Below are 52,203 nucleotides of genomic sequence, written 5' to 3'. Positions count from 1 at the left end.
AAAAAAATTGATTTGAAGGTTAACATCAATGTTGTTGGGTTCTTCTGTTAAGCATTACCTAATAATATTGGGTTATTTTGCCAAGATCTAAATTTATTAGATTTGGTTCAACAGGCAGACCGAAGTTTATTAGGTTTGGCTTTGCCCCTAGACCTAGTAATAATAGATTCGACTGCCTAAAAACGGATATTGCTGATAGGAGGACCCAATAATAATAAGCAAAAGCTACGAGCATGACTCATTAAGGTTGGGTCTTGCTAACACCAGGACCCAGCAGTGATGAGCCCTGGTGACGCTGCTACTGGGTATTATTGAAGCAGGATCCAATAGTGATGGGTCCAAAGTTGCGAGCAAGACCTATTAAAATTAGGGGCCTGCTGCAACCAAAACTCGACATCGACGGACCCTACTATAGCCAGAATAAGCAGGGTTGGTCGGGACTGTTTTATTTGAAATCCGGGACTACAATTGGGTTGGAGAAATCTAGTTGACCAACTAGGTTTACTCGAAACTTGAGCTCCTCGATAAAAACCTGGTAGAGTCCCATTTTTAATTTTTTTTCTCTATCTAGAGACTCCTTTATATATATATTTCAATTGATTATTTACTTATTTCAAAATTCATTATATAAATATGGGAAGAATATTTTATTTTTTTAATGTGAGATTTAAATATTGAAAAAATGTTTTACTTTTTTAATATGAGATTTGAAACTCTGTAATATATGTGCTCTATATTCACAAAAAAAATTATATTTTTTAATATGGAATAAATTTTTTTTAATTTAAATACTTTCACTTAAAAAAATAAGATAATATTTCTTAAACGTAGAATAAATAACTCTCTGAAGTAATCTTTGAAGCTTAACTGTTGGCAACACATACAGGCTATATTTACATGAATTATTTTTTATTTTTTTTTTATATAAAATATTGAAATCTTATTTTTTAAAATTTTTTTAGTTTGATCCGAGTCAACTTATATAACTTAGGATCCGATCTCTTGACCGGGTCAATCTCAAAGTCGGGTTTGATAAATATATCTATTATGAAAATATAATTTTTAACTTGTTATATTTTTTAAACTATCAAAGTGCTTTTATTAATCATAAATACTGTTTTATAAAAATAAAAATTTCTAACCTTGCCGCGGGTCAAATAGCCAATAAAAACTAAATAATGTTTAATTGCAGGCTAAATTAAAAGGTTGAGGACGTGAGGGAGTCATTTTCCATTCGAAATCGAGCGCGAGAGGCTCGCCCCAGGGAGATAATAGTCTCTTACTTTACGACCCTACGTGTGTCTAGATATTTGATCTTGAAAAACGTCAAAAGCAGAAGATCTAATTCGTGATTTCTCAAGATTTTATTTAGGAGGGATGTCGAAAGATGGCAACATGATGTCGTCACCAACTTTTCTAGAGCCCATTTTGACTCACAAGCTTCTCGTTGCCCATCAGTCCATGATGATTATTTGTTTTTTTAGTTGAAACTTTATTTTAATGTGTTTTCCAAGTTATTTTTTATAAGTGTTTTAAATGATTTGAACGTGTTTATATAAAATAAAATAAAAAAATGACGCATTTCATTACCAAACACGCACATAAAATCCTTCATCTTTATCCTCTACTATTTATGCATTTCATGTTCCTCGACAATGCTTTATGGGCATGGCTCTATCACTTCTTGTCCTTGTACTCGTCTTCCTCAAGGATTGCCTCCTCCTCCCTTTTCTTGCCTCATGCTCATGGCAACGCCCGCGTTGATTTATCTTCTCCTGTCTTTGACAAGCTAAGCGTCGCCACCTCGTACGGCCAGTTCTGGATCTTCATTTCTTGGTTAGAACACAGTTTCAACATGGGAAAGTATGGTCGGTGATCAGGAAAGTATGTTTTCATCTTGGTATACAATGTTCGAATTCTAGAGTCATCACTAAGTAATCCTTCCAAACATGTTTGTTTTTATTTTCAAAAGGTATTTTTAAAATATTTTTTATGTTAAAAATAAATTTTAAAGATTAAAAAACCATTTTTTGAGAATAAATTTTAAAGATTAAAAAACCATTTTTTAAGAAATTTTAAAATAAAAAATACTTTAAGAAAACAATATGATTATAATTTTGAACACTGCTTAAATATACTATATTCTAAAAAACAAATTTTTAAAATAAAAAATACTTAAAAAAACAATTATGATTATAATTTTAAATACTGCTTAAATATACTATATTCTAAAAAAAAAATGACCACGAGGTCGTTAACTAAATTATCTCTCTTGATATATTGAAAAATAAAATAAAATAAAAATAGAACATTAATATATCATGTAAACGATGAGTTGATGAAAATGAAATGAAAGTGATTTGCTAAAGTAGGTATGAATTTTTTTTTTCTTGCTTGAAATTATTTTTTAATGTTTTTTAATTATTTTAATATGAAAAAATTATATTTTAAAAATAAAAATATTTTAATATATTTAAAACAATTATTTTTAAAAAATCATTGCTGCACTACGAAATGTCATTTTGAAACACAGTACAATTGACTTTTTCTCAATAGTCTCTAAATCTTTTTTAATAGCGAGCACACCAAACAGGCTCTAAGGCTTTTTGAGCCCAAGTCACTTCCCTTGCACTCACCCGGCTCTCAAATCTGTCACCAAAGCCCACCAAAGCCCACTGTTGCAGGCTTGTTTCAAAAGCCCGAAATCAATACGAGAGACTCACATCTCCGAAACCCAACTAATTTAGAGCAGGCCCACCAGGAACCCAAGTCACTATGGCGAAGAAAGTTCTAAGTATAGGCATAGTCGTGGCCCAGGCTCTGAAGTCTGAACTAGTTTAGGCCTGCATACATCCGAGTGAATTATTATTATTTTTAATAGTATTATTTTTTACAAAATTCAATACTCTTAAGTATCAATTCATTAGGTCGTCAGTATATATATATATAAACAGTTCAAAATAAAATTTAATTTAAAAAAATTCTTAAATTATATATCATAAAATACAATCCACAACCAAACTAGATTTTAAACATATTTGTTTTTATATTTAAAAAATATTTTTTAAAAAAATTGAATTATTTTACCATAGATTAAATTTTTTAAGTTTTACTTTTTTAATATTTTAATATTAAAAATAAAAAATATTTTAATATATATTATTTAAAAATATTCTAAAAAAAAAGTACTTCCATATTATTTATATTTCTATTGATTATTTGGCTTAGAATAAACTTAAAAAATTCCAGGTAGGCTTGGCAGTTAAAATAATTGTATTTATCATTAAATAAATGATTAATCCATTGCATTTAGAATTTCTCTTGCAGAACGTGGAACATGCCTATTGGCTACCACAGAGTTGTCAAAGCATTGACCTCGTACGAAAAGATTTTGTTTCTTCTTGGTCATAAATTATAAATCTGGCCTATGCCATCACTAATAATTAGTAAAATCCTTTTTTATATTTAATATCAAACAATACATTTTTTATTGGGTTTATGATTTTTTTTTTCTGTTCGATAACAAAATACTTAAATTTTTTAATCTTTTAAATTCATATATTAAAATTAATATTTACATTTAGATTATATATTTTTATTTTTTAATAAAATATTTAGATTATGTTTATAATGAAATTAGGCTGGGAGAGATTATATATAAAAAATATAAGAATTTAAATATTGAATATTTGGTCATAAGAATTTTAGAATTGTAATACTATGAAAAATAATTCTAAACCATGATTGAATTATATGAATGACTGTTAATTAAAGTATGATTAAATAATATAAAATAAATGATAATATCAATTATTGAATTGTTATTATTAACATTATCATTTATTTTTTGTGTTGATAATAATAAAATATTATTCAATCATTTAAACAATCTTTTATCAATATAATATATTCATAAATTATTTTAATAAATTATTTTTATTAAAAAAACCAAATAACTAGTTTTTTTTTTAAAATATAATGGCCTCTTATTAAAAAAAGAAATGAAAAAGAAATGGGGAACTCCCTACCCTCCTACTTATCTATAAAAAACATCCACACCTTCTTCCACAGCCACTCTCTTAGCTCCATAATTGACTACCACTGCATCCATCCATCCATGACTACTGAGGGAAAGGTCATCACTTGCCGAGGTACTTTCTCTCTCTCTCTCTCTCTCACACACACACCGACGTAATGTATCTGTGTGTGCGTGCGTGTTTATTAGCAAAGCCGAATCTATGATTTTGGATTTGGAAATGAAAATGTGAAGCTGCGGTTGCTTGGGAGGCGAACAAGCCGCTGGTGATAGAGGAAGTGCAGGTGGCTCCACCACAGGCCGGTGAGGTTCGAGTCAAGATTCTCTTCTCTGCTCTTTGCCACACTGATGCTTACACCTGGAGTGGCAAGGTATCGTCTTTTCTTTTAAAAATTTCATTTCTTTTTCCGGGAATTTTCCTGATCTCAAGAGTTTCGTACTGTTATTATTGTTTGCTTTGTGATAATGCCCACATATATTTTTCTTTAATTTTTTTATTTGTAGGAAATGTTGGCAATTATTATAGAAAAAAGGGGGGAAAAGAAAGAAAGAAAAAGCTGTTCTTGAAATTTTTAGGTTTTCATTGGTCAAAAAGGGTTGATCTTTGTTGCCATTTATATTTCTGATAAGCTCTGTTAACTAAACTGGTTAGTGTGTGTGGCGGAGGCAGTAAAAGAAGAGATGATATTGATTTAGGGTATTTGTCTTGAATTTCTACTTTTCCATCGGTCAAAAAGGGTTGATCTTTGCTTCCATCCATGGGTGTGAGAAGTTCAAATGTTAGAAAAACTGGATATTGTGTGGCAAAGGGAAGTAAAAGAAAAGATGCACTTGATTTAGGGTATTTTTTCTTTTAATTTATAGCTTTTCACCGGTCAAAAAGGGTTCATCTTTGCTTTCATCTATGGGTGTGATGAGCTTGAATTTTAGCTAAACTGGATAGTGTGTTGCATAGGCAGGAAAAGAAAAGATGTACTTGATTTTGGGTGTTTTGTGTTGAATTTTTAGGTTTTATAGGTCAAAAAGGGTTGAGCTTTGCTGCCATCTATGGGTGTGATAAGCTCGAATGTTGGCTAAACTGTATAGTGCGTGGCATAGGGCAGTAAAAGAAAAAATGCACTTGATTTTAGGAATTTCCAGGTCTTCATTGGTCAAAAAGGGTTGATCTTTGCTGCCATCTGTCAGTGCGATAAGCTTGAATGTTATCTAAAGTAGAAAGTGCAAGGCTTAGGGCAGTAAAAGAACAGATGCCCTTGATTTGGTGTATTTTGAGTAGCCTGAAAAGGAACAGTTATTACAAATATATTAGTTTTATTTTGTGTTTTTATGAAGAACTAAACATAATGCCTTGTTGCTTAATCTAATAAACATTCAAGATTTTTTCCATTTTTTTCTTTTCTTTTTGGACTTTATATCCTTGCTGTGATTATTGTTTTTATTTATTTGTTTGATATTGATGTTATTTAATTTTTGCCTTGCAGGATCCGGAAGGGCTCTTCCCTTGTATTCTTGGTCATGAGGCTGCTGGGTATGCATATCATAGACATTATCCAATGTATTCAACTGCTTGTGTTGTCTTTTATTGGAACAGGAGATGTGGTTGGTTTTCTTGACACAGGATTGTAGAAAGTGTTGGCGAAGGTGTGACTGAGGTTCAACCGGGTGATCATGTTATCCCTTGCTACCAGGCAGAATGCAGAGAGTGCAAGTTTTGCAAATCAGGGAAGACGAACCTTTGTGGCAAAGTTCGCGCAGCAACTGGTGTTGGAGTCATGATGAATGATCGTAAAACCCGATTCTCAATTAAAGGAAAACCCATCTACCATTTCATGGGAACCTCAACATTCAGCCAGTACACAGTTGTACATGATGTTAGTGTTGCCAAGATTGACCCAAAAGCTCCTTTGGATAAGGTTTGCCTCCTTGGCTGTGGTGTTCCTACCGGTAAGTGTATCTTAGTTTTTCAATACTTTAAATTACGACACTTGTTCTGTTGATATACTGCATTTCTATTGTTAATCTTTGGCATACTTTTGTGGAGTGCCAGTTCCTAAAGCATTGTTTTCCTTGGATATTGTTGTTCATATTCAACAATTCCCCGGCACATTTTCCTAATTGCTTGTTCTTTTTGCTACATTGTGGTTACTATTGATTTGCTTTAGGAACTTTTAAATCTATCCCTTTAAAATAAAATTCTTCTCTAGGAAGATTCTTTTGTTGCACTTGAAGTTTCTGTTTGAATCACTAGCTGAACTGCTGGTTTGCTAAAAATTAAGCTTAGCTGCAACATTAATTCTTATTTATGCGATTACTCTTCCGATTGAAGCCTACTCGTGTATTTCAATGTCTATTTAGATTTTTTAGATGATGTAATGCATTCATCTTCATGTATGCAAGTATAACACACTTGTTATGTTTAGGCCTTGGAGCAGTTTGGAACACTGCAAAAGTTGAAGCAGGGTCCATTGTTGCTATTTTTGGACTTGGGACAGTTGGCCTTGCAGTAAGTTGTGAAAAATGCCTATCTAGCTTGATCTCCCTCACCCTTGGAAAAATAGAACCATTTTCCGGTGTCCACTTAAAATTAACTTTATTTTATGGACAGGTTGCAGAGGGTGCAAAAGCAGCCGGTGCTTCACGGATTATAGGTATAGATATTGACAGCAAAAAGTTTGATAGAGGTACCTCTTTGTTCTCCATTCCATTTAGCATGCTTGAGTGTTTAAGAATAAATTTACATAATTTGTCTGTTTGACAATCATTGTTCTGTCCTCAAACCAAGGGATATTGTGTCTTTAATTGACTGACCTTGTCTGGAAGAACTTTTTAATGGGAGGCAAAGGGAATTTTTTAACCCTCCATTCCTCTCCTTTTTTGTGAAAAGTACCCTTCCAAGTTGGTGGGTAATAAAGGAGAAGGGGGTAACTTTATAATAAACTCTACCTCATAACCTCAAGGATATATAATCATCACCTTCCCCACCCTTGCTGTAACCCAAAAAATATTTCTGAACTCCCATTTTTCCTTCCTTTTTCTTCCCCTCAACTCCCTTCATATACTTCCACTTCCTTTCCTCCCTCTCCCTTCCTGAATCCCCACACACATGGTTGTAGTTCGTTGTCTGCTGGTCCATTCAATTGGCAACTAGTAGGAAAATAAAATGTCTTATACCGGATGACATGGATATGCTTAAAATTGCTATGCTGATGGGGTGGTGTATTATAACTAAATTAGCACACCTCCATGCCTAATGCACTGCATTTCAACTGTGGCTCAAATAAACGCCTCCAAAACCTATTACTTGAAAGGAAACATATCTACATATCAGAACTGCCTTTTAATGTGGAATATGGGAGTGTCGATTTTCCAGCGTCATCTTCCTTGCTTTATCTAGCCTAAGAGATTATCTGTTTCCAAGCTGTGGAGGAAAGATGCTTATATCAATAGACATCATTATTAGACGACTGTCTTAATTAATATTTGTAAATTTCTATGCAACAGCAAAGGATTTTGGAGTTACTGAATTTGTGAATCCAAAGGACCATGATAAACCAATTCAGCAGGTGCTCACTGATCTCACTGATGGTGGTGTTGACTATAGTTTTGAGTGCATCGGAAATGTTTCTGTAATGAGGGCTGCTTTGGAGTGCTGTCATAAGGCAAGTATGCATGAATTAGTGGTAATAGTCATGTATTTATCTAGAGATCACTTGTGACTTGCCTGGAAATTTTTAGGGCTGGGGAACCTCGGTTATTGTGGGGGTTGCAGCATCAGGCCAGGAAATAAGCACCCGTCCTTTCCAGTTAGTGACTGGCCGTGTTTGGAAAGGAACAGCTTTTGGTGGTTTCAAGAGCCGTTCACAGGTGCCTTTGCTCGTAGACAAGTACATGAAAAAGGTTCGAGCATATCATGTAACTATATATTTCCTTGTGCATTCAATACTTGAACTAAACAGGATGCTGAGTTATCCTATCCACTCTTATCACAGGAAATTAAGGTTGATGAGTACATCACCCATAATCTGACTCTTCCAGAGATGAACAAGGCATTTGATCTGCTGCATGAAGGTAGCTGCCTCCGGTGCGTGCTTGATATGCAAGTCTAAGGTTAAGTCCCATGGCATTTCATGGCCTGCCTGCCTTATTTTATAGGGAATGCGATGTGCTGTGCTGTTGCCTTCTTTTCTTTTTGGTTGAATGGAAAAGAAAAAAACCTGTTCAGCGCAAGGATTTTATGCATCAAATAAGAATCGTGTGCACAATGTACTTATAAGCTCTTGTATGAAAGGTGGTGCTGTAACTTATTGAAATGTTGATAGAATCTTGAGGTTTTTTATGGATGAGGATGGTATGTTTGCTGTGTTTGTGTTAAATGAATATCTGTGTTACTTATTGCAATGTCACAGTATGATGATAACTGAAGCATCTGTGTGTTGATCCGACCTTTTGAATTGTCTGATGGAAGGACTGATTTTTTGCCGGAAATAATTATGGCTCCTGGATAATGGTATGTTGTGCATATGTATATTTACTTTAGTTAATGGTTAACATCCTTCGGCATCTAGCACCAACCTAGTCGACAGAGGCCTGGTGCTAATGGAACTACTTGCAGTTTCACTTCCTGCCATCCCATAGCGCATAAAAATCCTTTCAGCAGGCATGCTGGTGAAGACATGAGCAACCAGAACCTGTTCCAATTGAGGCAACGGCAGGAGAGATTGTCGTGCAGATTTTGAAGTGAATGGATACTCATTTGCAGCTCAAGATTTATGAACAACACGAGGAGAAGATGAAAATTGTGAAACTAACCTCCGAAAGTGATAGATGAATCCTCCACTAAACCTATTAATTGATCCAGTTTTCAAGACTTGGAAATCTGACCTTGTGAACCAGATTGTTTTTGGGATAACTTGTGTTCTTTAAAAATATATGTGACTTTGAAAATATATTAAATTAATAATTTTTACTGGGATAACTTGTGTTCTTTAAAAATATATTTGACTTTGAAAAAATATTAAATTAATAATTTTTACGTATTTATGTTAAAAATAAAAAAAATTATTTTCATATATTTTTAGAAACGATAAACTATATGATAAAGAACACTTTTAAACCTTCATTCCAAACACACAAAAGTTCCAGTGAGCATTCGGGATTGCCATACAGTGCACTCCATCAGTTAGCAGTGTATCCTATCTCAAGAATCAGGCGTTAATGGAATCTTCTTTAAAGAGTAATCTTGGTATTTAGTTAGTGTTCAGAAATAACATAATAATTAGGACAATGAGAATATGTCTTTTATTTATTTATTTTTGTTTTGAAATGATAAAAAATCATTTTAAAATTGTTTCAAAAATTTCTTTATTTCATGTATTCATCTCTATTACTCCGACTACGTAAGTTTATTTATATCCTAAATTTACTTGGTCCGTCCAAATATCTCCAAAAGTTTGGCATTTAATTTGGAGATATATCCCAGCAACTAGATATAAGTGTTTGAAAATGTGGTAATTTTTGTTTTTTAATATTTTTTTAAAATATTTTTTATTTTAAAAATATCAAATTGTTGTTTTTTAAAATGTTTTTTTGGATGATTTTGATATATTAATATTAAAAATTAAAAAAATATAAAATATTATTTTAAAATATTTTCAAGTGAAAAACATTTGTATATAAAACCTTAAATTCAATTGGGTATCCATTGAATTTAGGCCAAGTAGTCAGTATAAATTTAGGGTGGCAATGAACTGTAAGTAGTAAATTTATGGCTAATTGTGCAACCAAAATGCTAATTACAGGGTGGCAATGGACTGTAATTGCTGCTAGGAAGTCAATTAATGACTAATTCTGAAACCGAAAACACAGATTAAATAATTAATTTACCTTCTCTGTCAAGAACCAAGATGCATGGAATCCCATCTGCGCACAGACTCTTGCCCCTTTAAAATAAATTAGGGTCCCTTTTCCCAAGATGTATTTGTGGAATCAATGGCCGTCCCCCCCAACAAGTGAATCCTGCAATTATTGAAAGCCAGATGAGAAATCGAAAATGGTGCAGCGATTCAATTTCTCGATTTTTTTAAATGGAAATAATAAATATAATTATGGTATAATAATTATGCATTTCCTTGATTACATATAAAAAAAAATCAACACAAACTAAATGATTAATGGTAAACATATAATAATAATAATAATAAATTCAAGAATACGCATAAATCGTTAGATTATTATGATTTTGAAATAAAATTCTCTGTAGATTCTATTAATTCTCCAAGATTTTTTATTGTTTATATGAATGTGGACCTTCAACCTTTTTTTATTTTCATTTTTTAGATTTTTATTAGTTTATGGTCTAATTATTTGAGATTAAACTCCAAATTAAAACATGAAAAAAAATGCATAACTCACCTCAAATTTAAAAGTCAGCCATTGTTCATATGAACACTAAACCTTCTGCATTTTTTTCCCCTTTCAATTGCATTATTTTAGGGTCGAATTATATGACGTTCAACCCAAATAAAAACATGAAGAGAATATATGATTCATCCTAACTTCATGAAAATTTTATTTTATTTATTTTTCATTTTTTAAATTAAAAAGAAGAGAGATAATGTTATCGCGAAATAATGAATAGTAAGAAAATAATTGGTTATTGTGATACCAAAATAAAAATATTAAATTTATTGTTAACATGAAAAAAAGTTTAATGATTATAAGTTTTCTCCATAAACATGTGTAAAAGAAATCATGTTTCATTTTGATTTTTTTAGATTAAGTTAATTTTGGTTTTTTTAAGTATTTTAAAGTTATTAAATAATTTAAAAAGAATTTAATGATATTTATTGGGTGTTTTTATCTTCAATCCCTTATATAAAAATAATATTGCCTATGAGTGCAGGCTTATCTAGACCTATAAATTTTGGATTTTTTAAGGTTTTGTATCTTCAATATTGAGTTTTTTTTTATTATTTTTTTACTTTATATTTTAATATCATATTAATTTTGAATCATTTTTTATTTTTTTATCATATAATTAAAATAAAAAATATTATTAAACCATTAGAATCCACAACCAATATCACAATCAATTAAAAAAAACATTAATTTTACTTGTTTTTTGAAAAGTCAAACCGTCTTTTATGAGTTATTTAAATTGCCTAACTTAAACGCGCGTTTGGCTTGACTTTTTTTTTTTTAAGAAAAACCTTTAACATTAAGTTTTTTATGAATTTTTTATTTTTATTTTTTTTAATTTCAACCTTTAATATTAGATTGATTTTGGATTAATTTTTATTTTTATTATATAATTAAAATAAAAAAATAATATTGAACCCATTTAAATCCACAACTCAGATTATAAATTTGATAAGTTAACTTAAATTGATTAGAATTGATCTAATATATTATTATCTTAGTATTAGAAAAAAAATGTCAAATCCCTTTTAATGGTCGTCACATTGCCTTTAAACACATTTTTTTTCTTTGATTTTTATTTATTTTTAAACCCACTAAATAAACCGGATCACATTAAAATAAATTTCATATAATTTAATTGAAAATATAAACTCGATAACGATTTAAATTGAAAGTTTTAAAATTTAACTCGTTAAATTAGATTTAATAATAATATCAAATATTTCTCTTTAGCTTGAATATTCTTTTTTTGTATTTAAATATTTTTTAATTCAACCCATAACATGGAGGAAATGCAAACCAACACTAAGTATAAAAGAATATGAGAAGAAAAAAAATATAAAAATACACACTAGCCATTAAATCATAATCTTAAAAAAAGATTAACCAGTTAATATTTCACAAAAAAAAAAGATATATATATATTTAGTTATAGAAAAATATGAAATCATGTTATTCTTTTTTATTCTCCCTCTGGATCTTCGTATCTTCTATTCTACTAATTTAAAGTTCACTTATATATTTATAATTTTTTTTATTTTTTTTATTTTTTTTGAATTTTTATTAGTATATGTTGCTGTTGTTGTTGAACAGTAAAATTGGGAATTAGCAGAGGATACAGCTCATTTCTATCGTTTCTAGGAGCCAGAAATAGACCTCAGGCTTTATTTAGCCAAAGAGAATATACAGTCAACGGCCAACAAATAGCCACCCATAGTTTGCCATGAATATCCGGATACCATAAACAGCAAGTCCCCACCATCAGATTCTTTCCATGGTCCTTCCCTTCCTACTTATATTTAGTCACCAACCCCACCATGCATCATCAACATACCTTTTGGCAGAAGCACTAAGAGAACTTACATCACCTTTCAATGGCATCATCGCCTCTATCATGCTCAGCTTCTGACCTCTACCCCCTTCTGGGCGATGGTGCCAATGCCACGGCTGCTGCTGAGTTCATTTGTGGCCGTTTTGAGGCTATCTCAAACAAATTCGTTGATACAGGATACGCAGTGGATAGCACGTACCTTCTTTTTTCTGCGTACTTGGTTTTTGCAATGCAGCTTGGCTTTGCCATGCTCTGTGCTGGTTCTGTCCGAGCAAAGAACACGATGAACATCATGCTGACGAATGTTCTTGACGCTGCAGCCGGTGGTCTGTTTTACTATACTTTTGGTTTTGCTCTTGCTTTTGGCTCACCATCAAATGGATTCATTGGCCAACACTTCTTTGGCTTGAGCAAGTTCCCATCGCCATCGTTTGATTATAGTTATTTCCTGTATCAGTGGGCTTTTGCTATAGCAGTAGCAGGAATCACAAGTGGTTCTATAGCAGAAAGAACTCAGTTTGTTGCTTATTTGGTATATTCTTCTTTCTTGACTGGTTTGGTTTATCCTATCGTCTCACATTGGTTCTGGTCCGCGGATGGCTGGGCTAGCCCTGCAAGAGCAGAAAATCTCTTGTTTGGTTCTGGTGTTATTGATTTTGCTGGTTCTGGTGTGGTCCATTTGGTTGGTGCTGTTGCTGGTTTGTGGGGTGCCTTCATTGAAGGTCCCCGTATCGGCCGGTTTGATCATGCTGGTCGTGCTGTTACTCTCCGTGGACACAGTGGCACATTGGTTGTTTTAGGTACTTTCTTGTTGTGGTTTGGTTGGTATGGATTCAATCCTGGTTCTTTTATCAACATCTCGAAAAGTTATGAAAGTGGTTCTTATTATGGACAATGGAGTGCTATTGGTAGAACTGCTGCGACCACAACTCTAGCAGGCTGCACAGCTGCACTGACCACTCTATTTGGCAAGAGGTTGGTAGCTGGTCACTGGAATGTTACTGATGTTTGCAATGGCTTGCTTGGTGGGTTTGCTGCCATAACTGGTGGGTGCTCCGTTGTCGATCCATGGGCTGCAGTTCTTTGTGGTTTTGTCTCTGCTTGGGTTCTTATTGGGTGCAACAAGTTGGCTGAGAAGTTCCATTATGATGATCCCTTGGAGGCAACACAACTTCATGGAGGGTGTGGTTCTTGGGGGATTATATTTACTGCATTGTTTGCAAAGGAGGCCTATGTTAATGAGGTTTATCCAGGTCAACCAGGGAGGCCATATGGGCTGTTTATGGGAGGTGGCGCCAGGCTCTTAGCTGCACATATAGTGCAGATTTTGGTGATTGTGGCTTGGGTGAGTGTCACTATGGGGACAGTGTTTTTTGTTCTGCATAAGCTGAAGCTTTTGAGGATCTCAGCAGAAGAAGAGATGGCAGGAATGGACTTGACAAGCCATGGTGGGCTTGCTTACGTGTATACTGATCATGAAGACGAAGTAAAAAAGCAGCTAGGTGTTGTTTGAGAAAGATGAAGATTACCAGTGGGAAGTGGAAAGTCTTTGGGCATGATTGCACATTGTTTCGGTGGAGTTGATTCCAGGGCAAGTCTACTTAACATGCGTGGGTGGAGTTAGAACTTAAAAATAGCATTCCAATTGCTTTATACAATTAATATAGATTTCGAATAAAATAGGAGTATTTGAGATGTCCCTTCTCATCTGTATTTGGTTATTATCTCAGTAAATAGAATGCTTGTGTTGGTGCTTGAATGGTTTGAACAGTTGTTGCAATTAGCAGGTGCCGCCATGCCAGGCCATGCCTTGCCTTGCCTTGTTCACGAGGTTGCTATTTTATAGTTCTTGTTGTGGGAAATCTTTTCCAAAAATCCCAGGCAGCAGAAATTTTGAAGACGTTGACCAAATCTTGATGTAATCATCATGAGATCCTTCATTTGAAGTGTCAAGAGAAAGCCACACCTACATGCGACTGCTAACTTGTTGATGCCTTTTGTTGATCGAGGAAAGACACTTGATGATGTCATTATAGGGGAAGAATTTTCATAATTTAAAGCATAATCCATCTTAGAAAGAAATAATTAAACAATAAAATCCAGATTTTTAAGATTCCAATACTGATTTCTCAAAGGAATTCATCATCCATCCAAATTCCTCTTGAGTTAATTCATTGGTTCCTAGTCTTGACAGGCAGGCTAAGACAACGAAAAAGAAGACTAAAGATCAAATGCAGTTCCTGAAACTAAATCAAACAACCTAGGGATCCACCTTTGTCATCATAAATGATTTCTTCTGCATGGCATCATCATGTTCATCACAATATGCATATGCCAATCCACCATGGCTTGTCAAATCCATTCCTGCCATCTCCTCGTCCGCTGAGATCCTCAGAAGCTTGAATTCGTGCAGTATCCAGAACAATGTTCCCATTGTCACACTCACCCATCCTGTGATCACCAAAATCTGGACCATGTGTGCTGCCAAGAGCCTTCCACCACCTCCCATAAGCAGTCCATATGGCCTCCCTGGTTTCCCACTATAAATCTCGTTGACATATGTTTCCTTTGCAAACAATGCAGTGAAGATAATACCCCATGCACCACACCCTCCATGAAGTTGTGCTGCCTCCAAAGGATCATCATAATGGAATTTATCTGCCAGCTTGTTGCAGCCAATTAGGACCCAAGCTGCAACAAATCCACAAACGATCGCTGCCCATGGATCTACAACCGAGCATCCAGAGGTGATTGCTGCAAAACCACCTAGCAAACCATTGCAGACATCAGTCACATTCCAGTTTCCAGCAAGCACGCGTTTACCAAAGAGAGTGGTTAGTGCAGCAGAGCTCCCTGCAAGTGTTGTTGTCACGGCTGTTCTACCAATAGCACTCCATTGGCCATAATAAGAACCAACATCTCCATAAGTTCTTAGGATGTTGAGAAATGAACCTGGATTGAAACCATACCACCCGAACCACAATAGGAATGTGCCTAAAACAACCAATGTACCACTATGTCCACGGAGAACCATCGACTTGCCTTCATGATCGAATCTGCCCATTCGAGGGCCTTCAATGAGAGCACCCCAGAGCCCTGCAATACCTCCAACCATATGCACAACACCAGAACCAGCAAAATCTATGACCCCAGATCCAAATAAAAGATTACCATCAGCTCTACCAGCACTAGCCCAACCGTCAGCTGACCAGAACCAATGAGAGACAATAGGATAAACCAAACCAGTCAAGAATGAGGAGTATATCAAATATGAAACAAATTGTGTTCTTTCAGCAATGGATCCACTAGTGATCCCAGCAGCTGCAATGGCAAAAGCCCACTGATAAAGAAAGTAGCCATAGTCGAAAGAAGGTGATGGGAAACTTTCAAGGCCAAAGAACTGCTTGCCAATGAATCCATTGGAAGGGCTCCCAAAGGCAAAGGCAAAACCAAAAAGGTAATAAAAAAGGCCACCAGTGGCAGCATCAAGAACATTGGTTAGCATAATGTTCATGGTATTTTTGGCACGTACAGACCCAGCACACAACATGGCAAAGCCAAGTTGCATGGCAAAGACAAGGTAGGCAGAGAAAAGAAGGTAAGTGTTGTCAATAGCATAGGCTGTGTCAACAAAATGGTCTGAAACCGCAACAAAGCGAGTACAAATGTACTCAGCAGCTGCCGTGGCATTGGCAGCACCACCTAGTAAGGAGTGGAGGTCAGAGGCAGAGCAAGTTAGAGCAGCCATTGTAAATAGAAAGGGAAGAAAAATGGCTGTGTGCGTGCTTGTTCAATGGAAGATGTAGGGTTTGTTTTATAGAGGAAAGATAGAGAGATTCATGGGTTGAAGGAGATTCCAAGGAGATCCAAGGGTTGAATAGAATATCATTTTGACACAAATACTCGTAGACTCGACTTCGTAACCGATTTCCCTTTATTCCTTCTTCGACTAAGGGAGGATCTTGGCGCATGTCATTATGAAAATCAAGTATCAAAGATAATGCCTGATTTGCCACCACTAGATTCTTTTTTAAGAAAAGTTCAGAAGAATTTGGAAGGGTACAGAATGTCATAAAAAAAAGGCAAGATTTTCCATTTTTTCCCCAAGGAACTTACTTGGTTGGAGTTGCATTTAAGGGAGAGAAAAAAAACACAGAAGATTTGGGTCAATATATTGATAAATAACAATTGCAAATGGTGCAACAACAGTGGACTAGCAAAAGTTGGGCTACAGGAGCCTCATTACATATCTTTCGAGCGCTTTCAGCTCTGGCTATCCATATAAAATAAGCAGTAAGTAATCAATTTCAATGGTTCTTGATATGAGAAAATTTAAGCAGCATGATAGCCTGAACAGTTGATACATGACACCCTTGTTTTTCCAGACACGGTGTTCGGGCTGCTGACCGCAGTGATACTTTTATGGTTGGTTTGCATCTACAATCCTGAACAATGAAATTGTGGCTGGTACTAGGTGCCATCGAGGTAGTTTGCTTTGACTCATTAGTGGATGTCAACAACCTTCGAAAACCAGTGTCACTAGTCACCGTCCAGACACAACTTGCTCATGGTGGAAGAGACCACTTGCCAGCTTTGAACTCTTTATAGAAGCTCGAGCGTGTTGAAACGACATAAAAAACTGCACGTATCACAATTGAATGGAGAGAAATAAAACGAAATGGAAATAAAATGGCTGAACTTATGCACACAAAAATTGTCAAGAACATAACACAGACCTGGGATCCCAGAGATTATGAAGTCAGGTTCTTTCAAAACATCACAAAGCATTCTCTTTTCATTTACTTTTACCCATTTTGAAGATACCTTTCCTGGAAAGTTAAACAGAAGAAGTTTAGATACATTCACCTGGGTAATAAATAAAACAATCCATGTTGATGCGAAATAAATGGTCAAAAGAAACATGACTTGTACCAACACCAGTAGTTAGCTAGTTCCTCGTAGTTTTCACTCCTTGACAGTTAGTACTTCCTCTGGCAAGTATATAGAACATGTTCTTTGATTATATAGCAGAGGTTCTTTGATTTCAACCTCCTTAGTTTTGGCTACCTAACAATTGTGAATGTGGACCAAACTAATTAAATAATAACACATCAACCTATATCATCAGTCTTAGCAAGATAAGCATGTTTCAAGGTATGGAAACTTGAAATTAGAGAATGAAGCCATTGGAGAAGCAGGCGCGCCTAATAACTTATCTAGTATCACAGTATTCAACATTTCAAGGCATCATTCTTTAGTTCCTCCAATAAAACAGTTGTGGTCAACATAATCCACTTGACTAGCATGTTTCTAAAGATAACTATTCCTTAATTCTTACAATAAAATGGTTTCTGACAAATTCTGTGACAGAGTCAACATAATGCAGCTGGCTAGCATGAATTTAAAGGAAACTATTCTTATTTGGCCAACATTGATGACAGGGTGACACGTCATTCCATTCGATTTGGTTCAGTGAATACGATTATTAGGGAATCACAACCAAGAATGTTAGAAACTAAAGAACACAATCCACATGCTTAACAGAGGCCCTCCTATCCATCAAGGACAGAAGGAACAAACCGCTAAATGATAGCTGTTGGTACAAGTCAGTTGATCCCAACCCCCAACTGAAGACCTCAGTTTTGGCATACCAGAAGTTATCAGTCTACAGCATACATGGAACTGATAAGCAAGAAGCAACAGCAAACAACAAAATACAGCAGGTATAGAGTGGCTGCAATCCCCTTCTCCTTGGAAAGTGGAAACAAAATCAAGTGATCAAGCTTGCTTGAAAAGAACAGTCTTCATACGGGAATATTAGAAAACTTTATGATACCTGAACCATGACTTTCAATGGCGTCCTTCTCTTCATCAACACTCTCCACATTGGCACCCGAGGTCCCATCTAGTAGATAATGAAGAATTTTTTTCTTGGATAAAGGAACTCCAGAACCAGCCTGATGAATGAAGAGCAGTAATTAGAAATGAAGTAAAGAGTCATCACCAAAGCTACATATGGAACCCACTGCTATATAATATTGTCAGTCTGATGTATATGAACTTCCGGACAGATAATCATCTCTAAATCATTATGATCTGAACATTACTTCAAAATAATGAGTATGTAGCACTCAAAACGCCTAAGGGGTATCTCATGTTTGAAAATAATTAGCAGTTTAAAAATATATGCAGCCTTATCTCCAAATACGCACACAAAACAAACACAATATTAGCAAGCCCTAATACATAAGATTATTCTGCACACGGCACAATAGCAAGAGGATCATGATTAAATCTCTTGATAGAACACTGCAATGTCAAATAACAAGTGAGATGATTTGTGAGCATTGCTATGACTAGAAAGAGCTTACCTCATAGTATAATTCAACAGCTTCACGGGTATAATTGTTTTCTGTATCCCATGGCAATGGCGGGCAACTTTCTGAGAACATGTTTGAAAGCTAAGGATATCATATAATGCATATATATATATATATATATATATATAAGGGCAGGGAACATTAAATGCAAATTATTAGGACATATGGTAATAAAAACAAAGAATGCTAATAAAATGGATATCATGTCAAGATGGGCCGAAAACATGTCTGTTTCACAGAAGTCTTCAATGAAGTCACTGGACATAACCTCCGCATACAGAAGAAGAAGCGGCCAATGAAGCATTTTATTTTTATCAAGTACTGGTTTCCTCAATCCAACAAGTTCTCCAAACATTGCCTTCCCCACCTTCAACCCTCTATCTTCAATGGCAGAAAGTAGGTCCTGAACATTTGAAGTAGAGAAAAGATTGTTACCTATCGTTTACAGCTCATCATTCATTCTAAAAGTTCAAAAATGGAACCTTAGCCTCTGACACAGCCTTTGAAATTTCAGCCTCACGTTTATCATGTTCCATCTTCACTAAATTTATCTGCTTGGCAAGCTTTTTCAGTTCTTCGTTATCTGGGTCTTGCTCGAGTCCATTTTCACTAAAAGATTTTGCCTCCACCAACAAACTCAATGACAGAGATGCCTTGGCAGCTCGATACATTGCCTAGTAATTAAACCATATGATTCACAGTAGACCAGAACATCAAAGCAATTTCCAGAAAATAAAGCAAGCTAAGGAAGGACTTGAGATAAAAAAAAAATAATAATAATAATAACAACAACAAATATAAAACTACCTTCACGTTGGTGGGGCAAAGCTTAATAGCCTCCTGAGCATCTGTAAGAGCTCGCCGGTAATTTCCGAGCAGTAGATTCACATGGGCTCTATTGGAATAAACGATTGAGTTGTCAGAATCGCTAAGAGCTTCCTGGTTTATCGCCCTCGTGTAGCATTCGATAGCATCAGAGTAATGCTTCTTGCCCATCTTCACATATTCGTTACCTTTCTCCTTCAAAAAAAAAATCATGGGCATTCAAGAATCTGAACGGAAATAAAAATAATAGCAGTAATTCTTGAAAAAGATGAAGAAGAGATAAATTAACAAATAATTACCTTAAGTTCAAGAGCAGTAGAGTGTTTAAGAGCGGAGATGGCTAGGAGGTCAGCAATCTCGCTCTCTGTTTTGGGTTCTGACCCTGCTTCCATCCACAGCGCCATTTCCCTAATTGCTGTTTACGACACACACAGAAGGAAAGACACTCTGAGACACAGACTACTGATGAATAGAAGAGGCAGCAACCGTCGGCGTTTCTTGGAACACGAAAGGTGTTTGTGTTTTTGTCTCGTGGTTTACAGAGGTAGTCCAGTGTTATGGACTTCTCTTCTTTAGACTACCACACACGCACGCAGCCAGTACAGAGATTTTCATGAAGCTTCGGAAGCTGAGACCTACGAGGTGTTCCAGTAACTTTATTTATTATTGAATATAAATAAATAAGAAGTATATAGTGAAAATACAAAAAAAAAAAAAAGATAATAAAAAACTTCAAAATGCACATGATCTTAATTCGGAATCTATTTATAGATTTTACTAATTCATGTTATATGCGCATTATTAAAGTTTTTTTATTATTATATTCCTTAATATTTAGTATTATTCAATTGCAATAATTACTTTTTTTAATCTGCAATGGACTCACTCGAGTCAAAATATCTCTAATCAAATGTCTGTAGTAGAGTAACAGTACCTCTTTTTTTAGCGTAATTATCTGACTTGGTATGGAATCAAACCTGATTCGAGTCAGGATTAACAAATTAATTTGGATTAACAAATTAATTATATATATATATATATATATAATTGAGTTAATCAGATTGCAGATAAATCACTTAAATTTTAGTAGATGGTTGGTTTGAAAGAAATCTAAGTACAGATTTTAACACCTATGGTTTTAAGATTTTACTGCAATGAATTGTTATTTTTTTATATGAAAATTACAAATATAGTTTGTTTAAATAATTAATGTATAGAAATTAAATTAAATTTGACCCAATTATGGAAGGAAAAAGTCCTTTCTTTTCATCATTTAAACCATGGCAGCTTATGGGACACATATTTGTTTCAGTTTTTTTTTTTTTTTTATCAAAATTAGATTTTGCACATTTAGTAAATACTGATTATTATTTGGCACTAAAACTGCAGGTAAGATGTTAATAATATGTTTTTCACTTAAATTTTTTTTAATTGTACTCAAATAATTATTAAAAATATAATTTACATAAAAAAATTTCAAGACATTTCTTTTAAAAATATTTAAAATAAAAACATATTAAATTAAACTAAATCAATCATAATCTCATAAAAAAATTACAACACTCAATGCTCATTTAACTTAATATTAAAAAATATTTTTTTAAAAAAAATAATCAAATAAAAAACAAAAATACAAACAAATTAAATTAACTCAAGTTACCCTTCAAACCAAGAAAATAGTGAGGAACTCGATTAAGTCCATCATCATATCCAGAAAAACAGTCAGGACCTCGTTCAAGTCCATCCATGGTTTCAGGCAAGACGATCATAATGTTTCAGGAAATGCTGGTGAAAATTCTCAGGCCGATAAAATGGAACCAACCATAGAACATAGTGCTTCTTCATAACTAATAAGGCTACGTTCTTTTCCAGTAAAATAAAATATGCTACAGGGGATTATCACTGTCAGCGGAGTCTCACACATGACAATCATCTCGTGACGACCATTGGTGACCAACAGCAGATTATGGAAATAAAAGACCATTTCTGGCTCTCAACAGACTGATACTTGACCCAGCTGTGGCCATACACTATCACATGACCCAGCCCTGCGCATATCGGACCTTTCTTAACAGCACCTGCATCTGGATCAATGGTTACCAACAGCCGAGGATTGATAACCATTCATCACATTGCAACATCAATACTTCTAGCGTTCTGCAAATAGACTGCTGAAGAAAGATGGACGACCAGCTCTTGGACTTGCGTGAATTGCAGAAAATGGATGGATGGAAATGGAGGCCAACATAGAGGTTCCAGTGGAAAAGAGTGACAGAAAATTTGCAGAGTTGTTCATCTAACATTTGGATTCATAAATACAAGAACACATAACAGCCAGCCTCAAAAAGGCATCACTGGTTGCATAAACTTTGTACAATTTTTGTCAAGAAGGATTTTACACAATCAGCTTAAAAATAACAGCTATTATGTTTATTTAGTGAAGCATTAGCGGCAACAATCATCTATGCTTATTTTCTTAAGACAAGCAGTGGCCATGGCTAGACATGTGTCGGATCATTCCAAAAATTTTCATCTAAATAAAGCATACCTGTGTCAATAGCAGGACGTTCAGGAGAAAAGCCATTCAGATCATGAGGCACAAAACCATCTGAAACCACTGGAACAGCTTGGTTTAAAAAAAAGCTATCAACAAACTCATGATCCTTGTAGTGGAATTGAGCACTTTCAATTTCAGCAAACTGAGAATTTAACAGCTTAACAGTTGATGGCTCATTGTTGGAAACTGTGCCATGAATAATATTTTCAATAGAAGCTCCCTGATCACTTTGACTTGAGTTGTTAACGTGACAAAAGTCAAAATCAGAAAAAAACGAATCTGCATCATTTTCACCTTGATTCCCAAGCTGATAAAGACTTTGGCCATCGTTTGACTGCAGGTTAGGTTGACAGCCTACTTCAGATCTCGAAGGCACGGTATTTACAATGACACTGCCCATGTTGGGCTGGGGGGAGCTCTGGTATGTCTGTGATTCAAAATTTGCACTGTGTAAAACATAATGCAAACTAGAGGGATTTTCCTTTGATGTAGCCAGAGGAGCAGCATTCCTTGCATATCCTGAAGCAGGAGCATAATTCATGTTCAATGATACAAGCGTGGGATGGTTTGTACCCAAAGCATGCGCAACAAGTCCTGGCCTTTTATACATTGTACTAGAAGAGACAAATCGCTGACCTAAGGCATTAGGATGTCTATCCCGCTGAACATCAGTACGCACACCAAGTGCTTGTTGTGAAACTGAGAGAGATTTTCTGCCTAGAACACATCCTGGTTGATGACTTCTACGGTTTCTGATGATGCCCATGTTGGAGGAGGAGCAAGAACAGATCCTATGTGTCCTGGAAGCCTGATTCTGCAGCATAGGATTGTGTGTCAAGGACTGATTATGCGGTACAATATCTAGAGATCCTAAATGGTTATGTAGGGGCAAGGCCATTGGAACAGTAACGTCAGGAAGTTTTGAAACTGGAACTGGAGCATCTTTCCCTGTTCTATAAATTTTACGCTGATTTTTCCACATCTCCTGCTTATCAGTGGCATGACAATGGTCAATAGTAGAGACACCTGTACCCCAGTGCACACATGGTGCAAGTGAGTCACAAACGTAACAGTGGCACTGCATGTCATGAAACACAGAAATCAGAATAGCAGAATGCAAGTATTGACTATAAAGAGTTGATGTTTGGCTTTTACAGAAGAGCTTAGAGCAAACTTGCCAGGTGACAATGTCTTGCATGTGGAGTAGAACCAAAAGGAAATTCAACACAAAGATGTCTTGGATGAGGGTAGTCTCGACATGCAACCTGCAAAAAGGAAGGTAAGCATCAGAGAAATAGTACCAACAGCTTCTTGCCCAAACACGGGAAAAAATGGGATTTAGGGCTACCAAAATAAAGAGATTATCAGACTGCAAGCAGGCACATTTTGATTGTTTAACAGGGAATAGTAAAAATCCATGGATTATGCACAACATTTAGAGTTCTTCTATCAAGCAGATGAAGGCCTGCTAAAGAGTTTTCAAAGTCCATATCAGCAGATTTACACCATATTTTCACATTTAATTAGGTTAGGAAGAAATTGACTTCATTGATTTATGTTCTCTTCATTCACAAGTCTTGATTTTGGTAATAATTTCCAGGCTTAATGTTGAGTTGGATTTCCACCATTGAGTCCTAGCTTGAGGTTATCTACATTCTAAGAGTTTTAATATATAGTCATAGGCAATCTGATAGCCCGAAAGCTCTTATTTTTCTGAGCATTTAAGCTTTACAACTATTTATCCCGCGTATGTGCAGAAGTGAGCGCAATACTTTATTTTTCAATGAATGAATGCAAGCTAAATTAACATAAATTACAGGCTTTAAACCTCTGTTTGTAAGTGTGCAGCACAGTTCTAATGCTGCACGCGAAGCCAGCAGGATCACACAATTGTGCAGCCTAAGAAATTTCAATTACTTTTTCAGATGCTACTAATAAATACTATTCACAAAGCAGCTCACTTGAAGAATAATTCCTCTTGTTAAATTGACTGTCTTACATCAAATTACAACTCCAGGAACAAGTCTGGCCTAGTAATACATGAGCAACAAACAGAATAAAAAGACACCCACCAAGTGTAGTTTACAAGTCTGTTAACAAACCTCTCACATGTTAAAAATGAACACAAATTCAGGGAACGAACCCGAACATATAGTGGCCAGAAGTAACTTCCAACCAAGTCCCTAAATGATTCACACAACTTGCATTGCATGTGACACGGGAGTGAATATCATGAACAAAATTAACCAAGATTCCATGAATAATCTCAAAACCAAAACCAAATGCTCAACCTTTAAGAAATGTAATTTTCTCAATTAAACCCCTTATCACATTAAGTAACAGTGAGGCAGTCCCAAATAATCAGTTTAGAAGCTCCCTTCATGACAGGCTCGAGAAGCTTTCGCCATAGCTCATGTATTTTAATTTCCTTTCTTTCACCTTCCTTGAAGGAATCCAGCCCTAATCCTTCACCTCCAACAGAACAATAATCATCCCAACATTTAATGAATAGAGCACAAGCCATCATTCAAAAACAACAAATTGATAGTAAAATCGCCAGCGGGGTTGCACTTTCATATCCCCTTACTCCTCTCAATTTCTCATCCTCCACCTTCACACTACTGCAACACAGAATCAACAACAATTTCCTACACACAATAATTACACCATTCGTCGCCAACAAAACCACATAATTATATTTCTATCAAACACACAAGAACCCTAACATAAAAAATCCATCTTATTTACACACATTAACTTTTTTTATTAAAAAAATGAAAGGAATTACCTGGCCTTTTTCAGCAACAACAAGAACATCATCACCGTCGTCGGAACTATCGGTCTCGTTCCGGCAGGCATCATCAACAGCAGAAACCGGCTTATCAGGATCACCGCCCAACACAACGCAATCATCATCGTCACCATCAAGAACAAACTTAATATCCGCCACCTGATTCGACGACTTTGACTTAGACTTAGGTTTCGGCGGATTATACTCCCCGACAATCACAACCTCATCAGAATCATCCTTCTCCTTGTCAACGGTCCGTAACAGCTCCGTCAACCAGTTACAATCGTCGTCGAACTCCTTGGGCTCTTCAATCGCCGGCTCTTCGTCTGAGCTGATGTCGAACACAACAGAATTTGAATCCATTGTAACTTGGAGCAAAATTGAGGGTTTTTTTTGTAAACGACTTGACGTTTACCATGTGCTGACCAAAATCTAGAAACCCCCAATTCAAGTGTAGAGGGATTGGAAAATAGAGAGTGAGAGTCTGATTTTTATTTTTATTATTTTTGGGGGAGGGAGAGAGTGAGTGAGGGGAGGCAGGTTGGAAGAAGGCCGGAAAGAAAGGGAGATGGGTGTAGATAAAACTCCACTCGCACCCCTAAACAATATCCAAAATACCACTCATATCCCCTAAAAGCAAAACTAAAGTGACAAAAGAGCCATAATATAAGTGAATTTAAAATATAGGGACTAAATACATATTTTCTAAAACTATAAGGATTATTTGATTATTTTTCTATACTATAAGGATTACGTTGTAATTCACCCGGTCTTGGTGCGTCACGAGACTCTTTCCTGGCAAGTGGTTAGTTAGGTTCAACTTCCGGTGCTGTTTGGAACGGCGAGAGCTTTTGTCCAATCCACTGTTACTGTTTCTTGGTTGGGTTTTTTATTTTAATTTTTCTCTTAAAAGAAACAGAGAATGGTCAAAAAAACAATCAAAGTCTTTTTTATATTTTCAAAGTCAACGTTTCTTTTTGAGCTAGAAATGGTGATATTTTCTTGACAATAAAGTTATTGACTTGATGGGAATATTTTTTTTGTTACGTACATTTCAAGTACAATGATAAAAATATTATTTAGTTCCTACGAAGTTAAATAAAAAAATATTATTTAAAATATTTACAATTTTTTTTAAAAAAAATTCCTTCAGTGTTATTCTTTATTTTTTTATCACTTTGAATTATAAATTTTTTTATAATTTAATTTGATAATATAGGTAATTCAAAATGTTTTTATAAGATTTATTTATGAATGTGACTATATATTATAAATAATATTATGATAATTCTATTATATGAGTTTAAATTAATTTTCACTTGAATCAGCATGGGATCCTTGCTATTGATTATTATTATTATTATTAATATATTTATCCCTTCTTTAATACAATTGTGATTTTGTTTCTAAATCTTTTTTCTTTCATGCATGGGTAATGGGCCGTGGTGGCTCAACGCCTTCCATTCATACTTGAGCTTGGACCTCGTACGTTCATTCAACACCACAAGATCTATCCTGCGGTCAATATTAGTCTGATGGGTTTGATTGTTTCCTCCTCTTTCTTTTGTCAACAAACACTTATAGTGTGTCGGGGGTGGTATTATTATTATTTTTTAAAATATTTTTTATTTAAAAAAATTTGTTAATAATATTTTTTTATTTTTTTTAAATTATTTTTGAGATAAACACACCAAAATTATTTAAAAACATCAAAAATATATTAATTCAAAATAAAAAAATTAAATTTTTTTAAAAATATTTTCCAAATACAGTGTTAAACACCAAGACACAGGAAACTTAGTCACTTTTTTTTTCCAATTAAAATTATGTTGGAGTGTGTTTGGCTTTAAAAAATTTCAAATTAATGTTTATTTTGAGCATTTTTTTAAAAGGTTTAGATGTGCTAAAATTAAAAATTAAAAATGAATATAATAAAAATTACTCACATCACAACCCTAGACACACAATTAATCATGCATTAACATCCAAGCAATTAATGGCTAATTATTTATTTACCTGGTAATGGTAATGATGTCGTTGAAATTTTTGTTGAAAAGCATTGTATTTTCTCATGTAATATTGTGGCATGTAGTATTATGTTGTGATTGTGTTTTTAAAAAAGTTAAATTTTTTTAATTATTTTTTTGATATTTTTTTTATTGTTTTGACATGCTAAAATTAAAAATAAAAAAATATTTTTTAATATATTTATAAATAAAATATAATTTAAAAAATAATGACTATGATAATAGGCTTGTGAATGCATCAACACTCAAGCAATTACATTGAAAAGGAACTTGATCAAGCATTGACAGTAATTGGTAATTTCGACAACATATTTTTCTTAATGTGGAGGAAAGATATATTACCTATTAGGCATACCCTAGCCTCTTCACACAAGGTATAAGTTATGCTCACCCTTTCCCCTTAAGGATTTGATTAAAATATATCCAAAGAAAAATATGGACCTTCCTTGCATTTTGCCGGGTTGTGTATCCATTCACATTACCTTAAAAAAATATTTATTAAACTTCACTTCATTTTATAAATTCACATGAAAAATTCAAGATTTAAAACCGTAGATTTTGGTAAGATATTAATCTAGTAAAACTTGGTTCACCCAGCTAGATTTTTGATGATTTAATTAAATTGATTAAACTTGATTTAAAACTAATTAGACAAACAACATTTTTCATCTTCAAATAAAACTACTTTGTTTTAGTGAAAAAAATTAGCTAAATGATCAACTTAACCCACTAACCCAATGATTCAGCCATTTTCAAGTTTGGCCTGAAACTATGCTTATTTGGTATTTAAAATTATAATGATAATTATTTTTTAAAATATTTTTTATAAATATATTAAAATTATATTTTTTTAAATTGGTTTTTACATCAATATATTAAAATAATTAAAAAAAATCAATTTTTTAAAGCTTTATTTAACAAAAAAACAAATAAATTCTTAAAAAACTTAAACCTATTTGAGAATATAATTATAATTGTTTATCATTCAGAAATGTTAAAATAATAATTTTTTATTTTTAAAAAATTATTTTTAATAGTAATGAATTAAAATAATTTAACAATACAAAAAAATATTAATTTAAAATAAAAAAATTAAAATATTTTTAAAACATAAAAATAAACATCTTCAGTAACCCGAACTCCTTTTCTATTACTTGATAAACAGGAACAAAAACCTTCCAGGATACGCTGAAAACTAGTATTTCCTGAGGAATTCAGGATATGCTGTATTCAAAAGACATAGTTCCCTAAACAACACTGTATAAACCAAGTCTCCCCCTCTTCAATTCTCCTCCAAAACAATCATGATATCTAATTAAACATGGCTATGAGTGTTCAAATCCCAGAAATCCTCGTGTCGCTAGCGCGTCAAGAAATTGATCGATCGAAAAGACAAGTTGGGTTCTGCCATTCAATCTCGCTTGCGTTCAAGCTCCAAGAACCAAGAGTTCATGCTCGATGATTTCGAGTCCTACGGTGCCATCTTAATGCTGGTGTCATCTTCTTCCCTGGAAATTGACTGCAGGATTCGTGAGTGGATTGTCGCAGATATAGTTGAAAAGACTCGCGAAATCTTGCCTGTTGGGGTTACCCTCTCACGCAGTAACAGAAGTTGGGCTGGTGAAGCTAGTAGCTTATTAAATTTTAAATTTATTTTTTAAAAATTATTAATGTAAATTATGTAAAATTTAGAGTTATGAAAAATTCATACAATACAAAGATTAACTTTAAAGCTTATAAAATTAATCAATATCTATATTAATAAAATAATAAGTTGTGGAAATAGAAAATAATAGCATCGGACTCTGCCATAAAATTCACAGCAATTCTTTCAAAACTATTGATTTTTATGTTTAAAAAATATGTTTATGAACAAATTTTAATTTTTAAAATAAAAATATTTTTAAAAAGCATGAGTAACTCTATTTGGAACACGATTGTAGCTATAGTGTAATTCAAGTTTATGAACAAATTTTAATTTTTAAAATAAAAATATTTTTAAAAAGCATGAGTAACTCTATTTGGAACACGATTGTAGCTATAGTGTAATTCAAGTTTATGAACAAATTTTAATTTTTAAAATAAAAATATTTTTAAAAAGCATGAGTAACTCTATTTGGAACACGATTGTAGCTATAGTGTAATTCAAGTTTATGAACAAATTTTAATTTTTAAAATAAAAATATTTTTAAAAAGCATGAGTAACTCTATTTGGAACACGATTGTAGCTATAGTGTAATTCAAATAAAAATATTATAATATATTTTTAAAATAAAAATATTTTTAAAAAGCATGAGTAACTCTATTTGGAACACGATTGTAGCTATAGTGTAATTCAAGTTTATGAACAAATTTTAATTTTTAAAATAAAAATATTTTTAAAAAAACATAATTACAAGGGCAAGATTTTTCATCTTTATTTTTATATTTTAAAAATATTTTTTTAAAAAATATTTTTATTTTTTATTTCAAATTAATATTTTTTTGTATTTTTAAATATTTTAATATATTGATATTAAAAATATTTTATTTTAAAATAAAAAAATATATTTTTTAATATATTTTAAAATAAAAATTATTTTAAAATATAATTATAACCATGCTTTCAAATACATTCTTAAATCTCCATTCAAATCTTAGGATTTGGGACTCTTGATTTTCATGCAAGTATAAGCTTGACAGATTTTTAAAAAAATAGAGTATTGGAAACCTTTCGGATAATAAATTAATATTTTGTCGTGGATTTGAACTTGATTATAAGTTAATCCACCGTGCTTGAAAATTATTACTGAGTCCTTTAATGATTATAAATTTAAATATTTTATTAAATTAATCAAAAAAAAATTCAAACCTAGATTTGTTTAAAATTCCAAGTCAACTTTCAATCTGACAAAACTGATATGGGTTTTACGCCTGTGCATTAAACTCTCTTTAATTAATTTATGTTCTTCCCTCGGGTATTGTATTTATGGGCTACTGCGTTTGAACAAGACAACCTTGCATTTCTGTATGGGCTTTAAGGGACGGAGGTCCGGATTAAATGCATCCCTTGCCCTTTTGGTTGGTGCATCACCGCCGCCACCGCCGCCGTAGGTGGTGGTCCATCGACCATAAAAAACAGAAAGAAAAAAACAGAAGAAGAAGAGACATCGTCTGCACTGATAACTGGTTATGCCATCCTCAACAAACCCCTTCCCCACTTTTCCCTCCCGCAACCCCGAGTCTTCCTGATATGCATGTGTTGTTTGAAATTGTAGTTGGGTCGTATTTAAAGAAAATAAAAAATTAATTTTATTTTTTTATTATGTTTTTTGTTGTTTTGATAAGTTAATATTAAAAAAAAATATTTTAATGTATTTTTAAATAAAAATTCAATCCCAAAAAAGTTATAAGATAATATCCAGGCTTGTTAATTAGCTAATGATGTCATGTTAAGAAAAAATATTAAATTCCTTTGAAGGTATCTTATCAGTATAAATAACATCTCTTTAAAATCATTGAAGAATATTTAATTTCAATTATTATATAAAGTGGTTTAAAAATACTTTTTTCTATAAAAAAAATTACAGCGCATCAATAATTAAGAAAATGTTCAGGGCTAAAAGTTCTCTTCGAGCTTCATTTCTCACACCCTGTATTCTTACATGATAATTTAGGTTAATGTGTGGTTGTTATTCTAAAAAAAACAAGAAGAGATAATACAAATAAAAATATAATTGGTTGAAAAAATAAAATAAATATATTATTAGAATAAATTTAAAATAAATTTTTTATTTTCAAAATATGAGATATAGAATAATTATGTTATTCTCCTATATTTTTTTTTCATAATAGTAACGAAACATAATAATAATAATAATAGCAATCCCATATTATATATTATATATTAATCAATTAATCAAGATATACAATCTGCTTAGCTTTCAGCAAAGAGAGAATCTTTCTCACAAAGTTACTTTCAAAACAAATTTAAAATATTCAAAAATTTAATAAATTTCAGTACTCGAGAAAGAAGGACGGCAGCATGCATGTGCAATCTCGCACGGTTTTCCCACTATTAATGCCTGGTTTCATGACGCTGTCCACAGCAATAACGCGCGTTGCTTGCACGCTAACTTTTGTCCAGAGGTTTAATATTTCGTTTGCAACATGTTTGAAATTATATTTTTTAAAATTTAAATTTAAAATTTATTTGAATTAAAATTATTATATATATATATTTGAATTGTTTTAACATTTGAATTAAAATTATTATATATATATATATTTGAATTTTTTTTAACATTTTTATATTTAAAAATAATTTAAAAAAATAAAAAATAATTTTATTATATTCATAAAAAAATATTTTAAAAAACAATTCATATTATTTTTTCAAACACCCTCTAGAACAACACTAAAGATTATATATTTTTTTATTTTAAAAAATAGATATTCATGTAAATATATCATTTCATTCTTGATTTATGGTTGGATTGGATGGGGAAAATTTATGATTTATTTTATTTTTTTCTATTAAAAAATTCATACAACTTTTATTCTATAATCAAAGCTAAGAGAAGTAACAAAATTAAGTTGATTTTATTGTTGTGTTATCAATCATGAGAGATTAAAAAACTTAAATGTCACTTGTAAACATAAGCAAATGCTGTACTACAATGGAAATAATAGTCCTTTTTGCATGGAATTAATGTTTTATAGATTTCTAACCTGAGCGTGCAATAAACGCCCCAAAGCAGAAAGTGAAATGGGCAATTTCGATAATTTATGCGGGACCCAAAAGTCTAAATCCAACGGCTTAGATCTAAGGAGAAGCTACATCTGAAGAACACAGTAAGTAAAGTTCAGAGCCGAGAGCCCGCATACAGTCAACGGTTGATGAGCTTGACGCGACACGCCGCTGGTCCAAAGTCAAATGCACTTTCTCGTTATTGGAAGTTATTTGAATTACTATTGTTTTAATTTTGGAATCAAAGTTATTTGGTAATTATGGAAAAGCCCCGTATTTGTTTCCATTCATCAATCACACCCCTTCCTTTGAAGCAACTCCTTAATCAAACACCTTTTCTTGGATCGTGCTTGAATATGAAGGGCTGTTGACACGTAAGCATTTGAAAAATGAGTCAATTATAATATAGATCTTGTAGTTAAGTTTTTCGTGGTTTTGGAAATTATGTATTTAATTTTTATATTTATTTCATGTTCTTTTTTAATTTATTTTGTTTTTTCATAACACACATCTTCTTTATCTATTTGATTTGATTTTGTTGTATTTAGAAGAATGAACTTTTTTCTTAGCATCGAGCCCAATATTCAAACTTAAAAAACAAAAAAAAACTATTTTTTAATCTTAATTAAATTACTCAAAGTTATTTCAAAATTTATTGCCTGAAACTATTTAGTAAAAACAAAAAAAAAGTGACTGTAATGCAGTTTATCATAATAAAAAAATATTATTTTAAAGGATTTTAAAAGTATAGTTGTGGTTAGTTTTAAAAATATTTTTTTATTAAAAATATATTAAAATAATATTTTTTATATTTTTAATTTTTTTTTAATATCAATATATCAAAAAAATAAAAAATAAAATAAAAACAATTCAATTTTTTTTTAAAAAATTTACATGTAAACAGAGCCTCAAATATTTTCTTAATATTATTGTTGATGAAGCCTCTTTTTAGTAATGCTTTGAGTAAAAATTGATTTTTTTATTTAAAAATATATATTTTTTATTTTTTTAATATATTAATATAAAAATATAATTTTTAAAAAATAAAAAATAAAAAATTAATATAATTTTAAATAAAAATACTTTTAAAAAGCCATTATCATGTTTATTAACACCCTCTAAAAATACATGGCAATGCACAGCAATGTCAAATGGGTACCAAATAGAATACTTGAAGCAAGAGGGTAGTTTTTGCAATAAATGAAAATTATCAACATCCACTCAAGCTGTATTCTCTCCCTCTCATGATTTTTTTTTTTTTTTTGAAAAAACCATTACCACTCCATCTCCTTCCTTCGCTTTGTGTCTAACTTCCCTTTCTCCTTTCCTGCAGCTCTCCCTTCCAATTTTAGCAAACCTCTCTCCCTCCCTCCCTCCCTCCCTCTGCTAACCAAAAAAATCCTCACCCTTTCTCTCCACCTCCATACCCATATCACAAAGGTAAGCCAATTAAGCCTGTTATGAACCATCTTTACCAAAATTTGTAACCATCACTTCATAAATTCTGCATTTAACTTCTTTCCCTTGAATTCAAAATCTTCCAATCATCCGTTACACATTTTTTTCTTTAATTTTCTTGAATTTTCTCAATAACATGCACACAAACGTTGAGTTAATAAATTCTTGATTTATTTCTGTTCTTTTCGATTCAACTTTACAGGTTTTCTTGATCCTGCTCTGCTGCGTATGTCATAAATCTTAACGTTCAAGGAAGGAAGATTCAAATGGCTTGTTACTTGACGTCTGGCTTGGGGTATTAGTATGTTGATGATGGTGGACAAGCGTGATCTAGAGAGGTTAATGACAAGATAAGTGACGTACTTGGTTGCTAAAAGATAGAAAATGGGCACAAAAGGAGATGGTGAATCACAAGAAGAACGTCCGCATTCGCCTTATTCGGTGTTGCAGCATTTATCAGAGGAGGCATTTAGGGTGGCTGGTGAGGCACTGCATAGCGTCTACCCAGGAACTGATCCTGGTTTTAAGTCAATGCAGCGTAGCCAGAGTGAAATTTTCACAAATGGGGCGGGGAGTTTACGTAGCAGTAGCTTTCGTAAATTGAAAACTCGGATGCAAAATGCTTGGCGCTGGGGTGGTGATTCGAGGGAACGAGGTTACATGCCGAGTTTTAATCCTGAGGTCTTGGCAAATCAGAAACGCCAATGGTATCAGTTTAATTCTAAATCTCTGGTACTAAACTAAACAATCATCCGATTTCTGTTGTGTTTATGTTGAGATTAGCACTTTTTTCTTTTTTTTATAATTAGTGAATTATGTGTGCTTAATTATGTTGTAGAATCATTCAAAATATAAGGAGCCCACATCACTGTTTGAACACTTCATTGTTGCGGGGCTTCACCCGGATGCCAATCTCGAGAAAGTGGAGGATGCATTTGCAAGAGAGAAGAAGTGGGAGTCGGATATGGAGAAGTCTGGCTTGCTGGATTTCAACTCGATGCAGCGACGGGCACCTTCATTTCCAACTTTGGAACCTCAGGTTAGCCACACCAGTAATTTGAATATGGTTTGGCATTGGCTACAGTTTCATACTTGATTGAACCCAGATAGTAGTTGGCACTTCTGCTTAAGTTTGTGGAATTGCTCCGCTGCAGCTTCTTTTTGAGAAAATGATTTAGCTATTATCATTGTGCTTCCTAGTCCTTGTGATAGAGGGGATTTGCATGCCGAAAGTATTTAGCTCCCCTGCAGCTTCTTTTTAAGAAAATGATTTAGCTATTATCATTGTGCTTCCTAGTCCTTGTGATAGAGGGGATTTGCCTTTTTGTTCTCCTGCCGAAAGTATTTAGCTCCTTTTTGAGAAAATGTTTTAGTTATTATCATTGTGCTTCCTAGTTGCCTTTTGTTCTACTGCCGCTCATTTTCATGTTTTAACTACTTTCTTTTTGCTCCAGATACTATTTAAATATCCTCCTGGGAAGAGATTAGCTATGCGCTCAAAGGATTTAGCTGCCTTCTGTTTTCCTGGAGGTGTCAAGGTTTGATGTTCACATGGATCATCTATGAATTAAGCTTTAGTCTCAGTGATTTTTAATCTACATGGCTCTTCAGTTCATGCTTATTTTAAGTTACTGTACAGACTACATGCAATGTATTCCTCACTCATATGACTTTAAAACATTTGCTTTCTCACTCTTTTGTAAATCGATCATTGTTGTATGATGCCATGGTGTCGCATTCCAACAATAGACAAAAATGCAGCCAGCCAAGTTCAACTATCGTTGATCATGTGTCCTTTGCATATAGAATATCAGATCTTCCACTGTCTAAGAGTACGTGTTTGGATTGTAGTAGAGTTGGAAAACGAAAGGTTTTGAGCTAAAAATGGGTTTATAATTCCAAATGGGCGTTTGCAACCTCTAGAAAACCATGACCTTAGAGCTGCAAGACACTCAAGAACATGGTTTTGGAAAGTGTCTTTTTTTCTTTACTGACAGTCTCATAAAGTAGCTAAAGTGCAGAGAGGAAAGGAGCTAACTTCCACAACTTAATTTTCTTATGTATAATGGAAGACAAACACCGTCTTTATGAAAGATTTAGGCCCCCTTCATTACTGCTTGGGCATTGAAGTTGCCACCTCTCCCCTTAATCACTCTCGCTGTGTCACCTGTAATTCAAGGATCTCGGTTTTTATTTTCAAAAATTTAATTGATCTTCATTGTGCGGGGGCTGAAGGTCTAGTACATATCAAATGTTCCCATCACAATCCTGAGGTTGGGAGGCACTTTCTAGTCTTATAAATCCATATATTTTTTTCTCTAATGTAACTGTACTAGGCGGTCCCAATATACAGATTTCTTGGTCATCTTCTCCTTTTTAATCTTCTTCTTCATTTCTGTTGGATTTTCATGGTGCAGACACGGTTGTTGGAGAGGACTCCATCATTGAGTGAACTAAACGAACTTGTTTATGGACAGGTATGCTAGACCATCTCTCACCTTGCATATCTTACTGTTTCCAAGCTTGCTTGCTTGCTTACTGCATCCCGTCCACATTGTTCTCTTTTCTTCAAGAAATCCCCATAGTTTGTGTGATTGCAGAGCTGCACTATCCTATTAAAAACAATGTTTTGATAAGAGTAACTTAGCGGAGGCTACGATTCCTAGATAGCACAATCTAGGGCCTGGAAGTTAATTACTGAATCCATGTTAATTTTGACATCAAAAGCAATGTTTTACTTCCCGTTTATTTACCGTACTTATTCACTGGCTAGCACCTCTATGTTTGCTACATGGCCTTCAACCAAGATCATGATTATTGAACCTTTTACATAGGTGCAATTCTTCCCAGTCACTGGAAACTGACTTGATAATTCCACTAGTTATGGAATTGACTCGTATATATTTCCCTCCTTTGCTAGAGAATCCACTCTTCAATCATGCACACTTGCAAGGTTGAAGCTACCAAGATAAGCAGCAGCAGTGATTTGTTATCAGTTTGTTCTCTGGATTATATTTCTATTACGATTTCCTTCACCCACACTTCTTTTTATGTATTGAAATATATGCTCATACACAATTGTGAAGACGCAGCACAATAGGAATGAAAACAGGAGTCTAGAATATTTAAGATATCTCATGTGCTTTCAACACCCTTTGTTATGAATTTCTCATTACTTAGTGTCTTCATTGACATTGCTTTAGAAGTTGCTCTCTTCTTCAGCTCCCTAGTTTAGTTGAGACATCTTTTGACAGATACTGTCCATGTTCAAGCTGAATGAAGCTGGGTTATTTTTTAGAAAAAAGACCGTGGCAAGTCATCTCCATGTAGAGTTTTTGCTAGTTAATGCTAATGCGATATGCTATCCCTGAAATCTAATATTAGTTAAGCATTTTTCTCTCAAACTTCTCTAACCTTACAGTCAAAACACAACATTCCCATTCATTTTGTTGCAGGAACATTTGGGCAGAGATGATTTCTCGTTCATATTTTCACTTAAGGTAAGCTTTTCCTTTTTTGTTCTTCATCTTGCTTACATATCACACATACCTTTTATGGCCATTGCAAAGCATAAGTTGGCATGCTCTCTTGGCCTCAAAGGAGGTTTTAAGTTGTGCATTCTCCTTCTCCCAAGCCACTGAACTATCAATACGAAAATCAAATTTAGTAGCTGTGTTTTGAAGAAACAAAAAATTAGCCCCTCTTGTTCCAAAATTTATTAGACAATCCCTTGACCTCCCAGCTTGTTGGAATCATTCTCATCTCTTCTTCATTTTTTTTTCTTTTTTGAAAAAATAGAATTAAGAAAATTGAAGTAGGTAAGATGGGAAGAACACATTTTGGAGGGGAAAAAGGACCAAATTGGGAAAACCTTTTGGGATATAAATGAGTTGGTTATCTTGATGTATTTTGTGTGATCTTGATTTAAACGTTTGGAAATCAAAGAAAAAGATTCACTGCTAATGCTGTTGGCTGGACATTGATTTGTCTTATGAATTTGTCTGGTTGTTTTTCATAGGTTCAGTTACTTCAGTGCAATTCACTACATTTACTTACATGGATGCAGTATCATTGCACAGGAGCGTTTGAATCGGATAACTCAGTTTGTTAGTGAAATGTCACTCACTGCTTGCATGCCTTCAGTATCTAAACAGCACGGGCAAATGAATGAAAATGTTGACTGTCTTGATAGAGAGTACAATGCTGATTGGATGGCTTCTGCAATACCTGTTGACAGTGCAGTAGCCCTTACTGCTGCTGCTGCGGGAATTATATCTGATGATGTGATTGCAACCTTATCACCGAAGATTTGGGAACCTCAATCTCCTGAAAGTGTTACTGCTAGTGAGGCTTCAGATTCCAGCCAAACAAGGGAAGTAGATAAGGATGGCAGGAAGTGTTTTCAATATTTTGATGATTATGCTTCCCTGTCTCCGGAGAACCATTGTGATGCTTTGGAAAGAATTTATGGAGGTGATGAAAATGGTCATGTTTCTCCTGTACTTGGGATTTTTTCCTGCTCTAGGAGCCGCAGATTAGATCGTCTTGGAAGTTTTGATACCTTATTTAGGTAGTCGTTATATTTGTCACATGTTAACTATGTGTTGAGTTCTCGATGTGTCTCAACTCCATTAAGCCATGCAACTCCAAGGCACTTGTTATTTCGGTACAATAGTGATATATTTTTGTCTTTGACAGTTCAGTTAGAAGCATGGTATCAGAGGACGATGATGATGAACTTTTCCCAGATCATGAAAATGATTTTGGTGATGACTTGATATTGGAATGGGCTAAGGTTAGTTAATGATTGTTCTTGTTGTTTATACATTTGTTCACCCATGTGACATACCGAGTTCCATTCCATCTTTTTTTTTTTTTTCCTGAACGCTACCTCTTGGATCCTGGGTAGGAAAACAAAAATGATTTGCTACAGATAATTTGTGGTTATCATGCAATGCCTCTTCCCCAACGAGGAAACGGGATAGTTTTTCAGCCTCTTGATCATTTACAAGCTATCGAATATAAGCGGCCTCCAACCTCTGACCTTGGATTTTGCAATAATTATCTAGCTTCATTCGAAGCAGCCGAGGTATTTCTTAGCGTTTTGATTGTCATTAGACTATGTTCCTTGATAAATAATTAAAAATGCTTTCTTGATATTCTAATCTTGGTATTCTGTAAAAAAGGTCAATGCGAAGTTAGCTGCTGCTGAGGAAGCTCTGGCGCTGTCAATATGGACAACTGCAACTGTATGTCGGGTTCTGTCACTGGAAAATGTAAAGTCCCTATCATATGAAGTTATATTGTGTGTTCAATCTTTTTCCAACTGTCTGCTTCACCACTTGCAACATCCTTAAGCAAGCACTCGTATTTCTAATCAATTCCTTTGACGCTGCATAATTGTCGAAAAGTGTTGCTGTGTAATATGGAGGTGGAGTCTTGGTCTTGTAGATTCAGGCTAGGACTGTTTATCAGCAATTATAACCATTAAGTTTCTTTCAAAAATTTCTGTTTTTATGAAAAGGAATCATGAGAAACTATGCAGGTAGTTAGGAAACAATTTCAAGCTTAACCCTCCATTGTAGTTGAAATCTTATTCCATTTGTTCAGGCAATCCTATTGCCATTTCTTCCATGTTGCATTTTCAGATTGGTGGTTGGAAGTCTGATATATGCTTCTTCTTCCAGGTTTTGGCACTGGTTGCAGGCGTATTACTGGAAAAACAAGTGGTGGTAGTGTGCCCAAACCTGGTAAGTTAATGTTGTTATTGGAGATAATTTTGCCAACCCACAGATGAATTATTTGTTCATGAACATGCTTGTACACATATTTATAGAGTATGCGCGCATGCATATTTATTTGCAGCTCTGGACAATTTCTTATGCAAAGTAGCTGTTTTGAACTGGTTATCTGTCCTGACTCGAGTTCCATTTGTTGCAGGGTGTTTTATCTGCAGTTGTTTTATCCCTTGTCCCCATGATTCGTCCATTTCAATGGCAGAGTCTATTGCTCCCAGTAAGTTTCATAATTTTCATACCCCTGTAGTTTCTGTTTTGAGCCAATGGAGAACATCATGGATTTAGCTAAAATAATGATAATGTCACACATCCTCAATTATTTCTCCTCAAAGTGTCACTGAAAGTTCATGTAAATGAATGAGACATAATAAAAGAACAATGGATAACTAATCCTTGTTAAAAATCCTGATGTGCAAGCCAAAAGGAAATGTTAAAAAGACAGAAAAGATTGAAATATTACTCTCTGAATATACATTAAGCTTAACTGGAGTTGGAATACTGCATCAGATAATTGGTGGTGGTCTGTTCAGGATATGTGAAGTTGTGTTGAGATGCAGTAGCTTCTTGGTTTTGGTCAAAATGGATGCTGGAATTTCTTTCTTTCTTTCTTTGCTTAGGTTTTGGTTTGGTAGAATTTTAATATTCTTCACTTCTGCTTCTATTAGATGCTTATGGATTTGGCGTGACTTTTTTTGGCTAAAATTTATGTTGATCTTTTGCAGATCTTGCCACGGCAGATGCTTGATTTTCTTGATGCTCCTGTTCCCTTTATAGTGAGTTTCAGATATTAACCTTTTCTCTTTTTGCTAAGGCAGTTACCATGCAATTGTATTGGTCTGTGCTTTTTGTGTTTCTTCCTTTTAATTTGTACTGTGCTCTATTATTTTATTTATCTCGGGAACTAGGATGTCATCATCTTGTCCTTTCTGTGATCACAAGTCAAATGGGCAAGCAACATTTTAAAGGATTGGAGATGATAGAAGAGAATTGAGATTTTAACACTGAGTCTGGCATCAAATGGTGGCTGGAAGTTCTATTGTTGGCCACGTGTTGGGCTGTTGCCAGTTTTGGATGCTTCTGAAGGGAGTTTCCTTCCATCTCCATAAAAATCCTTTGTCAGTTTGTAGCTGAAAAGCTCGCAAGCTTTGAATTACTGGGAATCAATTACTTGTCAGTCTGGCAAAATGTCACTTCTTGGTCATTAACCCCCCCCAAAAAAAAAAAAAAATCTACGGGGAAAATTACAAGGTTTCGGAGTTGATGCATGCTGGAAAGTTGGAAAGATGATTTAGCATGGACAATCTGGTCTGGGATAAGGGTTGATATATCATGAGGCTGAAACGCAGGATTAACATATTATTTCATATCTTCATGCATAAACATGTCTTGCCATGAAGGTTTCGATGAGTTTAACATTTTTGCTCATCACTTCGCGTAAATTGTCAAGGTGTTGGAAACTTTTTTTATGAGACTTACTGAACCTTTCAATCAAGTTCAAAATCTTCCACTCAAGATTGAGAAAAGCTCATTGCAAAGTGAGTAAGACCGTGATTCATTTTTTCTAGTAGAGGTTGATGGTTAAACAGAACAATGGATCACCCAACAAGGCAGATGTCCTTAAAAAAAAAAAGACCAGAATGGTATATATAGATTAAGCACTGGGAGGTGGGTTTTTTGCCCCAGATTTTTTTGAGGGATCAGTTTAGTAGGACATGGGCAAAGGTGCATGTTCTCAACAATCCTGCTCCGATCATCGTTAACTTATCTATTGTTATGAGAGTTTATGAGCTCTCCAGTATGTTTTGGTCTTGTTTTTCTGATCAACATTTGAAATAGTTTTGAAAAATATATCATATAAGTTCTAGTGTAGGTCTACAATCATTGTCTTCAGTGAGAAGTTTCCAATTTCTCTGACATTGAACTTTTTATTTCAAACACTTGGAAACATGCTTTATGCAACTTTTTGCAGTAGTGATTTGAGTTAACCCGTCATATAAAATTGGATATTGGAGGTTTGTTACGTGAAGTATGATCCAAGAAATATATGCTGGTCAAGACATTGAGCTAAATTATCCAGAACACTAAGAAATTCCTGTCAAATGTTTTAATATAGCCTTTTTCTCTTACAGGTTGGTATACAGCACAGACCTGCTGACTTGAAGATAAAAACCTCTAACCTTGTTCATGTTAATGTGCTCAAAAACCAGGTTGGGAAGCTTTTTTGATCGTTCCCTTCTTTTATATACTAGAGCCTGAACTTCATTAAACATGATACTCTTCAATTGTTCTTGTTCTTACTGTTTCCTCTCCACTGAAGGTGAAAATGTGTCACTTGCCGACACTTCCACGGTATAAAGAGCTTGTCTCTGAACTTCGGCCATTGCACAACAGGCTATCATTAGAAAGCTCGGTTGCTAAAAGGCATCCTGTGTATAGGTGTAATGAAGTGCAGGTATTACTTGTATGCCTATCTGTCTTATTCTTGGAAACTTAAGCTTCACAAAAGCTTTGACAGGCATGGTGGCTTCTTTAAGCAAAGTTTATCCGGTTGTATGTTGATTAAAATTATTGTAAGAACGGTGTGGGGCCAGTGTATATTGCTTTTGCACATCATTACAGGGAAAACCTCAATGCATGATTTTTATGGAATAGTCTTCCATCACTATTTTTGTTCTCAAGAAAAGACTACCATCTCAACCATTACTGCTGTCATTTTCGTCATAATGATCATCACTACTGTCATTGTTAAACTCACCACCACCATCATTATTCTGTTAGATTTCTTCGCATCTTCATCGAATCTTTACTGTTAGATTTCTTCTCATCCTGCACTCTTATATGGTAGCTGATTATGTTTGATAATTCCAGGCTGAAGCAGCAACACAATTTTTGACTGTCATGAGACGCTACTTGGAGTCTCTTTGTTCAGATTTGAGATCTTATACAATAACAAGTGTGCAATCAAACAATGACAGGGTAAGAACACCCGAGGTCATCATTAAAAAAAAAATTTAAGTACCTTCAATTCCAAGTATATACTTATCTGGAATTGATCCTTTTCAGGTTTCTTTACTTCTCAAAGACAGCTTCATTGACTCCTTTAATAGTAGGGACCGATCTTTTATTAAGGTAACTTTCATTTTCTTTTAGTCCTTCGCTGTCCATTTTCTTTCACACTTCTTCTCAACTTTTTTTGCCCAATAATGCCTGCCTGTTTGATATTGCGGTGAGGTATGAATAAAACTGAGTTTGATTAATCAAACACACCACAGTTTTGCATGTGTCCTAATGAAAACTCTCTTGAAATCCTGATTAAGAAAAAAAATTACTGTTTATAACTTTTTAAAAATTTATTTTTTCAAACTACAATTATAAAAGCTACTATAATATCAAAAACATACAAATCTTTGTTAATGCTAGCGCAGCCACTGCATGGTTGCCGTGTTAACAAAAGAACTTGTACTACATTAAAATTTGGATACATGCTTCTAGATTCTCAAACTGAGCTTAATATATACAATCTTGATTTTTGAAATGGTTGATCACAAGACTTTCAATTGCTTTCACGTATTGATTTTGTGTTCTGCAGTATTTTGTAGACACACAACTATTTGCCGTTTTGTCAGACTCTCGTTTGTTGAGCTTCGAGCACGGGAGCTTCTAACTTAACAATTTGCAAGCACTGGAACAATTTTTCAAGGTGGTAATGAGCATAATCCAAGTAATGCAGGATGATGGTCTCTGTTTCCATTGTTATTGACTTAGCAAAAAAATTATGTCAAACGCAACAGCTTTCGGAGCCATCAACTGTGAACTGATATATGCAGCTGAAAGTTGCGAAAAAGAAACTGAATTTTGCAATGTAGATAGAGATATAGCGACATTTCCTCACATGCCTCGCATCAATGATATGTTTGTTGTATCAGTTGAGGACACAGGCAATATGATCATAGTCTGTCTTTCTTACATGGGGAGTATGATCTAGGGCTTTTTGAAACCCCATCTCCCTTCATCACCCATCAGACCACCTTCTTGTAAATGTCAACAGGGCAATAAAACACTTTTTCATGGCACTTCCATTTAGTTGAGTTTTTTGTGTTTTTTTTAAAGCAAAACAATTGTGTAGTTGTAAAACCTGGAGAGACTTCTTGGGTCAATTGCAGGCCTAGATTAATTTGGATTAAAAAATAAAAAATAAAATAATTGATTTAATTTTATCCAGATGAAAACTCAAGCTGACTTGCAATCTATTTTAATATTAACTTTTTTTTTATTCAAAATTGTAACTTTATCCCGAGTTAAATTTTTTAACTCTAGTTTGTGTTTAGTACTTATGGTGGATTGACTCCTTTTTCTTTTTCTTTCAAGAAAATGATGATGTTTCAAAGCAATGTTTTTAAATTAAAATTGTTAAAAAAACAAGAACAAAGTTTTTAAAAATGTAAATCTACGGACTGATTTGTGAAATGAGTTAATTATATCTTAGTCCCTGTAATTTTTAAAAATTAATTAGTTTTCATGGTTTAAAAATTTTATATATATAATCTTTATATTTTTAAATCCTTTTTATAGTTTAATCTTTTTCATCAATTCTATGTTATTTTATAATTTATTTTAAAAAAATAGAAAAGAAAAAAAATAATAATATGGAAAGATTAATAACAAAGGAAACAAAAAATACCATCAAAATAAGTCAGATGAATACCCTAATTACTAAAATCATGATTAAATTTTTGAATTACATAATTTCACATATAGTTTTTGGTTTTTGTGTTCAAAAACATTTTTTTGAAAATTATTTTTTTATAATTTTAAATTATTTTAATATATTCATATCAAAAATAAATTTTAAAATAAAATTTTTTATTTTGATATATTTCTAAATAAAAAATATTTTAAAAAATAATTACTATTATAATCTTAACTATTACTTTAAAATAGATCAGTTTTAAAAAACCAGACAATCATGATATCAGTAATATCGTTTAGATCTCTTGGCTTATTAGAATCTCTTTTTCAGCTAAGATTGAAAAAATCAAGCCGTCCTAAAACTGTATGTAAAGTTTTACAAATTCCATAAAATTAACAATATAGAGGGACTATTTAATTTATTTTTTAAAACTAAAGGGACTGACTCATAATTTACGCATGAAGATATAGACCATCAAAGCTCCCTCCATCTTCCTTTCCCTTCCCTTACCTTGCCTACCTATCCATCCGTCCAAACGATTGTGTTAAAAAACATACCTTTCTCCGTTAAAACCCACCAGAGTGTTAGTGCATTTGTTTCTCACTTTAAAGAATATAGTCTCAAGTCGTAATTCCTCAAGCTCAAGCTCAAGCTCTGGTAGTACACATTTCACTAAACATGTAAGTCTTGGAAGTTTTACAGTAGTAGTGTATGTTTTGATTTTATACTATGTTTACGCATGTTCATGATGGATTAATCTTGATGTTAATGTTCTTTTTAGGGAGAGTAAAGGGTTGCAACCAATGGATTCAGAGCAACTGAGAGAGAATGCACATAAAATGGTTGATTTTATTGCTGATTATTACAAATCCATTGAGAATTTCCCTGTTCTCAGCCAAGTTGAGGTTTTTAACATTCCTTAGCTTTAATATTCATTAAATTTATCTGGGTTTCTTTCCCTTTTGATTTCTTTATGGTCTCTCTTTTTGTTGTGTATGAGTGTGTGTGAATTTGGTGGCAAATTGGTTTTTTCTGTGTGTGCAGCCTGGATATCTACGCGAACTTCTGCCAGATTCTGCTCCAAATCAACCTGAAACGTTGCAAAATGTTCTTGATGGTGAATTTGCTTTATTTGAGAAACAAAGAGAGGGAAAAAATGAACTTTTTTTGGTTGTTTTTTCTTGCCATTGATTACTTTCTCGATGTGAATGCAGATGTTCAAGCAAAGATTTTACCGGGGGTGACCCATTGGCAAAGCCCGAGTTATTTTGCTTATTATCCTTCTAACAGTAGTGTTGCTGGATTTTTGGGAGAAATGCTTAGTGCTGGTATTAATATGGTGGGTTTTAGCTGGATAACATCTCCTGCTGCAACTGAGCTTGAAATGATTGTTCTAGATTGGCTTGGTAAATTGCTCAAGCTACCGGAAGACTTTCTCTCTACTGGTAAGGGTTCTGATGAATGAATGTTAAAGTTCTTAGGGAAAAGCGGCAGACTTTTTGTCATACAATTTTAACAAGATACCCGCACAAACTTGGTCTATGTGCTCACGTGGATGCCACAAAATGCTCAGTAATTTGTCAATGGTATAGCAGAAACCAGCTGTGTTCAGTCTTTTCAGTTGATATTCTGAAATGTTTCTTGCAATGTTTCAACAGCTGTCTGAAGATGGCATTGTACAATGATTCACTCATAGGACACTTGCATAAGCAGTTTTGATGCCAGAGTTATGGTCAAAAGAGTTTAAATTATTGATGTTTGTGGTTGGTGCAATTTTGCAAAGCAGGACAAGGTGGTGGAGTGATACAGGGCACTGCAAGTGAAGCTGTTTTAGTTGTGCTTCTGGCTGCTCGTGATAGGGTCTTGAGGAAGCTTGGAAAAAATGCTCTTGAAAAGCTTGTTGTTTATGCATCCGATCAAACACACTCTGCTTTGCAAAAAGCCTGCCAGGTATCTTTGTAAAACTACGCACAAGCATACATAAAATTGCACCCACTAATAACACAAAAAATTCCGAAGATGATGCTTTATACTGAACTATTGAGTCATGATTATTTTTGGAGGATGAGGGGGGTGGAGTCCAAAATTTTGTTTGTAATGACTGTGTTATGTGCCCATTTTTCGTAAATCAAGTATAAATATTCAAGTGGTACTATGTGAGGTGAGTGATAGTAAATGCACTTCATATATGACCCAACACAGCATTTCAACTTCTTATTCCATAGTCTTACTCTTACCTGTAGCCTTTGGTCAAGCTACTTTTGCTCTACACGATAATTTCTCTAACTTTGGTCAATGGATGTCACTTCGTATTAAATTAAGCACAAGCTGGCAACTATGTTGGTGCAGCACTAAAAGCTACCTTTCCAGCTGCTTGATAACTTACAGAGCATTTTCATACCATGAACTTTCCATTGTTCACATGTTCTCAAGAAGACCAACAGAAAAGGTATTCTGAACATGATGCTTATAAGCATTCATTTTCTGAGTAGGGGTTTCAGGCCCGAGGGGAAGGAGGGGGGGGGGGGGGGGGTTTCAATTTTTCATTTTCTACATTGCATTGTGTATCAAATTTTCATATTCTTAAATCAGATAAAATTACATGTTATTATTTAAAGAACGACTGATGCAATCATACAAACACAGACAATTATTTTTTCTAAAGCCAGTCACTTGTGTTTCTTTAAATTTGCGTCAAGTACATGCTGGAAACCGAGTTGGTGGGGTACTAAAACCGATTGTTCCAGCTGCATTAGGAATAAAAACTCCCATAATATTCCATTACCATGGAGTTTTTCAAGGTCTCCATTCAGCAGTCACATGTTCTTCATTTTATTTTATTTTTACACTTATATAGAGATGTGTGTATTTATGGATATATTTTTACCATGGTGAAGTTATTCTTGCTATTTGTAATGTCTTTTATATTCTATGATATTTTTTTTTCTAATTAATGACAGATAGGAGGGATCCATCCAGAAAATTGCAAGCTGCTAAAAACAGACTCTTCAACAAATTATGCCCTTTCTCCAAATTTACTCAGTAAAGCAATTTCAGATGACATTTCCACTGGATTGGTCCCTTTCTTCTTATGTGCTACAGTAAGACTGAAAATACTTTCCTTGGTTGCTTTATTTTGATGCTCTTTGACCTTGACCATGTGTTTTCTTTTGGTGATTCTTTCAGTATAACATATGGTAGAATTAAGACATGTACTCTTTTTTTTTTTGTCTTCTAAACACGTCAATGGAACAAGTTGGTGCATCCTAAAAGGTCTATTGGCTCTGTACTTGGGCAAGCACTGTTTTATTTTTAGGTAGAATGCTGACGATGACTTGGGAATATGAAAATCTTCTTTGAAACCTATACTTATCATCTGGTTACTCTATTGGAATAAACTAGAAAAAGCTCACTAAATCCTTGATTTAGTCAACTGTTAAGACATTTAGTAACTGAATTTTGAATTGGTTGCAAACGTGTTTTTGTTCAATAGGTTCTCAAAAGATTAGTTTGATCACACTAGCTGCAAATAAATCCGCCACTCGTATGCTTGAGAATTAATAAATCGTAAGATTTTTGTCATCTGCAGCACATATAAAGCTTACTGAATTCAGGAGCTGGATAGAGATCTGTGGATCCTTATGGTTTTTGACTTGGGGTTATTTGGGCATCACCAAATTGTGCAATGGACGTAGGGGTTGGTTATTAGGATAGATATTCAAAAGGACATTATCTTTTTTTTCCCTGTGATAAAACTCTAGAAATAGAACTGCCACTTACAATTCTTGCATGTAATGGTTTCTCTCAAGACTAGAACCTTACAGTTTGTGTTTGCAAGCTAGAACTTCTACTGTTGCAGTAGGCTGTGGCTCCTTAATGGGATCACAGAATATATAGATAAGAAATGTGATTGGTATCTTATGGGTGTTGAAGTTGTAAATTTTTTTGTACAAGACAATTTGGTTGGACTAGCAATAATCTAGATATAAAGTTCATGTTCCATTTGAATCGGTGATTATGTATGTGAATCCTTATACATGGTCATGTAATGTGATTGTAAGTAGAATTTACTCCTTCCTTCCTTTTTTTTTTCTTTCTTTTTTGGTATCTTAATGGTTCTGAAAGTCTTATCATGTTCTTGCAGGTAGGCACCACATCATCAACAGCTGTTGACCCTTTACTTTCTCTAGGAAAGATTGCTAAGGTAACAGGTAGCCTGTGTTTAGTGAAATAAGCAAGAAATCTGCCTGTACAAAACTCCATACTCTATTGTTATCAAGATCTAGCAGCAATGGCAAGTGCATTCTTGCACCCACAATTAAAGTCTAATAGGTAGAATTTTGTTTAGAGAGCTTCAGGAAGGGATGGGTTGGTAACTAGCACAAGCTAAGCCAAACAAGCAGGCTACCCTGGCTGCAGGTTAAAATGAATTCACCAAGTAACCCTCTCTCTCTCTCTCTCTACACACACAGACACACAGATCCCAGTAGAATTCCGAAAGAAACATGTTAGAAAACTCAGAAACATTGACATAAAAAATTAACCTGTCTATTAGAAGGCCTGTAATGAAAAATTGTTTATGATAACTAATTCCGGCGTTTCTGCATCCTAAAAACCTCCTTCAGTACATTCCAGTTCTCAAACCCTTTGAGGATTTTTTTTTATCTAGACATGTGTGAGATCCTATATGATGACCTTGATGACACTACCATGAAAGTTTTTGTTCGTGATAACAAAGGTTGTATACATGGCCTCTTGACAGAATAATGGAATATGGTTTCATGTGGATGCTGCATATGCTGGAAGTGCATGTATTTGTCCAGAATATCGTTGTTACATTGATGGTGTTGAAGAAGCTGACTCTTTCAACATGAATGCTCATAAATGGTTTCTGACAAACTTTGATTGTTCGGCTCTTTGGGTAAAGGTATGCTCTTTTCTTGTCTGCTCATATTTATCATATGTTGGCCCATGTTTAATGATTTTTACATTTTTTTCATGCTATCTGCAGCAATTATTGTTTTGTCCACAAGCACTTACCGCTCACTCACTCTCAGTGGTGCTAAAACCTGAACACCCCCCCCCCCCCCCCCCTCTCTCTCACTCACACACACAAACACGTGCCTGCTAGCATGCACACTCTTTGTGTGCACTTAAGTTGCAGTTCATACGTAATTGAACCCCTTATTGGCAGTGGCAGTTCCCTCCTGTAGAAAACGAGAATTGGGGTGGGATTCTTTTGGAGTTTGAGGTTAAGGTTCCTTTTAGTAAGTCAGTAACATAAAAACCATCATATCCAATATCTTTAGAATAAAATTTCATGGAATATACACGATTGCCATTTCCTTTTTCTGTACTACTTGCAGCGAAACATCTATTGCACTGCATATGCATGCATGGTCGAGATTTTTTATATCTATTGCTCTGCGCATATGCATAGTTCTGTCTGGTCAAAAAGTCAATATTTTGGAGCTCTGCACTTTTCAGTCAGATATCTTCATATCTTTACTATCATCCTCTTCAGTATAAGAAAATATCAAACTTCTTTGATTCAACCAGTTTATACAGAAGGGATTCTCAAAAATAATTGTGGGAGGTTGCTCAGATACTCAAGTTCTGTTTTGTGCAATCTAGAAATGATGCATGAAGAAATCACTTGAAGTGTTGCGCTATTGTCACTAAAGGAATCATTAAAATGCTGCATCAGAAATGTGCTTTCAGCTCTTGAATTTTTTTTGAAATGTCAAGTAGTCCATGTAGTTCCAGATAAACAAGGATTCTCGGTAAATGTAGAATATCTGGTTTCTAATTGTCCAAGAAGAAATGAAAAACTAGTTGCTATGATTAAAACGCGAGGACTATGATTGCTGTAATTCCTAAATTGTTTGGGCTGCTGATTGTTATTCCTTTGGTTAGTTAGTTGTTTGAATATGTTAATACATTAAATGAGTTTTATCTTTATGCTGGACAACAGGATAGAAATGCTTTAATCCAGTCCCTCTCTACGAATCCCGAGTTCCTGAAGAACAAAGTAAGAATCCTTAACATCTTCTTAATCTTATTTCCATACAATTTTTGCACCCGAAGTTCACTAAGTAAAGGATTATGTTGTGAGGACTTGAAGGGCGGGAATTTCCATGTCTTCCCAAAGTGTGCTACAATGAATTTGATTTGACTGCCATTAGATGTGTTTCATCGATATGCAATTCAAGAGCTCCAAAATAGCCCATTTAATTTTCTTAGAAGATATTCATGTTAATCTCCCAACTTGGGGGTTACAGCTTTCATGATTTAAATTTTGTTATACATGTTAATCTCTGAACTTGTTTTCTTAACATGTTTATATGCCTTAAAAGGTTACAGGGTTATGTAACATTAGAATGGATTTTTAATATCAAACAAATTAAATTCTTAACCAATCATAATTTATGGATTACGATGCACATTTCAGTCATGGTATTTCCTAACATATTGACATGTCAGGCCTCTCAAGCAAAAATGGTTGTGGACTACAAAGATTGGCAAATTCCTCTTGGACGTCGGTTTAGGTGTGCCATCAAACTTTTGCCTCAATGCCTCTTCCTTCATAGGCTTTTCAGCCAAATCAAAAAGATTTGGAAAACTTTTGAGAATGCATCCTCTCACAAGTTTCTCTACTGCACTGCCATGCACCATATACCAGAAGTGCAATTTAATCATACTGAAAATGCTACCTCGCAGATCACTGAAACTGTGGATGGTACTGCGGTTATATGGTTTGGAAAATCTACAGTGCTACATCAGAAATCATATCAACTTGGCTAAATATTTTGAAGGGCTTGTTGCTGCAGATTCAAGATTTGAGGTAGATAGACCTCTTTATGTGTGTCTGTGTTTCTATTTTACACACCTGATTGGACCTCGTTTCTTGAATATCCACGGATCTTTCTAATACATACCTATTCACAGGGATAAAACGTTTTTAACCAGTTCTAGTTACTCTATTCTTTTTATATGTAACACCTTTAATTTCACCAAATTGGCAGATTTTTGTTGATATGGTGGCTTTTTTTTTACTTAAACCTGGTCCTGAGTCTTGTTAGTTTGGTAGAGAAGAGTTTATATTGTAAGGGTGGATGAGCTGATGCTGAAATGGCTGTTCCTATATTTGTCGAAGGGGTGTAAGTACTGCCTCTCATGTCAGCTAGCGCACCTGGCTGTTCCTGTATTTGTTGAAGGGGTGTAAGTACTGCCTCTCATGTCAGCTAGCTCACCTGACATGGGATAAGCCATTGCTGGGCTTAGTGGTATTAAGCATGAGATGCCTATTGAACCCTTTGGAAAAGATAGGAAATAAGTGGGTAACCTTCCTTCAATTGCCAGAATTAGAAATCAGTTATGTTAGCTACTCACCTTGGCACACAACCACTGCTTGCCTTGAAACAGGAATTTTCCTTTTGGTGTTGCTATTGTAATGTAATAAGCTAGATGCATTAAACTAGGCTGAAAGATTGAAAACTGGTGTGAAAGAGAGGTGCCATAAGCAACCACTATCATTCATTGCATTTTTTAATCATTTCTATGTCTACGTGTTTATGAAACTTCCCCACAGCTATGGTTTTTTATGCAAATCAATACTCATTTCTCTATACCATAATTCATGTTGCAGGTTGTCACCCCTCGGGTATTTTCATTGGTTTGTTTTCGCCTTCTACCTCCTAACAACAATGAAGATCACGGAAACAATCTGAACCATGACCTATTAGATGCTGTAAACTCAACGGGGAAAATTTTCATATCACATACAGTAAGATCAATGTTACTTTTATTTATCTTTTCTGCAGTAACTAAAATGCTCATGCAGTGGTTTCTTCTTCTTCTTCTTCTTCTTTTTAATTTATCATCTACTTAAGGGAAAGGAGAATTGTAGTTTATTTGTCTGATCATAGCCAATCTTTGCAGGTTCTATCAGGCAAGTACATATTACGTTTTGCTGTGGGAGCACCATTGACTGAAGAGAGGCATGTTACTGCAGCATGGAAGGTTTTGCAAGATGAGGCCTCTGCTTTATTAGGAAGTCTATAGGGTTAGTTAATCCTTATAGTGCAATCTACCCGTGGTTGATGAAATTGACTCACCACACTTCATTTTCCCCCATTCCTTTTGATTTATTTGATTTTGTTATTGGCATGAACACAAGAGGCCTTCATGCCATACATACATGCATGCCCCGCAAATGAAATTTATTAAATGAAACTTTAGTATTTTCAATATTTCAACAAAATGAAACTGCGTCTCATTTAATATGCATAACCCATCAGGAATCTGATGCTCTAATGTCTGTATGATTCCCAAAATTGACAAAAACAAAAGGGAGAAACAGACATATTTTGGCTGGCAACAGAAGCTGAAAAAGATCGAGAACAACTAATTTTTTTCAACATTTTGGTGTAACCAAGCTAGGTTGCTGAGAAGCCAGCATGATATTTTGCCTCCATGTAGAATCAACATCCTGTTTGTTTATATTTCTACCAGGTTCTATCGAATTGTGATTAAAGGTGAAAGGATGGATACCATAATCAGCATGAAAAAGTACGTACCAATGCTGATTCTGCTATAACTTGTTAGTAATATCCAATCTAAAATTCTTGAAAAGGGTTCCTAATCAGCTTGGTTATGTTCAGA

At 34.2% G+C, this 52,203-nt stretch overlaps 6 protein-coding genes and 1 pseudogene across 15 annotated transcripts; 4 read left to right on the top strand and 3 right to left on the bottom strand.

Annotated features, from left to right (window-relative positions):
* The first annotated feature begins 4,022 nt into the window (after positions 1–4,022).
* On the top strand, positions 4,023–8,459 carry LOC105125660 (alcohol dehydrogenase class-3). The gene is made up of 9 exons (XM_011026209.1): positions 4,023–4,151; positions 4,271–4,407; positions 5,518–5,564; positions 5,655–5,980; positions 6,457–6,539; positions 6,642–6,717; positions 7,538–7,695; positions 7,772–7,933; positions 8,026–8,459. The coding sequence occupies exons 1-9, from the start codon at positions 4,118–4,120 to the stop codon at positions 8,140–8,142; spliced, it is 1,140 nt and encodes a 379-aa protein (XP_011024511.1). The 5' UTR covers positions 4,023–4,117; the 3' UTR covers positions 8,143–8,459.
* A 3,556-nt stretch (positions 8,460–12,015) lies between these two features.
* Positions 12,016–13,993, top strand: LOC105125659 (ammonium transporter 1 member 4-like). The gene has a single exon (XM_011026208.1). The coding sequence runs from the start codon at positions 12,328–12,330 to the stop codon at positions 13,795–13,797; it is 1,470 nt and encodes a 489-aa protein (XP_011024510.1). The 5' UTR covers positions 12,016–12,327; the 3' UTR covers positions 13,798–13,993.
* Positions 13,994–14,359: 366 nt separating this feature from the next.
* On the bottom strand, positions 14,360–16,366 carry LOC105125657 (ammonium transporter 1 member 2 pseudogene; annotated as a pseudogene).
* Positions 16,367–16,444: 78 nt separating this feature from the next.
* TPR2 (Tetratricopeptide repeat (TPR)-like superfamily protein) lies at positions 16,445–20,045 on the bottom strand. 5 transcript variants are annotated; one of them, XM_011026199.1, is made up of 9 exons: positions 19,976–20,045; positions 19,789–19,936; positions 19,472–19,684; positions 19,147–19,338; positions 18,867–19,067; positions 18,656–18,736; positions 18,121–18,241; positions 17,021–17,113; positions 16,445–16,923 (listed from the first exon to the last, which is right to left on the bottom strand). In XM_011026199.1, the coding sequence occupies exons 2-9, from the start codon at positions 19,891–19,893 to the stop codon at positions 16,850–16,852; spliced, it is 1,080 nt and encodes a 359-aa protein (XP_011024501.1). In that variant the 5' UTR covers positions 19,894–19,936; positions 19,976–20,045; the 3' UTR covers positions 16,445–16,849. The 5 variants fall into 5 exon arrangements, 4 of the variants coding, with proteins under 4 accessions (XP_011024501.1, XP_011024503.1, XP_011024502.1 ...); XR_842278.1 differs by lacking the exons at positions 16,445–16,923; positions 19,976–20,045 and adding an exon at positions 17,217–17,351 and having other exon boundaries at positions 17,025–17,113; positions 19,789–19,907; XM_011026201.1 differs by lacking the exons at positions 16,445–16,923; positions 17,021–17,113; positions 19,976–20,045 and adding an exon at positions 17,120–17,355 and having other exon boundaries at positions 19,789–19,907.
* Positions 20,024–25,403, bottom strand: LOC105125656 (uncharacterized). 5 transcript variants are annotated; one of them, XM_011026207.1, is made up of 5 exons: positions 24,835–25,403; positions 23,225–23,311; positions 22,683–23,124; positions 22,038–22,565; positions 21,240–21,573 (listed from the first exon to the last, which is right to left on the bottom strand). In XM_011026207.1, exons 1-5 carry the CDS (start codon positions 25,198–25,200, stop codon positions 21,419–21,421), a joined length of 1,578 nt encoding a protein of 525 aa, XP_011024509.1. In that variant the 5' UTR covers positions 25,201–25,403; the 3' UTR covers positions 21,240–21,418. The 5 variants fall into 5 exon arrangements, with proteins under 5 accessions (XP_011024506.1, XP_011024509.1, XP_011024508.1 ...); XM_011026206.1 differs by having other exon boundaries at positions 22,038–22,232; positions 22,341–23,124; positions 24,835–25,402; XM_011026204.1 differs by lacking the exon at positions 21,240–21,573 and adding an exon at positions 20,024–20,124 and having other exon boundaries at positions 22,038–23,124; positions 24,835–25,401.
* Positions 25,404–32,876: 7,473 nt separating this feature from the next.
* On the top strand, positions 32,877–42,928 carry LOC105125853 (DENN (AEX-3) domain-containing protein). Its single transcript, XM_011026501.1, has 18 exons — positions 32,877–33,033; positions 33,254–33,783; positions 33,890–34,090; positions 34,506–34,589; positions 35,469–35,528; positions 36,507–36,664; positions 37,070–37,621; positions 37,750–37,846; positions 37,961–38,140; positions 38,238–38,327; positions 38,739–38,801; positions 38,992–39,066; positions 39,572–39,622; positions 40,979–41,056; positions 41,167–41,301; positions 41,718–41,825; positions 41,913–41,978; positions 42,439–42,928. The coding sequence occupies exons 2-18, from the start codon at positions 33,436–33,438 to the stop codon at positions 42,511–42,513; spliced, it is 2,421 nt and encodes an 806-aa protein (XP_011024803.1). The 5' UTR covers positions 32,877–33,033; positions 33,254–33,435; the 3' UTR covers positions 42,514–42,928.
* Positions 42,929–44,023: 1,095 nt separating this feature from the next.
* Positions 44,024–51,791, top strand: AAS (Pyridoxal phosphate (PLP)-dependent transferases superfamily protein). Of its 2 annotated transcripts, none has more exons than XM_011026197.1 (13): positions 44,024–44,219; positions 44,321–44,444; positions 44,584–44,656; positions 44,754–44,984; positions 45,323–45,489; positions 46,500–46,640; positions 47,684–47,743; positions 48,302–48,466; positions 49,514–49,570; positions 50,023–50,087; positions 50,260–50,383; positions 51,188–51,325; positions 51,481–51,791. In XM_011026197.1, coding segments are annotated over exons 1-13 (1,470 nt in total). In that variant the 5' UTR covers positions 44,024–44,217; the 3' UTR covers positions 51,604–51,791. The 2 variants fall into 2 exon arrangements, with proteins under 2 accessions (XP_011024499.1, XP_011024500.1); XM_011026198.1 differs by having other exon boundaries at positions 44,025–44,219; positions 45,326–45,489.
* The last annotated feature ends 412 nt before the right edge of the window (positions 51,792–52,203 follow it).

This window comes from Populus euphratica, unplaced genomic scaffold (assembly GCF_000495115.2).
Source record: "Populus euphratica unplaced genomic scaffold, PopEup_1.0 scaffold58.1, whole genome shotgun sequence".
Classification (NCBI taxonomy): Eukaryota; Viridiplantae; Streptophyta; class Magnoliopsida; order Malpighiales; family Salicaceae; genus Populus; species Populus euphratica.
This window is presented reverse-complemented; position numbering and strand designations above follow the sequence as displayed.

Bases quoted from the DNA above. Each gene is read 5' to 3' on its own strand.
- LOC105125659 (XM_011026208.1), top strand. From the start codon at position 12,328: ATGGCATCATCGCCTCTATCATGCTCAGCTTCTGACCTCTACCCCCTT.
- LOC105125660 (XM_011026209.1), top strand. From the start codon at position 4,118: ATGACTACTGAGGGAAAGGTCATCACTTGCCGAG. The intron at 4,152-4,270 runs GTACTTTCTCTC...GAAAATGTGAAG, and splicing joins AAAGGTCATCACTTGCCGAG to CTGCGGTTGCTTGGGAGGCG. The intron at 7,696-7,771 runs GCAAGTATGCAT...GGAAATTTTTAG, and splicing joins CTTTGGAGTGCTGTCATAAG to GGCTGGGGAACCTCGGTTAT.
- LOC105125853 (XM_011026501.1), top strand. From the start codon at position 33,436: ATGGGCACAAAAGGAGATGGTGAATCACAAGAAGAACGTCCGCATTCG. The intron at 36,665-37,069 runs GTGCATTCTCCT...TGTTTTTCATAG, and splicing joins CTCAAAGGAGGTTTTAAGTT to GTTCAGTTACTTCAGTGCAA. The intron at 37,622-37,749 runs GTAGTCGTTATA...TGTCTTTGACAG, and splicing joins AGTTTTGATACCTTATTTAG to TTCAGTTAGAAGCATGGTAT.
- LOC105125656 (XM_011026203.1), bottom strand. From the start codon at position 25,200: ATGGATTCAAATTCTGTTGTGTTCGACATCAGCTCAGACGAAGAGCCG. The intron at 23,312-24,834 runs GTAATTCCTTTC...TCCTTTTTGCAG, and splicing joins TTGTTGCTGAAAAAGGCCAG to GTTGCATGTCGAGACTACCC. The intron at 21,574-22,037 runs GTATGCTTTATT...CCATTGATCCAG, and splicing joins ACGTCCTGCTATTGACACAG to ATGCAGGTGCTGTTAAGAAA.
- TPR2 (XM_011026199.1), bottom strand. From the start codon at position 19,893: ATGGCGCTGTGGATGGAAGCAGGGTCAGAACCCAAAACAGAGAGCGAG. The intron at 19,068-19,146 runs GTTCCATTTTTG...TCAAATGTTCAG, and splicing joins AGGCTGTGTCAGAGGCTAAG to GACCTACTTTCTGCCATTGA. The intron at 18,242-18,655 runs GTAAGCTCTTTC...TTCATTCATCAG, and splicing joins CTGTTGAATTATACTATGAG to GCTGGTTCTGGAGTTCCTTT.
- AAS (XM_011026197.1), top strand. The intron at 45,490-46,499 runs GTATCTTTGTAA...AATTAATGACAG, and splicing joins CTTTGCAAAAAGCCTGCCAG to ATAGGAGGGATCCATCCAGA. The intron at 46,641-47,683 runs GTAAGACTGAAA...ATGTTCTTGCAG, and splicing joins CTTTCTTCTTATGTGCTACA to GTAGGCACCACATCATCAAC.